Source organism: Taudactylus pleione, unplaced genomic scaffold (assembly GCF_031769625.1).
Source record: "Taudactylus pleione unplaced genomic scaffold, aTauple2 ptg000250l, whole genome shotgun sequence".
Taxonomy (NCBI): Eukaryota; Metazoa; Chordata; class Amphibia; order Anura; family Myobatrachidae; genus Taudactylus; species Taudactylus pleione.
In genome coordinates this window covers 2657370-2720966 of record NW_028284652.1, presented here as the reverse complement: position 1 = coordinate 2720966, position 63597 = coordinate 2657370, and the positions used below count along the sequence as shown (strand labels likewise).

At 43.3% G+C, this 63597-nt stretch overlaps 1 protein-coding gene across 1 annotated transcript; it reads left to right on the top strand.

Annotated features, from left to right (window-relative positions):
- Positions 1-8917: 8917 nt before the first annotated feature.
- On the top strand, positions 8918-57455 carry LOC148515334 (solute carrier family 22 member 20-like). The gene is made up of 10 exons (XM_088480136.1): positions 8918-9283; positions 17673-17776; positions 25346-25500; positions 26214-26382; positions 26484-26607; positions 47941-48056; positions 53579-53793; positions 54313-54421; positions 54545-54748; positions 57125-57455. Exons 1-10 carry the CDS (start codon positions 8918-8920, stop codon positions 57231-57233), a joined length of 1671 nt encoding a protein of 556 aa, XP_088336262.1. The 3' UTR covers positions 57234-57455.
- The last annotated feature ends 6142 nt before the right edge of the window (positions 57456-63597 follow it).

The following is a 63597-nucleotide window of genomic DNA, read 5'->3' as shown; positions in this document are numbered from 1 at the left end:
TCTACCTGAGATGGATTTTTACCTGAACCAGTAGAGTGATACATTAACCTTTGGGGAGTGTCCAATATATCCCTCACCTTGTGTGCCACTCTCTCTGGGATATATAAGAATATACCATCAGGGGTACAATATATGACACATCCCATCTTACATAACAAATCCATTCCCAGTAAGTTAGTAGGAGCCGCTGTTGCCAGGAGAAAAGAATGCATGGTATGCAATGGCCCTATAGTAACTTCTGTGGATTTGGTTAAGGGATAATGTTGCACTTTACCCGTTACACCCATTGCTGGTACTGTCTCGCTGGTCACCTGTAAATTAGGTGGAGATTTTATTACTGATCTGGTCGCCCCTGTGTCTACAAGAAAAGGATGTTTAGTATCAGCCACATCAAACACCATCACCGGTTCTTCCCTAGTACTTCCAGTTAACCTGACTATCTGTAAGCTATAGGTATGACCTGACCCCTAGTGTTGACTCTCACTTTCCAATACAGAATTTAAGGCTGCAATTGGAGCTGGTGACTGTGGGAAATTTCCTGCATTCTGTGTATATCCCTTATGTGGATATCCAGGTACTCCCTGGTTAGGGGGTCCTACCTTTTTCACCTTACAGTTCATACTTATATGTCCTACTTGGTTGCAGTTAAAGAACCTTTGTGAGTGGGGAGGGTGAAAAGGTTGCTGTGTGGGTTGAGCGGTAGAGAAAGATTGTGGGTGTGGATAGGGATTTTGAGGGTAATATGGTGGCTGTGGATAGTATGGGTTATGTGGTTGTGTGTGATTAAGTGGGGTAAGGCTGTGTTTGTGGCTGAACAGGATTTATGAGGGCGTTTAACTGTGCAGGTGTATATGTGTCTGATGGCTGTGATGTTACATTTATTCCTTCTAGAGCTTGAATACTAACAGCCATTAGCTTCTCGCTCTAGGTCTCTCTCTGATTGTGGATGTTTTTATCATGCTCAATAGCGGACTTCCTGAGTGTGTCTACAGTAACTCCCTTCCAGCCAGGTAGAGATATCTGGACTCGGGTCTTTAGATTGTCTTTAAGACCATCCATAAGTACTGTGATGACCATTTTCCTGTGATGGTTGCTATCTAGGCAGGTGAGGAAAATGGGTGTTTATTGTGGCGTCTCAACAGTATAATAGCCCCGTTCACCGGCCCAAGTTTACCCCGAAGCACCCTCCCCATAGGGAGCAGCACATAGGGGGCACGCAGGATATGGACATTCTGGGGGATCCCCGGAGTCATCTTGACCACCCCCTTCCAGGGGTGTATCTAGTGATCCAAGCGCCCCTGGCAATGTAATGGACTGGCGCCCCCCCCTATGCAGTGCCCACAATAGTAATCCCCCAGTAGTAATCCCCCCTATGCTGCATTGCCCCCAGTAGTAGCCCCCCTATACAGTGCCCCCAGTAGTAGACCCCCTATACAGTGCCCCCAGTAGTAGTCCCCCCATACAGTGCCCCCCAGTAGTAGTCCCCCCTATACAGTGCCCCCAGTAGTAGTCCCCCTTATACAGTGCCCCCAGTATTGGCCACCCCTATACAGTGCCCCCAGTATTGTCCACCCCCATAAAGTGCCCCCAGTAGCGGCCACCCCCTATTTCAGTGCCCCCCCTGTAGTGCCAGGTTTACACACAAAGAACAAAAAAAAATTAAACTTACCTGATCCCCGCTCCTGACAGGACCGCCGCTGTCCGCTCTGAGTCCCGGCCGCTCTTCTCCTGCATGGGAGAGACGTCACGACGTATGACGTCTCTCCCATCACATGCTGCTGGGGGAGCCGACACACAGAGCTCATTAGTGAGCTCCAGCTGGCTCCCTCCGTGGACAACGCAGCAGCAAATGAGAGTCTGTCTGACTCTCATTAGCTGGCTGCTATTACAAACACACAGCCGCCGCTGTGTAGGGCAGACTGCTATCACTGCGGTCTGCCCTACACTTGTGCGGCCGGAGGACTTGTCCACCCCTTGGCTACTGGTGGCACTGCCAGGCGGCGCCCCCCTTTGGTCGGCGCCCCTGGTGAGTGCCATCCTGGCCAATGGGTAGATACACCCCTGCCCCCTTCTGTACCCCTCCAAGAAGGATATCATCAACCCCCACCAACGCCTATAGGAGGCAATCATACACAAGGGCAGAAGAACAAGGTGGCACACCAGCCGTAATAGCTGGCAAGCAGGGACTTGTCAATGGGGGCAACAGACTGCCGCAAGCAGAGGTCCAGGAACCACCGGTCCAGGGAGCCGCAGCTCAGTGCTGTGGAACACAAGGTCAAGGCAGCACAGTCCACGCCTTGTCCAGCGGGACTTCGGCGCTGCCTAGCGTGAAGGCAAGCGCAACAGCGTTGACAGCGAGTGAGGCCAACGCCATGGCAAGCTGGGCTCAAGAGCATGTCACCACATCACACAGGAACGGTGAGATGAGTCATGTCAATAATGTTCAAATTTCTAATGTTTTTTTTATGTCATGGTAGCAATGCTAAGAGTGGGGATGTTATTGTAAACGATGTTAACAGCTTGCATAGTGTTGGCGTCACAAGGGGGGTGCGGGCCGCACACGGGTGTCACCCACAGAAGGTTGACACCAAGGGGCAGACTGACACTCCCCACAGTGACAGGAGTCAGGTGCTACACTGTAGTATTAAGTGCAGCACATGGTTCCTGACACTGTGAGGGAGCCGGCACGCACCCCCTGCACCCCCCAGTAAAGAGCAGGACCACGGGGAATCGGGCTGCGAGGCCACGCCCCATCCCGTGAGGCCATGCCCTGTCCCACAAGGCCACGCCCCATCCCACAAGGCCACACCCCTTTTTATAGCAAAATATTTATTTGCATAAAGAAATACAAAGAGTACCACCCATACAATTGCGCAGTTGGCACCAACATAATGCTTCAATTCTGAATGCACTGACTTTCAGGGTCAGTGTGGTACAATTTATACACAGCAGACAATACAGTAGTGTCCTTAGTAACACATATTACAGTTTAGATAAACTGGTCACTACACAATAGATTACAGGTCAAACAATGCAACTGGTCAAGCTTTCAAACTGTCTCGAGTGGTGGTAACCTCTTACTTGTCATCATTGTCGTATCCATGTGTGCTAATGTCCTCTGGCGCTCGCCACTCAGAGTGGGAAAGTCCAGGTAACAGTTGACAGTTAAAAACATGTTCTTATGGAGAGCATATGCATCTAGCAAACAAGCTGTAACTACAAGCAATGCTGACTAAAATAAGTGATCAAAGAATCTAATGTTATACATAGAATTGCAGTGCTATATTTACACACTGTTATATTGGAAATTTTGCAACGTTCGTATAGAATATAAACACTAATATATAACAATGCGTGATATTGAAAAGCAATATTTAAGTATATAAAATTATTTAAACGTACATAAAGTTATTTATTGTTGTACTTCATTCAATTTTGGTACATGTATTTGACTTTGACACTACAGGCTTTGCAGCTTTTTCATAATCAGACGACTGGGCCTCTAATAAGAAGATAATTAATATATAAAATGTTAAAAATGTTATTTCAAGTTTAAATCATTATAAGGTCAGGGTTTAAAACATTTTATTATTGTGAAGGCCCCCACCCGGCTACTTCTTGATGCCACCCGGCTGAAAAAAAATTCTGGGGAGAACAGTGTGTGTGTGTGTATAGGTGTGTGTCTGTATATAGGTGTGTGTCTGTCTATGTATGTGTGTGTATGTATGTATGTATAGGTGTGAGTCTGTGTATGTAATGTATGTGTGTGTATATAGGTGTGTGTCCCTGTGTGTGTATGTATGTGTGTGAATATAGGTGTGTGTGTCTGTGTATGTGTGGAAATAGGTGTGTCTGTGTATGTATGTGTGTGTATAGAGGTTTGTAGTACCTGTGTGTATGTATGTGTGTATATAGGTGTGTGTCCCTGTGTGTGTATATATGTATATAGGTGTGTGTATGCATGTGCAGTGTTCGCAAATATGCGCTATAGCGTGTATTTTACCCGGGATTGAATACTGGGGACTCACTTTTGAAAAGTAGCCGGGTACGCGCTGTGCTGTGGCCAATCCCTGACAGCTGGCTGCAGCACAGCGTGTCCCCCCTGCAGAGAAAGACACAACGCTGTCTGTTATAGCAGCCAATGAGAGTCAGATAGACTCTCATTGTCACGACCAGGGTCTCTCAGCATGGTAGTCACCGGGTATTACCTATGAGGTCGTTATGACGGGGGGTCTCTGGCAGCGGTGCTGGTGTTTGGCGAGGCGCATTGGCTGCTCGTGGTTCTGTGCGGGCACATTGTCACTAGGCCTGGTGAGGTCTGGCGGTGTTTCCGTTCCATTGGCATGGGCGCCGCCATCTTGCCTGCGGCCATGTGATTCTGGCTGTCCAATCCCAGTAGGTCATGTGCTCAATCCAGCCAGTCACAGCGTGGAAATGAGTATTTAGGAAGGTCCAGAGCCTTCCTTCTTTGCCAGTGCAACGTGTTTCTCAGCTGCGGCTGAGAGAGAGTACTTGAGCCTTACCTGCCTGCTTGTCTGTTACGCTACTAGCCTGAACCTTGCCTGCTCCAACCTGCTGGATTTACTCCGCACCCTCCACATACCTTTTACCTGCCTGAGGACCTGAACCTGCTGTTCCCTGCACCTTGCCTCCTTCACTCCCAGCTGGACTTCATTACCTCAGTCTGCATTTGTTACAGCTTACCGTACCTGCACTCATTATAGCTCATCATTCCTGCATTCAGTTACAGCTCATCATATCTGTATTCTGTTACAGCTCACCATATTTGTTTACTGGACTGTTCCTGCCTATCACTATCTGGACATTTCCCAATTAACACCACTACAGTTATCAAGTGCACTTTAGTGCTATACCTGGACTTTTTATTTGCCATTCCCGTGTCTTCTAAGTCACTTATTAAAAACTCCACTTTTTCATTTAAGTCAGCTTCTGTGTCTGCTCCTATCACCACCCCGGGTCCACAACAAATTCAGAACCTCACACTCATTAGCTGCTGCTGTGGAAAGCCGTGCTGGGATCAAGTGCCCGTACTGGGACAGTGTGTTTGTTCCCAGCACCGGGTAAGCCACCATGGTGGGTACCTGGTGAAGGGACCGCCTGGTCCCTTCCACCAGCATTGGCGGTAAAGTGGTGGCGGGAGAAACTCGGTTCCAGGCGCAAGGTAAGCAGAGCTCACTGCCCGGAAGCCAAGAAGTGGCAGCAGTTGTTTGGCACTGGCCGCGAGCCAAAAGCTACTTGCGGTCCAGCAGCCAATAGGAGGCAGACGCGACGAGTCAATTGTGGCTCGCCGCATCATAGCCCCGCCCACTCGTGGCGTCTTTTAATAGCGGGAAACTTCGCGTCGGCGGGGAGGAGTGAAGACCTCCCGAAGAGAAGTACGTCACGGCAACAGTTCCGGCGGCCGCACAAGAGGCCAGAAGACGGGGTGATCAAGGAGGAAAAAAGGAAGAGGTGGCACCGCTGGCCAGGATGAATTAATTACAAAGGTTCTGTGACTGGCTTACTTCATGCCTGGATTTCACCTGGTTTTAATGAGCCACAGAACCTGTGTAATCCATGAGTGTCCCAGTTTAAAGGGATGATATGGTAAGCCTACTTATTCACTATGGGTTTTGTGAACAGACATGTCATATTACCTGAAAGATCATAGAGGCATTAAACATGCATTTAAGGGGCATGTGGGGATATCTGATGCTGTTGGGGGTATCAGATAGGCATTTTAGGGGCATGTGGGGATGTGTGGTGGCATGTGGGGAGGTCTGAGAGGCATATCGGGAGCTCTAATGCATAAATTATAATGGGACCCAGAAATGGTCAGGTAGAACCCCATTTTTTTAAAGTGGTGGATTCCTGGGACCCACATATTTTGTCACTCACCGCGATCACTGCATGTTTGTGTATGTATGTATGTATGTATGTGTATGTATATAGATGTGAGTCTGTGTATATAGGTGTGTGTCCCTGTGTATCTATGTGTGGATATAGGTGTGTGTCTGTATGTTCATCCCTGTGTATGTATGTATGTATATAGGTGTGTGTGTGTATGCATGTGTGTATGTATATAGGTCTGTGTATGTATGTATATGTTTATGTATGGATGTGTGTATATAGGTGTGTGTCCCTGTGTATGTATGTGTGTGTGTGTGTGTGTATATAGGTGTGAGTCTGTGTATGTATGTGTGTGTGTATATAGGCGGGAGTCTAAGTATGTATCTATGTATGTATGTGTGTGTATATAGGTGTGAGTCTATGTATGTATATGTGTATATAGGTGTGAGTCTGTGTATGTGTATATAGGTGTAAGTCTATGTATGTGTGTATGTATATAGGTCTGTGTATGTATGTGTGTATGTGTGTATAGGTTTATGCATGTATTTGTGTATATAGGTGTGTGTGTCTGTGTATGTATGTGTCTGTATAGAGGTGTGAGTCTATGTATATATATGTATGTATTGTTTATGTATGTATGTGTGTATATAGGTGTGTGTCCCTGTGTATGTATGTGTGTGTGTATATAGGTGAGTCTGTGTATGTATGTGTGTGTATATAAGCGGGAGTCTAAGTATGTATCTATGTATGTATGTGTGTGTGTATATAGGTGTGAGTCTATGTATGTATGTGTGTATATAGGTGTGAGTCTGTGTATGTGTGTATTCATGTGTGTATGTATATAGGTCTGTGTATGTATGTGTGTATGTGTGTATATGTTTATGTATGTATTTGTGTATATAGGTGTGTGTCCCTGTGTATGTATATGTGTGTGTGTATAGAGGTGTGAGTCTATGTATGTATGTATATGTATATATGTGTGTATATGTTTATGTATGTATGTGTGTATATAGGTGTGTGTCCATGTGTATGTATGTGTGTTTGTATATAGGTGTGAGTCTGTGTATGTATGTGTGTATATAGGTGTGAGTCTATGTATGTATGCGTGTGTGTGTGAATATAGGTGTGAGTCTATGTATGTATATATGTATGTATGTATATAGGTGTGAGTCTTTCTATATGTGTGTATATAGGTGCGAGTCTGTATGGAACGGAACTGTTTTGCCAAATCCCGAAGGCTGAAGATACCGACAGGGAAGGTAAGTACCCTAACCCTACCCCTCTTCCCCCCTAACCCTCCCTTAGTGGTACCTAACCCTAAAACTCCCAGGTTGGTGCCTATCCCTAAGTCCCCCCGGGGTTACCTAAACCTAACCCCCCCTTCCCCACACCCTAAACCTAATCCTCATGGGGGTCTGCCTATTCCTAACATCCCCCCAGTGGTGCCTAATGCTAACCCCCCCTCTCCCACCTCTAACCCTAACCCTCCCTGGGGGGGTCCTAACCCTAAGTCCCCCCAGGACATGCCTAAACCTACACCCCTTCCCCCGCGCGATTGCTGCGGGGAGAAGGGGTGGTAAGGTCAATCTTTGCCTAGGGCGCCCAGACACCTTGCACCGGCCCTGATCGCAGTGGCTGGTTCACGCACTGCAATGCATGCGCAGGACACAACAATCAGCCAATAGCGTGTGCGTAATCTCAGTTGCGATCCATAATGAATCAGGCCCTTAGTACATCTGGCCCATATATATATATATATATATATAATATATATATATATACATATATCACAATCTTTGTGAGCTCTTGGTAAGTAAATCACAAAAAAGCTGTGGTATTGGTATTATATCCCTGAATGTGACATATATAAAAAAAATTGTGTGTATATATATATATATATATGTTAGTTTTGTGTTAGAAGGTAAGATCTTATCTGTCTTATCTAAATCTTGCAGGTATTCATGAAAAGTTAAGAAATCAAAGTAGAGAAATAAGTAATGCCAGTATTTTCATGTGACCATGCTAAACGCCAGAGAAAGGTGTCATCACTACTTCATAAATAAGCCCCTATATACTCATTGCCTGATTCAGAGTTATATGCTATATTTATTGTTGCTGCTTCTTTGACTGCAGCAACAATGAGAGAATATTCCTATGCTGCAGGAGGCATCTGAGGACAAAAGACGCACCCTGGCAGCATCACAGATCAGAGTGCTGCGTCCAAAGCACCATCGGCCATCTTACAAAGCCTAAGGTTACTCAGAATAACCGCCTTAACTGCTCAGCCTGGGCCAGGAAATCTGTGGTGGAAGACGTTGAGCCTGGCCCCCGTTTTTGGGAATGCTGGCTGGTTCCCCCACTCCTAGCCCCCAAATGGTTGATTGACTTGCTGCGGCTTAGGGGCACTGCGAGTGTACTCACAGGTAAAAACCTGCACATACGCATACGCATATCTCTAACAATGTGACTTGTACACAAACCACTAGGAGCTACAAAATATGTAGTGTACGGAGTTAGTGAGCAATTAATTATTTTTGATTCAGGTACTTAAAATAATATGTATATATAGTAGTTGAGTGATGCAGTTACTGAGAACAGTAAAAAGCAAAACAGTAAAGCTCTACTGCAAGTAATAGCCAAAATTATCCTACAAAAAGAATGATTGGCCTTATAGGTGAAAATCATTTGGCCTTTTCACTATATTTGCAATGAACCTGCAAGGTATCAAACAGTGATGTATTAACCAATTTAAAATGTAAGATTAAAGAGCACGATGAGTGATTGTGTGGGGGTGGTCTACTTGGCCCTTATACACAGTAGCAGCTCTGCTATCTGCTCCCTTATAATCTGGTCCACAAAGAGAATTCTTCCATAACTTCCTCACACACTGCAAAAACTAACAAATACACAGCAGAGGTGTAGTGTAGACAGTGACTTCGGTTTCCAAATCATATTTTGACTAGTCATAGAAATCAAGGTGGAGCTAGGGTACAGCATACAGCCTCCAAATTTCCAAAATACTTTCCTCTTCACTGTTGTGAAGACATCATTCAGTGCCTGACCAATAATGGGTTTTAATGACCTCCTACAAACTGTTGGAGGATTGGGTTGGTTTCAGGTGCTAAACACTGCCATGCTCTTGTTCCCTATGTTTTTCATGGCCAGCCATAACTTCCTTCAAAATTTTACAGCTGCGATACCAAACCACCGCTGTCGACTACCCGCCCTGGACAACACTACAATTATTTATAACGAAAGTAACTTGGCAGCATTCATACCACTGGGCGGAAATAAGAACAGCAAAAGCTGCCTGCAGTACCGGAATTCTGAGCATGCTATCTGGACTAATGGCACCTCAAACAACAGCACTGAGCCTTGTAAATATGGTTGGGTCTATGACCAGAGCATCTTCTCCTCCACCATCGTCACTGAGGTAATGTGCAGAACACATGCAGTTTGTAGGCTTTGTCTTATAGGATTCAATATTGCAATTCAATTAATAAGTTACAATGAGTACGAAATCTAACAAATGAATCATATGATGCGCTCCTCATGCTGTGTTTTTGCCATCTCTGTGTAATGTATTCCTTTGTGCTTCACTTTTAAAATGTGTTTGTACAGGTGTGTAGTCTCCTGGGGCAGATGGGTCACATGAAAGCAAGCAAACCAGAAACACAAGTTGAGTCCAGCATTTAAGCTTTAACTAGCTCACGGTTATTTTTAATTATAAGATACAGTATACTGTTGTTCTAGACCACAGGTTCTCAAACTCGGTCCTCAGGACCCCAAACAGTGCATGTTTTCCATGTCTCCACACTGAATCAAGTGAAATAATTAGCTCCACCTGTGGACCTTTTAAAATGTGTCAGTGAGTAATGATTACACCTGTGCATCTGCTGGGTGACCTACAAAACGTGCACTGTTTGGGGGGGGGTCCTGAGGACCGAGTTTGAGAACCACTGTTCTAGACTCTACAACACACAGTGGGACTAAGGCATAGTGAATAGAATGCCAACTTGTGTGGTGTAAGTGGGTTTGATTCAGATGTGTACGCTAATGTAATCGCAGCTACGATCCCATATACAGCTGCTGTGTGAAAATAGATCGCAGATCCAAGCAACTCTATACAAATATGCACCGTCAATCGCAGATTCTTCGATAATCGGCCATCTGAGTAACTCTATGGTCATGCAGAATGGCCAAGGGAACTGAGCTGCTGGTGCCATATTTTCTGCGTACAGTATCGCAAATTTGGGCAGATACACAGCCACGCACGCCTATGTTTTTGCTGTCACGCCCCCTAACCACCCCTAAGTGGTCCCTGAATGTCAATCACTTTGTAAATAAATCTTCACTGCCAGTGGAATCGCAAAGGTAACTTGACGCATGCGCAGTCGACCAATAACTATAATTATCGGCATTGCGTCCACATCTGAATCAGGCCCCTTGTGCGATTTTGCTGTCTGAATGCTCATAAAGCGACACAGGGATACAGTATGCGTGTGGCTCTTTTTGAATAGTTTGCAACCATTTTGCACCTGCCCCAGTGTGTCCCAACATTATAGTACAGTTCATGAAGGAAACTCTAGTGGACTGCTGATTACCGGAATAGGACATATTAGCTATAGTACATGGAGGACCTCTGGATGTTTAGGCCTCATTCTTTACACTCAAAGAACTTTAAAAATCATTGGCATTTCATGGATTATTTTAATGTCTACCAAGTGCTCAGTCTATGATACGAGAGGATAGAATGGGATGAAATCCTAGTGCATTGAAGTGGGTTGATACAATGTAATTATAATTGTGATAGAATAACTTGTTAGAAGGACCCAAAAACATGTGTACCCCTGCTATAGTGCCACCAACCCAGGCTGGTAAAGCCCATTACTGGTTAGTGGAAATGCAGTGGGACCCCACCAGGGGCAGGCTGCCATATGCCCCCCGGGCCGGTACACTTTTGCTTCAGTGAGGACCGGTGTCATACTGCACATGCATGACTGATGGCCGGGTGACAGACAGAAAGAGCTTTGCAGTCACTCCGACTATAGCAACATCGGAGAGGCTGGGCAGCATTCTCTGCATGTTACCCGGGTATCTGTCACATCAGTGCAGCTTGTGGCTGTACACTGAGCAGGGCCGTATTTAGGGCCACATGGGCCTGGAGCTGAAAATGACCAAGGGCCTATTATGAGAAGCAGAGGAGGTATGACCAGTGCTGTGTGGGTGTGGTCAGTGCCATGTGGGCGTGTATATCCCTATACTCTCAGCCCCAATGTCTTCCTAAATATGTAAAAGAAAAAAAATGCTTCATTTTGTGAGGTAAATAGAAATACAATTTAACTACTTATGATCTATGGCTGACCACGTGGAGAGCAGATTGCCAGTCAATATCATGTTGTCGTAACAAGGGGCCTATTTTTATGTGGAGGCCTGGAGCTGTAGCTCCATCTACCCCATTGTTAATCTGGCCCTGACCCTGAGCGCTTCTTCTGATACGCTCCGCTGTAGTGGCTGCTGTGCAATGTGAAGCACTACCTTCCTGTCTGAGTCTGTGTCGATCCCTCCCCTTGGGCTCCTTCCTGTACCCAGGGGCGCCGAGAGGGGGGGGGGAGCGGGTACAGATTACCGGGGCCCAGGCTTCCTGAGGGGCCCGGCGGGGGCCCGGGTCCGGCGCCGCTCCTCCTCCCTCCCTCACAGTAGCCCAGCACACAGAATGGTCACTAGAATGGTCCATGCATTATATATGTTGGTCACTAAAAAGCTCTCTGCATTTTATACCAGTTACTAGACTGTCCCCTTTATTGCATATCAGTGACTAGAATGATCCCTGCATTGTATATTGGTCACTAGAATAGTCCCTTTATTGTATATCTGCACGAGAATTGTCCCTGTATTGTATATTGGTCACGAGAATAATACCTGTATTGTATAAGGTCACAGGAATGGTCCCTGTATTGTATATCGGTAAGAAGAATGATTCCTGCATTGTATATCCATCACTAGAGTGCTGTGTGCATTTTGTAGAGGTCACCAGAATGTTTTCTGGTTTGGGATGGGGCTGGTTGTTGTAGTTGTTTATAGCTCTTTGACATAACAATTTTTCATGTATTTCATTGACTGTTTAAAGTACACCCACATTAGACAAACCTTACCTACAGAGACTATTATCATGTGTCTTTCCCCATTGCACTGGTGGAAAAACCGGGCCACTTACTTGTGTCTGCCCCCCTGGCTAAAAGTTGCCAGCCAGCCCCTGGATGCCACGTACTTTGTCATGCCGATTGTCATTACCAGTTTAGAATTAAAATCCTAGTGCTGTATAGCAATTAGGGGGGAACCCACACATTTTTTGTTGTTTCCCCATTTTGAAGCAATATAATAAAAATCCATGCACTACTGCTAAATAACAGTGGAATTTTGGTGGGTTTAATGTGGGGTAGGCAGTGGACCCGACGGCATGTTAATTTTAGAATGTCTAATTGGCCATTAGTAAATTCAGTGGTTACGAGCATCAAGCCTACGTCAATACTCCGTGATGCCCATCTCTTTCGAGACATGGCCGAATATGTTCCTTAGTAAATTTTGACCTTTGTCCCAATTGTAAGGACAGTCAGGAGTTATGTCCCATTTCACCCTGCCAATTTATAGTTATACTTCCAGCGTGCCACACAGACTGCATGCACTGATCTGCCTTGGTATTTTGTTGTTACAGGTTAATCTTCCCCAATTAGGCCTCTGACACACTCCTCCAACACACCCTTTTGACACTCTTTTGGTGCACAGCCACACATAACTGCTTTGTGCAATAGATTTAAAGGATCTAAAAAGTAAATAATTATAATTAATTTATTTTTCCTTACTGCTGAATGATCTGACTCTTTATTATGGGGAAGTGATGCAGTGGAGGAGTCAAATTAAATTATTTCTCTGTGGGAGTTAAAATGCATATTTGGTAATATGATGATTTTTTTTTTAATTTGAGGTAAGAGAGCAGCAGAGCATTCATTTTTGCCGTATCTGTGAGTAACAATGTGTCTATAGATTGTAAACTCCTAGGAACAGGGTCCTCCTCCCTCCTGTTCGCACAGCCCTCTTCTCTAACACTTTAGTGACAGCCTTCACCTTCCCATGTGTACTGAGAATGGTGGTGCTAGTTACTTGCGCTGTATATGTTTATGTTTCGGTTACTGTATTGTAATGTAATGTTCTGTGTACCGTGTACTGTCCTACAGGGCCAGATTACCAATGGGGCGGGTGGAGCTTCAGCTCCAGGTCGCCCAGCAAAATAGGCCCACAGCATCTGCTGTGCTGCTGCAGACAGGAAAATGTTTTCCTGCTACAGCAGCCTGCCAGTGGCCTTCTGAGGCCCCGCCCACAATTGCAAGCCCCGCCCCTCCCGTGGGCCGCGACCCCCCGCCTCCTTCACAGGGAACGGTGGCATCTGCCAGATTATTGGAAGCAAGTAGCGTTGGGCCCCCCTGTCACAAGCATGTCCTCCTCTCAGGTTCCCCCAGCGGATAAGCTTCGCTTGCCTTCTGTCTGCCTCGACAGATGCCCCGCCCCCAGCTGTCCTCTCCTGCTCCCATTGGACGGGCATAGTGTGTGCACTGCACAGAAGATGGCAACGTGGGTGAGACAGCGCTGCCACATACATAGGTGCCTCAGCCCTTCTGTCCTGTCCTGTCGTCCTGTTTATCATTCCTACCCCTGCCACCTCCCCATATATGTGCCTCTGCTGCCTACCAATTTCTGTGCCTCACTCAGACTTCCATATTTTTGCCTTTGCCCCCTCCTTATATGTGCTTCTGTCCTTTTCCCATCTTTCACTGCCTCTTCCCTATGCCTCTGTCCTCCTTCATATCTGTGCCTCTGTCTCCTCTCTACTGTATGTACAGTATACCCATGTCCCCTTTTCCCCTATGTGCCTCTCCCCATGTGTGCCTCTGCTCCCTTTACCCAATGGCTGCTGGCTGTCAATCAGAAAAGAGAAGACTGAACGGAGGAGCGACCGCCAGGTAAGCACAATTGTCAGTAATTAAGCCATTATGGTTTTTTCTCCATTTAAAAAAAAAATTGCTTTATTTATTTTTATTTATTAACCGTTGAAAAAAAAATTTTTAACCCCACTTGCCTGGCGTGGTCACATCAGATGCAACCACACCGAGCTTGGCTTTCCTTGTCATGGTTGCATCTGATGCGACCAGTCAGAAACGCTTTCTCTGCGCTGCTGGAAGTTAGCTGCCAATCTAAGAGGGACCTTCCGGCCCCTCTGCACCCCCAATTTATCCCGATCACTGCTGGCCACAGTGGCCAAGCAGCCCAGCATCTCCCAGCAACAGTGGCTCCGCGGCGCCCCCAATCACTGCTGGCCACATTGATCGGGCAGTGTGTGTGTGCGTATATATATATATATATATAATATATATATCTATACATACACACACTTGGTATATAGATGTATATTGTATACACTGTTATACCCTGGGTGTATGTGTACTGTGTGTATATATGCAGTGTTTATCTCTGCCCCCCCATTCCGTCTCCACTCTGTCCAGCCGTGCCCCCCCCTACTTTGACAGAGCTCCACCCGCCAACCCCCATCTCCGCCTCTCACCCCGCCCCCTTCTTTCGACCCGCCTCCGTCTCCAATAAATTATTACATTATTTTGGGCAGGATGTACTAAGGGAAAAATGAGGTAAAAATCCTGTTTTTTGGGTTTTTACCGCATTTTCATATGTACTAAGCCCCGGCCACCCTATTTTCGGAGAGGAGGGTAACACCAGAAAACCTGGCATTACCCTATAGAAGCCTATGGGCTTCTTACCGCAACATGCTCCCAATGCTTCGCTGCCCCGCAGTCGCCCAGCACTGGCCCCACTCACCTCAGTCTCCTGATTGCCGGCCCGTGCTCCTCCTGGGTCCTCCGCCTCCTTCTCCTCCTAATCTTCCGGGTGCAGTAAGAAAGAGGAGGAGGAGGCCGGGACTTCCTACACAGGTCACCAGCAGGAAGCTCCCAGGCATGGAGGGGACGGAGATCCCCTCACCCGGCATCGGCTGATTCGCAAAGGGCAGCTCTTATCGCAAGAGCTGTCCTTTGCAATACTAATCACATATTTTAGTGATCAGTCATTTTGCGGTGACTGGCGGGATGTACATCACAAGGCTAGTACATCCCGCCCTTGGTTTTTCTTAATCTATAAAACTACCTTTTTCAAAACATAATTTAATAATAAATAAAAAAATCGACAATTTTGGGGACATTTTTTAAAAATTTTTAGCCAATTAAGTGGTTAAATACTTTAGCTGTTTACTTTGTTGTGTGCGCGCGCGTGCATATATATATTATATTATATGTGTGTGTGGGTTGAGACCAAACCCCCAAAGCACTGGTCACCCTCATCATGCTGGTCATGCCTCCTGCGATAGCACACAATAGGCCCTTCATAAATTTCAGCTCCAGGCCCATGTGGACCTTAATCTGGTACTGCTGTCCTACAGTTGCCGTATGTATGGCACTGCAGACCACTTGTGGCACCTTATAAATTATTACCAGTTACCAAAAATGTAATAATAATATGGATTGGATGAGGGTGGAGAAGGACAGAGGGTCTCATTCAGACCCACTTGCGAGCGCAGGACGCTCGCAAGCGGGTCGATGGTACCCAAATGCGCATGCGTACGACGGAGGGAGCCGTCGCTCGGGGTCTCGCACCAAAGGGGACGTGCTGTCGATGGTGAGTGACAGCACGCCCCCTTTGGTGGGCATGCCGGGGGCGTGGCTGCCAGACGGAGGCGTTCCCATGGGAACGCCTACTGTCTGGGTCCGGCCCCACTGACATCACTAGTGATGTCAGTGGAAGTGATTTTGGCTCTGATAGAGCCAAAATCACTCCAGGGCTTGCGGTAGCGAGACCCTACTGCAGGCTCTCGTCGCAAGCCCGATGGTCGCGATGGTCTTGACCATCGCGACCATCATCATGGACACTCGCATAAGCTGTGGGTGGTAACTCACAGCTATGCGAGCGTCCAAGAGGCCGCTCCAAGTTTAGGTAGGAGGGTCCTGATTCAGAGCGAGCGCTTTGGTCAGAGCGTCCGGCTCTGAATCAGGCCCAGAATTCCATGTTTGCCATTATGCAGATAGACATGAGTGTGCTCAGTGCTAGCTGACTCAAGGATTGTATTTATATAGGTATCTATTTTATATGTAATAATTTTGAATACTAGGAGGAAAAAGACAAATAATGTAAGGGGTATGTAAAGAGAATAGTATGGTGCCAGGAAATTAAGTGGGAGAGGAGTTCTACCATGGATGAATCAGGGTGGGAATGGGTATTAAACCATTGTCTTGTATTGGGCCCAATTTGGTGTTAATTTGGTTCTGGTCACAGGCAATCCCAGTGACATTACCATGTCACTAGGTGCAAGATTTACTAAGTGGAAGCTTTTGCGGCACGTTATAAATACAGTGGTTTAATAAATCTAGCCCTAGGTGTTTACTCCAGGTCAGCAAGCAGGAATCCATGAAATACCAGAATCAGCTATTCCATGCAAGGTGTTACGATTAGACCCATGCTGACACACATCTAATCTCTTACTGGAGGAGGTAGGAAAAAAGTTTTAATATCATGATCGCTGAAAATTTTTCTGTTGAGAGTTATAATTGGATAGCTGTCGTCATCAAAATTCTCAATTCAGGAAAGTACTTTAGTATGGGAGGTCTTGAAATTCTACATTCTTCTTCCTCTTCTATAATGACAGTGGAACATGGCCTAAGGAATTAAACTGGCCATACAGTGCATGATCGTGCAGCAGACCAGCCGACAAGGACACGAGAGGAGCCACCTGCCAGATAGTTGGATGACCTCTATATAGTACAAAATATATGGAGCCAATCACCAATTGCAGCCTGAAGTGGTTGATTAGGTGATCAATGGTAAGGTGGAATGGACAGGAAATCCAAACTGAAGAGTCCAGAATGATTTTCAGCCATATTCAGACTGTGAACAATCATCATTCAGTACCAAACATTGGCCCTCATTCAGACCCACTCGCGAGCGGCTGCCCGCTCGCAAGTGGGTCGATGGTCTGCACTGCGCATGCGCACGACGGAGGGAGCTCCGTCGTGAGCATGCGCGAGACGCGACGAGCGAAGGACTTTCCTTCGCTCGGAGTGTCTCATCAAAGGGGGTGTGCTGTCGATGTTGACTGACAGCACGCCCCCTTTGGTGGGCGTGCCGGGGGCGTGCCTGCCAGACGGAGGCGTTCCCAAGGGAACGCCTACCGTCTGAAGCCGGCCCCACTGACATCACTAGTGATGTCAGTGGGAGTGATTTTGGCTCTGATAGAGCCAAAATCACTCCTGGCCTTGCGGTTGAAAAACTCAACCGCAGGCTTCTGCTCGCAGTTTCGATGGTCGTGATGGTCAAGACCATCGCGACCATCATCCTACACGCTCGTATATGCTGTGGGTGGTGACCCACAGCTATACGAGCGTCCAGGAGGACGCTCCATATTAATGGAGGTGGGCCCTGATTCAGAGCGAGCGCTCTGGTTAGAGCATCCGGCTCTGAATCAGGGCCATAGAACAATAATCCCCCTAGTTGCGGCCCTGTTCAGAGGAAATGTTTTTCAGTGTTAACAGCAATGTACAAATAGCCCAAAATATTATAACCCAATAACTGCATATTTTATATGTAATTGTCTAAAAAAAAAATGTTCAGATATATTCTGCATCAGAAATTTACTATGTTTAATTCATATTGTACTCTAGGGGACTGAAAAATATGGAATAAGAATGAATTTTGTCTCTCTGTTGCAGTGGGATTTAGTCTGTAACCAGCGCAAAATGAGACAGGTAGCTCAGTCCATTTACATGGCAGGGGTTTTGGTTGGAGCTGTCGTGCTTGGGAGTTTGGCTGACAGGTAATATTCTAACAAAAATAGGGAATAATGCACATTTGTCCCTGTATGGTGTATGCTTGTATAGAAATACCACTAATGTGCTTGTTGCCTGCAGACAGGGAAATCATCCAATTTTTTCATCCAATATAATTTGCATGATTATATAGCCTAGATGATTTATATTATGTCACCAGTTCCTAGAGAACCCACATATTGGCTTAGCCCACAAAATGGCTACCTTCTGTTTGTGTAGCTGTAGCCAATCAGTTCACCAATATGCATCACGTATGCATCGCAGTGCGTGATCCGGCCACTGCGATCGGGCCTGCGATCGCTGTGACTACGCAGACCCATCGCAGAGTGATTGACAGGAAGTGCCGTTTGTGGGAGGTGACAGGGGGTTGGTCGGTGAAACGCAGGCCTGCCAGGGCATTTGAACGCCGTTGCAGTGGCGTGCATAAATTATCCACTGCGATGCCTTACGCAGCCTGAGTACTTATAGTGCACAATGAAGTTATCAATTTCTGAGTAAGGTCAGAGCTTGTACAAGTGTGCGTGAGGCTGCGATGGTACTCGATTGTACCAATGGTTTCACAGTCTTGCTAAACATTACTGATGTGTGTAAGGTAAAATGGGTGGTCCTTATGTTTGGCTGTGACGGCATAGCATTCGCAGTGGATTAGCATACTATTGTTACAAGTCGCGGTCACAACTTGCTTCCCTTTAGCAAGTTACCTCCTTCTGGCAGTCTGGTTCCAGTTCCGTCAGTTGCTAGGCGATCTGGATGCCGCAGGATGTCACATGGTGTCCACAGCATGGCATTATTGGTTCCTTCCCCTTTTTGTACACGCTGGCCTTTTGCCGCCTCACCAACTATAGCGGTCCTTGTGGATTTCTCGGCTCTGCTGAATGGTCAGCGTTCTCATCTTTCCTGGTCATAGCTTATGCTGTTTCCATGGCTCTCCAGATGCTCTGCCAGCCTCCTGCCTGCTACCAGCTTCCAAACTGCTCCACCAGCTTTCCAGCCGCTCCATCAGCCTCCTGGCTACTATCGCTTCCAAGCCGCCTCACCGGCTCTCAAAGCCACATCACTGGCTTCCAAGCCACTACATCAACGCTTTAACATGTACTACTGGCTTTAGCCACACCATCGGCATACAAAGGTGCACCATCGGCGTACAACGCCGCACCATCAGCATACAATGCTGCACCATCGGCTCTCAAAGCCATAGTACTGGCTTCCAAGCCACTACATCAACTCTTTAAATTGTAATACAGGCTTAAGCCGCACCATCGGCGTACGAAGCCGCACCATCGGCTCTAAAAGCTGCATCACTGGCTTCCAAGGCACTACATCAACTCTTTAAATTGTAATACCAGCTTCAGCCGCACCATCTGCATACAAAGCTGCACTATTGACGCACAACGCCGCACCATCTGCTCTCAAAGCCACATCACTGGCTTCCAAACCACTTCATCAATTCTTCAAATTGTACTGCTGGCTTCAGCCGCATCATCGGTTCTCATAGCCGCACCATCGGCTTCTTAGCCGTACTACTGACTTTCCTCCAAGTATCCAGTATTTCCTGCTATACTCTGGTTTCCAAAGGTAATGAGTGTAAACCTCTACTACCCCGAGTAGTAAGTCCAGGGGGCCACTTAAGTACAGGTGAATGTCTTCCAAGCGAACAGCGGATGGCTGTTAGTGGCAGAAGACCTCACTAGCCTGGGTTCTAGGGGTTTACACGGCACAGCCTAGGAATCCATAACATTAGTCGGCCTTAAAAAGATAATATGGAATAGGCACAGAATCCTGCCCAGGTGCTTGCTGCACAAATCCAAGTTCTCACACAAAAGGTTCAAGAGCTTTCCCTTCGTGTTGAGGAGGTTCGGTCTCCAGCAGCCCCAGTTGCTTTAAGGAACCTAAGATGAATTTTCCAGATTGTTTTGCTGGGGATCGCAAACAATTCCTCAACTTCCAAGAAAGTTGTGAACTATACTTCAGGTTACGTCCCATCTCCTCTGGTTTAGAGTCTCAACAAGTAGGTCTGGTCATTTCTCTTCTCCAGGGAGATCCTCAGACTTGGACTTTTGGGTTACCCTCAACACAGCTCTACAGTCTGTCAATGCCTTCTTTTCTGCTATGGGATTATTGTATGATGTCCCTGACAGAACTGCTTTGGCTGAGTCTAAATTACGCTTCCTCAGGCAGGGACTTAAGACAGTTGAAGATTATTCTTCAGAATTCCGTAGATGGGCGGTGGATTCTGGTTGGAATGACCTGGCTTTTCGTCCAGCATCCCCCATCTGAATCTTTGGATGATCTCATGCAAAAGGCAATCAGAATTGACCATAGTCTCCGTGAACGTAGATGGGGGCAGAATCTTCCTACAAGATTGGCTTGGTCTCCCATCTGGGTTCCGTCCTCGAATCAGGAAGAGTCTATGCAAATTGGGTTACTTTTTGGCAACCTCCTGAAGAGAGACGTAGGAGATGTTCCCAGGGTCTTTGTATGTATTGCGGGGACAAGGGACATTCCTTGAGTAATTGTCCACTCAAGCCAGTAAAAGGCAAGGCCTAGGTGTTCGGGAGGAATTGCATTTTGGCCTGGCTCCCATTTCCTCAGAAAGCTTTGTATTAGGTTCAGCAGCTATCCAACTCCCCAATTCCACTCTAGCCACTTCTGCATTTTTGGATAGCGGTGCAGCTGACAAGTTTATGGATATCTTCTTTTTTGAGTCTCCGGGTGTATCCTCTGTCCCTTTGGATCAGGAAATTCCTATCTGTGGACTGGATGGAGGACTGGTCTCAAATGGTCTTATCAAGTTCAAAACACCTACTCTTCGGTTGTCCATTGGAGTTCTACATTCTGAGATTATCTCGTTTTTCCTTCTCCAGTGTCTGTTAGCACCCATCGTTTTTGATCTCCCTTGGCTTAGGGATCATAATCACGTTAATGACTGGTTCCCCGGGAAAATCATGAAATGGAGTCGTGCCTGGAGTCTCGTTGTCTCTGTTCGGGTGGTTCAGCCTGCTGTTGCTGAAATTTGTCCTACCATTCCTGTCCAGTACCGAGAATACGCCGATGTCTTCTCTAAACAGAAGGCAGATGCCCTACCTCCTCATCATCCATACGACTGTGCCATCAATTTAGTCCCTAGAGCCAAGTTACCTAAAGGCCAGTTGTATACATTGTCTGTTCTTGAGGATAAGGCTATGAAAGAGTATATCGAGGATGCATTGACGAAAGGATTTATCCGCCCCTCTAAGTCTCCGGACTGGGCTGGTTTCTTCTTTTTTGAGAAAAAGGATGGTCCCTTCCATCCTTCAAACGACTACAAGGGTCTCAACAATATCACTGTAAAAAACTCCTACCAACTTCCTCTAATTTTGGTCCTTTTTGATCAATTGCGTCAAGCTACTATATTTTCTAAGATTGACCTCCGGGGAGCTTGCAACCTGATCCAAATTAGGAGTGGCGTTGAGTGGAAGACGGCTTTTAGTACTCACTCAGGACACTATGAGTACCTGGTCATGCCATTCGGCCTAGCTAACACTCCAGCAGTCTTCCAAGATCTAATAAACTATGTCCTTCATGAATTCCTGGGAGTTTTTGTGGTCGTGTACCTTGATGACATTCTCATCTACTGACAGTCAGTGAACATTATCAGCATGTTGTCCAACCAACTACCCTTAAAGTTATTCAGCGCTTCCACCCATTGTAGAACTGACCAAAAAAGAAGCTGACATCCAAAGTTGTTCAAGCTTTCAAGGCTCTTAAGACCACATTCACACAGGCTACAGTGCTTCGCCATCCTACTCTAGATCTCCCGTTTGTCCTGGAAGTTGACGCTTCCGAGATAGGAGCTGGAGCCATCTTGTCCCAGAGGGATTCTGTGGACAACAAACTGCACCCCTGTGCTCTCTTCTCCTGCAAGTTCACCACAGCAGAACTCAACTACGATGTGGGTTATCGGGAGTTGCTTGCTATTAAGTAGGCCTTCGAGGACTGGAGGCATTGGCTAAAGGGGGCCAAACATGAAGTCATAGAAACATTAAAGTTGATACTCTCTTCAGGAGCTTTGTACCAGTGCAACAGGCCATTATCTCAGATGAACCTATTATTCTAGATTCTCGCATTCACTGTGCTATCACCTGGAATTTGGCTGAGCTCATTCAGGCCTATCAGTCGGAATCACCTCCAAATAAACCTCCCGGTCTTCTGTTTGTCCCAGAAAAATTCAGGAAGACAGTACTACTGGATTTCCACTCTCGACAAGCTTTCGGTCATCCGGGCATTAGTAAGACTCTAGAGTTACTCTCCCGCTCAGTTTTGTGGCCATCTCTGACCAAATATGTTTGTGAGTTTGTCCTGGTATATGAGGTCTGTGCACGAAACAAAACAAAACACCTCAAACAACTCCTTCCAACCTGTTGCTTCCTCTCTCCATACCTAACAGACCCTGGACACACATAGCCATGGACTTTATTGTTGATCTGCCAGTTTCCGCTAGATGCTCTGTTATCTGGACTGTGGTGGACCGTTTTAGCAAAATGTCACATTTCGTTCTTTTGACTAGGTTACCCTCTGTCAACGAACTCTCAGGCTTGTTCCTTCAACATATCTTTCGCCTGCATGGGTTACCTGTGGATATTGTGTCAGATCGAGGAACACAATTGTGGCACAGTTTTGGAGAGCCTTCTGTTCTTCCTTGGGCATCTGCCTCAGCCTCTCTTCAGGGTACCTTCCTCAATCCAATGGAGAAACTGAGCGTGTTAACCAGTCTCTGGAGCAATATTTATGCTGTTATGTTTCCAAGTGTCATAACGACTGGGTTTCTCATCTGCCGCTTGCAGAATTTGCTTTTAACAACTTGTGTCACTCAGCGTCCTCAGTTTCTCCTTTCTTTTGTGTAACTGGTCAACATCCCAGAGTGGATTCTTTTGACTCCAGTTTGACTGTTTTGCCTTCAATCTCTCGGCTTCGTTTCATCAAAGCCTTTGGAAGGTCTCTCTCTGGTCCATGGAGTCTGCTGATAGGCATCGGAGGTCTTGTGTGTTTAAGAAGGGCGATTTGGTTTGGCTTTCTACGAAAAAAAATCAAGCTTCATCAACCTACTCAGAAATTAGGTCCTAGGTTTATTGGCCCATATTGCATCATTGCTCAGGTGTATCTGGTAGCTTTCAAGCTTCAATTACCCAAGTCTCTCCACATCAACAACACCTTTCATTGTTCCCTATTCAAACCAGTCTTCAGCTTCGTGAAATTCAAGCCCAAGTTTCCATCCAGACCTGCTTCGATTGTGGTCCACGGTCAACATGAATTTATCATTGAGCAGATCTTGGACTCTAGGATTTCCAGGGGTCGTTTGCAGTTCTTGGTCCATTGAAAGGGCTATGGCCCGGAGGAACGCTCCTGGGTCCCTGAGAGTGCCCTACATGCTCCTAGGCTGAAGAGACATTTCTTCTGAGATTTCCCTGACAAACCGGGTTCTGAGGGTTCATCAAGCGGAGGGTGCTGTTACAAGTCGCGGTCACAACTTGCTTCCCTCTAGAAATTTACCTCCTTCTGGCAGTCTGGTTCCAGTTCCGTCATTTGCTAGGCGCTCTGGATGCTGCAGGATGTCACGTGCTGTCCACAGCACAGCATGATTGGTTCCGTCCGCTTTTTGTACACGCTGACCTTTTGCCGCCTCACCATCTATAGCATTCCTTGTGGATTTCTCGGCTCTGCTGCATGGTCAGCGTTCTCATCTTTCCAGGTCATAGCTTGTGCTGTTTCCCTGGCTTTCCAGACACTCCGTCTGCCGCTCGGCTGCTACTGGCTTCCAAGCCGCTGCATCATCTTTCCAGCCGCTCCGTCAGCCTCCTGGTTGCTACTGGCTTCCAAGCTGCTCCACCGGCTTTCCAGCCACCCAGCCAGCCTCCTGACTGCTATCCGCTTTCAAGCCGCCACACCGGCTCTGAAAGCTGCATCATTGGCTTCCATGCCACTACATCAACTCTTTAACTTGTACTACTGGCTTTAGCCACACCATCGGCGTACATAGCCACACCATCGCCGTACAACGCCGCACCATCAGCTCTCAAAGCTGCATCAATGGCTTCCAAGTCATTACCTCAACTCTTCAGTTTGTACTACCGGCTTTAGCCACACCATCGGTGTACACCACCACACCATTGGCTCTCAAAGCCGCATCACGGGCTATCAAACCACTTCATCAATTCTTCAAATTGTACTGCCGCACCATGGCTTCTTAGCCGTACTACTGACTTTCCTCCCAGTATCCAGTATTTCATTTCCAAAGGTAATCGGTGTAAACTTCTACTACCATGAGTAGTAAGTACCGGCGGCCACTTAAGTACGGGTGAACGTCTTCCAGTTCTAAGGGAACAGCGGGTGGCTGTTAGTGGCAGAAGACCTCACTAGCCTGAGTTTTAGGGGTTTATACGGAATAGCCTAGGAGTCCGTAACAACTATGTAGTCAGACTGCATGCGTAATCACTATTGCAGTTGCAGTTGTGATCGGTACTGACTTTTCACACATTTCTTGCCTCCTCAGGAGAGGGTGAGCAGAAAGGCTGTCAGGCGCACAGGCCAGCACCCATCTCTACAACTTCTTTGTCATTATTTTTAACTTTTCAATATTCCTCCTAAAATACTGCTTGGTTTAGCCAAAATTGTGTATAAAGTTATAATGACAACCTTGAGGAGCAATGGCTCTTTATTACATGTGTTACTTATGCATGTACAACTGTTTTATTTACATTGGTTGATAATGATAGACATGACTAGAAATGCATTTTTTCCCTGGAAGGTCCAAAGGTATCCTATAAAAAAAGGGCAGTTCTTAAGTAGTGCCACCTTTTGAGAAGCTGTATAATTAGAGTACTTTTTTGGGGAGAAAAATACAGCTGGGTGTATATGGCCAAATCTGAAAAACCTGTGCATTTGGCACCCAATCTGATGGAGCTAATACATCAATGTCTGTTGGTGTCCCTGGCTTGTAATTAACTTACGTGTGGCACAATTTGTCACACAAATGCCTGTTTTTTAATAGTTTGTATGACTAACATAAGAAATAACTTATAGACCACCAAGATGCAAAACATTAACCAAGTAATGAAGATATATAAAAAGCAAGTTAATGATGGTAAATACAATACAACTTCCAATCTGCAGAATAAAGGGATTTGATTATTTTGGTTTGTACTTGCTGACCATGAAGCCTTTACTTTATTTGTGTGTTTATTATACTTTCTTCCCACTGTGCTTTATAGAAAAGTTTTTTATATTATCCAAGTAGAGTCTTTAAAGTGTGTTGTTGTTGCCCATGCATACAACACCCGGTTGCTTCCTAGATGCAGAGATTTTATATATAATTGACAACCCTAACTTAATACTATAAAGACACTGCTGAAAGGCAATAAATTCAGTCAGCAAAAATAAATATTTAGTAATAATAATATAATAAAATCTTACATAATATAAAGTTGATGAGACTGGTAGAGATAGATACCCTTCCTTTATCATATTACTTGCTATATTAATTTGATCCAATAATAGATGAATATCTTTGTCTTTTTTAGGTTTGGTAGAAAAGCCATTCTTATTGGCTCGTACCTAATGATGGCAGTTTCTGGAACATGTGTTGCTTTCCTACCAAGCTTTGTGACTTACTGTACCTTCCGTTGTCTCTGCGGGATCGCCTTCTCTGGGATTACGCTGAACACCATCTCACTGAGTATATAAGCAGCTACATGCATGACACTACTGCTGATGAGTGGTTGGCCTTTCACAGGCCTTTAATATGCTTTTGAATTTGCACATTGATGTTGAGTCTCACATGAAACCTGAAATCAATAAATATAATACTGTATCATTATTGTACCAGACACCCTCAACATAGGATTGTCTGCTAATATTATTATTATTATTATTATTATTATTATACTTTAGATATTGACAATGTTATTGTTATAAGCAGGGTAAAAAGAGTGTAATATACTGTAGATCACTATTCTCAGATCTATGTATTCGTCTCCAACACTGGGTGAAATTCAATTCAACGCGATGTTGAATAGCCGCGGGAGGGAGCTCCCGCAGCTATTCAATACACCGTGCTATTTGGGTGCGCTAAGGATTTCTTCTCGCAACCCCCTGGGGATGTGAGGAGAAATCCGACCAAAGTGCTGGGCACGCAGCAGTTTTTCTGCTTAGCGCGGCGCTAACAGCCTCGCGCCCGGCACTTTGGTCAGAGAATGCCGGTTACCGCACCTTAACACCCTTGTTAAGGCGCGATAACCGGCATTCTCCGACCACACAGCGCACTGAATTGAATAGCTCCCGGCGCTATTCAATTTGCATTTAATTGAATCGCCCCCACTGATTGCTAATAGTACTGTATGTCATTTTTTTTTACACGTTAGTACTAAATGTCTTTTCTTTCCCTTGTAGCGCTAGAATGGATGCCACCCAATGGACGCACTGTGGTTGGCACACTTTTTGCCTACAGTTTTACCTTAGGACAACTTGTGCTAGCAGGACTTGCCTATGGGATTAGAGACTGGCGCTGGCTGCAGTTCTCTGTATCTGCTCCATACTATTTCTTCTTCCTGACCTCATGGTAAGAAGGGACAGTCAGTAAATGGCAGTCAGTGATGCTCTCTTGAAGAGCCACAGTTAGCTTGCCTCTGAAGTATAACTAAGTGATTTGTGTGCCTACAGGTGTGTGCCGGAATCTGCCCGTTGGCTTATCATAAAAGGTCGATCTCATCAAGCTCTGAGAGATCTAAGAAGAGTAGCGAGGATAAATGGAAGGAAAGAGGAAGGAGAAAAACTTTCAGAGCAGGTAAAACTTCAGAACCACTTCTTGCTCACCTCGAAAACATTTTTTTTTTTTTTTTTTTAGCTACTCCATGCACAAAAATCTAAACCATCGTTGTGCAATGTTTGCGCAGTGGTGGACCACAGTTTTGGGTTTACACAGTGCATGTCTTGATTTATACAATTAGGGCAAGTTCCAGACTTTTTGGAGCCCAGGGCGAAAGTGACCTGATAGGGGGCGTGGCCATGGATGCAAAAAAAAAAAAGACAAATTGAACAGATGGCATAGTTATTAGCATCACATTACTGAGGTTATGAGTTCAATTCCTGACCAAGGCACTATCTGTGTGGAGTTTGTATGTTCTCTCTGTTTTCGCATGGGTTTCCTCCCACACTGGTAAATTTATTGGCTTCTGCCGAAAAAAATTAACCCTAGTGAATGTGTGTGAGCATGTGATAGGGAATATAGATTATAAATTGTACTGGGGCAGAGACTAAAATAGTTACCGTAAAGCACTGAGGAATATATGTGCACTGTACAGTATAAATAACTGTTAATAAATAAATGTTATGATCGATGAACGATTTAACAAGTTTTACAAATGATTTGAACGATTTTACAAACGATTTGAACGATTTCAGACTGTATTAAAATGAATGAAATCGACAAAATCTGACTGCAAACACATCAGATGTCAGATATCGTTATCTGACAAATGGGAACACGCATCGATCATCGTTACAGGCTCACATGTCGAATTTTCTGTCAGATATGAATGATTGAACGATTTTTAACATCGTTATCGTTCAAATCTGACAGTAAATCTGACCGTGTGTATGCACCATAAGTCTTGAAGTAGGGACTACTGAATGCTCATGATATAACTTAAATAATGTCTATTATAAGTATGCTAATTCCACAAAATACAGAGCACTCATAATATAATACACAGTGAGCAGTAATTGTGCTGCACAATCAGCAGGGAGGCAGGCAGTATGTGATCTGTTCACCTCAGCTGTCCCGATTTCTGTATGACCTGCACCTGCAGTGCTGTCAGGTACTATGGCGTATGCACTACCTGCTCGTGACAATGCACACACACAATCTGTTTTGTGTGTGTGTGTGTGTGCACAGTGACTAGCAGAACACTTAAGAGAAATAAGCAATTTACCTCAGAGCAAGCTGCTGCCTTGAGCAAAACAAAGAAATTAATTAAATACACCTCCCGGCAAGCATGAGAAGGACTACAACTGCGGTGTCCTGCATGGGTCAAAATACGTAAGAAGGCGTTTCTTCTTGCTGAATTGCACTGAGTTAGTGCGCACAGTTTGTAAATATGGTGGTGGCCGGGCAGGTGAAAGCGGGAGTGGCCGGGTTGGTGACAGCGGGCGGGGGCGAGCAGGCGCTGACTGCTGCTGAGCCCCCAGGCTACAACACCCCAAGCAATAGCCCTACTTGCCCGCCCCTAGAACTGCCACTGTATACAATGTGACCGTTCTTTCAAGCTCCCACATTCCCTTACTCATAAGAGCAATCCCCAAAGGAGAATTGATGAGAAAAATATAAAACTGCTCTGACATCAAGTGGCCTATTTATCAATATTGGCTCACCGCTTATTATAGCAATAGATAATATTTTTTAGTCCAATTTAACAAAAAACTTCACTGGGTCAGCTGTCCCATGCTGTATTCCCCGACGATACTGGCTGGAAGAGGAAAGAAGACACTAACTGGTTCTATAGTGAGTCCGGGTCCCCTATGCATATGAGTGACCTTATTGCCCCCGCTATCGCTATTCTGAGATGGTGGTAGAGAGGAGCACTGTTGTCTTTATTAAATGGATAAGGTATCACTGGAGATGGAAACTTGGTGATAGCCACTGCATGTGGTACGCATTGATGAATGGCTAAAGACCTTAATTTTAGGGAGGATGTCAGTGAAGTAGCAGCCAGGCAGTAAAATGAAGACAGAATTAAATCCATGCTGACGGGGGCCACCATGAAGCTTAATTAAAATAGCTTCCACCACACAGCTTGTTAGTTATATGACTGACCTGAGGAGGTGTTGAGGGGAAAGACCTGCAGTGACCGCTGGGTGTGCTAATGTGACTATGTAACTTGTTGCTAAAACCTTTAAGCTGGGCATCCACTATACAATTTTCTGTCAGATATCTGTCCAATCAGGCTGGTTGGAATGAAAACCTGTTAATGTATGGGAACAAATGATAATCGTCCATTTGATCACAAACATTGGAAAACAGCCAAAAATGGGTGTTCAGACACATTTTGGCCTTTTTTCAGTGTTTAAAACCATATGAACGACTGTCATTTGCTCCCATACATTACCAAGTTTTCATTCCAACCAGCCAGATTGGACATATATCTGACAGATAATTGTATAGTGGATGGGCAGCTTTATTTATGCACACTGTGCTACAGCACCATCTGGGTCATCTTTAGAGTCTTCCACTAAAAATGTTTCTATCTGGGCAGATGAAGATTATGTGCCCTCTCACCCCAATAATGACACCAGCAACTTTGTGGGCAGTCATATTTGAAAGAAAGAAGTATGCTCTTTCATATAATGTGGCCCACTAGCAGCTATTGTCTGGTGATCTGCTGTGATCACCCCACACTACGAACAATAGATTATCATTTCTGTATAAGGGTGGGAGGTGCTCTGTGCCCTATAATGTCCACAATTACACCTGTAAATGTGGGGTCACTCACATACGAAAGAGGGGAGACCTCTATTTCAAATGTTGTGGCCCCCTTAGCAATTATTATCCGGTGATCACCTGACAATATCGCCAAGTGCAAAAAAAAAAGATAGTTTTCCATAGATAGGTGAAGAGCATATTGTGCCCTATCTCCCCCATACTGTCCTGCACACACAGGGAGGTGCCATGTTTTGAAAGAGGGGAGTGTCCTCTTTCAAATGATGTGCCCTTTTAGTAGTTATTGTATGATGATTACCAGACAATAACTGAAACGCACAGAAAAATAATACATTTTTCCAAAGCCCATATCTCCCCCATCATGTGTCAAATAAAAAGAGGTCCTCTCATTTAATGTAATAGGTTGTCTATTTTAAATAAATGGTAGCCCCTACATTGTAATCAGGGCAAGATTAAGGTTTATGGGGACTTCTGGGCAACGAACTTGTGGGGTCCCTACCAATAAAATTGTCAAAATGATATGCAGGCAATGTTATTCAAATGTGTAAAGTGTAACTACTCCCAGCAGCACAAATGTGTTAAATACACAGTAGTGACCCCAGTTCACATTATGCCACACAGAAACCTAGTTCACATTTCCACAGTGCCCCTCTCGCTAGAGATGTAGCTCTGTGTGGGGCCCCCTCATGCATGCACCCCTATCTGCCACGTTGTTAATCCGGCACTGACAGTAGTAGTCTGTAGTAGTAGTAATCAGCCGATGGAGATCCTGGCTTCTTCCCTCCCCCGCAACGGAGGCGACACGCCTCCATTTCGGGAGACGGAGGGCATCACCGTCCCCTCTCTTCCCCTAAACTGCAGCAGATTGTCAATCACTGATGACAGTCTGCTGCCAGTTTACGTGCAGGCTCTCAGACCCGTTCTGCACATGCGCAAAATGGGTCTAGCGACTGCGCAGATTACCGAACATCGGGAATCTGCGTTCAGCAGTGCACTGCTGAATTAGGCCCACAGCCTGTAAACTTATAGTCAGGAGCTGATTGGTTGGTGCTTTATCACTCTCCACTTTATCACAAGGTTTTAGTGCATTTCCCCATTGGGGAGAGATAAAGTGGGGAGAGATAAAGTACCAACCAATCAGCTCCTGTCACTTTACAGGCTGTGTTTGAAAAACGACAGTTAGGACCTGATTGTTTGATACTTTCTCAGTCCACTTTATCTCTCTCCAAGGCTTAGTAAATAGACCCCTATATGAGTAGCCCAGGGGCTGGCTGGCAACTTTTAGCCTTGGGGGCAAATGCATGCAGGCGGCCCTGGCAGAGGAGTAGCGTGTAGCCAGAGTGCCCGAAGAATGTGCGTGCTACGGCGCCCGCCCCTCAAGTCTTCCAGGGAGGAGGCGGGTCCATATGGGATTAATGTAAATTAAAAATAAAGATTAGGGACAGCTTCGTCGTGGTGCCCATATGCAGTGCCCCAGGAGAGGACCCCCTTATGCAGGCCTCCAGTAGTGCCCCCCGTAGTGATCCCCCCTATGCAGTGCCCCTTATACAGTGCCCCCAGTAGTGGTCCCCCCTGTGCAGTGCCCCTTGTGCCCCCAGTAGTAAGCCCTTTATATAGTGCCCCCAGTAGTGGTACCCCCTATGCACTGCTCCTTATATAGTGCCCCCAGTAGCAGTCCACACCCCATGCAGTGCCCCCAATAGTGGTAACCCTTATGCAGTGCCCCTTAAATAGTGGCCCCAGTTGTAGTCTCCCCCCTATGCAGTACCCCCAGTATTGCCCTTTTTATAGAGCCCCCAGCAGTGGTCCCTCGATGCAGTGCCCCAGTGGTAGTCCCCTCCCCCCTATGTAGTGCCCCTAGTAGTAGTCCCCTCCCCTTGTAGTGCCCCTAGTAGTAGTAGTCCCCCCCTTGTAGTGCCCCAGTAGTAGTCCCCACTTGTAGTAGTCCCCCCCTTGTAGTACCCCCAGTAGTAGTCCCCTCAGTTGTAGTCCCCCCCTTGAAGTGCCCCCAGTTATAATCCCCAGTAGTGGGCCCCCCTGTAGTGCCCCCAGTAGTGGTTCCCCCTTTGTAGTGCCCCCAGTAGTAGCCCCTCCCTCTTGTAGTGCCCCCAGTAGTGGTTCCCCCTTTGTAGTGCCCCCAGTAGTAGCCCCTCCCTCTTGTAGTGCCCCCAGTAGTGGTTCCCCCTTTGTAGTGCCCCCAGTAGTAGTAGTAGTCCTCCCCTTGTATTGCCCCCATTAGTAGTAGTCCCCCCCTTGTAGTGCCTCCAGTAGTGGTTCCCCCCTTGTGGTGCCAGCCTCCCCCCCAGTAGACACACGTAGTAAAAAAAAAAAATCTGAATCCCCGCTCTCGCCGTCGCCATCCGCTCCTCCGTCTGTCCTTCCCGGGCCGGGCCGCTCTGCATTATGGGAGAGACGTCATATGACGTCATGACGCCTCTCCCATTGCCCACTGCGGGAGCCGGAAGATGGAGCGGCTCCCGCAGTGGGCGCAGCAGCAGCTAATGAGAGTCTGACAGACTCTCATTGGCTGCTGATCAAAACAAACACACAGCTGCCGGAGCCGGCGGCTGTGTGTTTGCCACTTGTGTAGCGCTGACCAAACTCCATCACAGTGACACAGACTGCCCGCGGCCCGCAGACGCTGCGGCCCAGGGGGCATATGGCACCCTGCCCCCCGGCCCAGCCCGCCACTGGAGTAGCCATTATGTGATAGCTATATAGTATATAATAATAATTCCATTAAATAAAGTGGTTCTCAAAAATTCTTAGTATTTTTAAATGTTTTATTACATTAACCACTTATAAACTTATTGAAGGTCTCATTCCAGATGTTTCTAACATAATAATATACTAAGATTGTGTGTGTTCTAAAACAGAATGTAACTATTTGTGAATGTCACTTATCACTGGGCATGATATATTACCCAAGCTGTGAAACTGTCCTTCAATAAATTTACATTGTTCAAGCTATTGGTAATTTAAATGTGTGATGCTCAATATGTTTTTGTATAGTATCTTTTTTATTTTTTTAAATATACTTTATTGACAGATTGACATATCCATTAAAGTACAGTATACAATGTCGGGTACTACTAAAATCTCTATACAACATGTATATAGCAATCAAAACATGAGAAATACATATACGGAATAGAAAAACATAATTGTAGACATAAGCTGACCATACACCTACACGATTTCTGTCCGTTTGCACGATGCGTCGTACGATCAATCCTGTAGAAATCGTGCATTTTTTTCCCGTATACAATCCGATGCGCGCTCCCGCAGCTCCTAAATTGGATCGTATGATCAGATGTGCAGCACATCTTGTCTGTCGTAATCGTATGCTGATCGTGCCGTGTTTTTCAGCATGCGATGCATCTTTTGTCCGAACATCCGAGCCCCGTCATTTGAGTGACAAGTTCCTGTTTACGCCCACTGCAGACAGTGCCCGAGCGGAGAGGATCAGCAACATGAGCAGCAGACACAATTGTGCAGGTATTGTATAGTATTTGCAAGCCACTTGTTTCCCATATACAAAGCCCACTGGCCACCAATGTTTAGCATATGCATAGTGGGCATTGGTTTGAGCCCTGCACACACTGACCACCTCTGTTTACCCAGCAATGCCCACCCCTTTTTGCCCAGCAATGCCCATCTAATCCTCAGCAATGCCCACCATCTAGCTATTGTTTACCCAGCAATACCCACCCCTTTTTGCCCAGCAATGCCCATCTATTCCTCAGCAATACCCACCGTCTAGCTATTGTTTACCCAGCAATGCCCACCCCTTTTTGACCAGCAATGCCCATCAATTTCCCAGCAATGCCCACCCCTGTTTGCCCAGCAGTGGCCATCTATTCCCCAGCAATGCCCACCATCTAGCTATTGTTTACCCAGCAATGCCCACCCCTTTTTGCCCAGCAATGCCCATTGACTACCGTCTACCTATGTTTTTGAACCAATTCCCATCGGCTACACCACCCTCCACCCGCCATGTTTTATCAATGTAATCATGGAAAGCACATTGTGATACTGAATTGGATTTAGCCCCCACCCCATAGACAATTATATGCATCTCAAAGAAATTACACTCCAACTTTATTAATAACAAAACAACAATTTCAACAAAAGTGTTCAATACACCATTTTGGGGGCCCCACTTACACATTTCAATGGCCACCCCCACTGTTGGGGTGGCCAGAATATAAGTCTACTTGGGGGCCCCATTTACACAGTTCAATGGCCACCCCCACTGTTGGGGGTGGGCATATTAGAAACCATCAAATGAATATGTTCTTTTTACTATATATATATATATATATATATATATATATATATATATATATATTTTTTTTTTACCCATGGGAATGTCTCTGGATCGTGAACCAGAATTCATAACTGGCTTTCTCGAGCTATACAGGCACCATGACTGTCTTTGGCGTACCAAGTCCAAAATGTACAGCAACAGACTGAAGCATGACCACGCCTTAAAGGAGCTGTCAGAGTATAGTATGGCATATCACAAAGATGCAAAGTCCCTCGTGTGGGTGCGCAATAAGATACAGAATCTGCGTACAACCTTCGTCAAACAGCACAAGAAGGTGGAGGATTCTAAATGTTCTGGAGCCGGGGCCGACAGCATATTCAAACCCAAACTTTGGTATTATGACCTGATGATGTTCCTGGTGCAGCAGGATCCCGTGAGATCTTCTGTACAGGTGATGGAGTCAGTGGAGTGCAGCCTGCTGGAAGAGGATTTCGTGGAATCTGTAGAGACATCAGCGGTAAGTTCCAAATTTTTCAGATCATATCCTCTTACCACGACACTGCACCGTCCTCATTAAACTAGGCCATATATTCCTCTCTGACCTTTTTTGCCAGAGAAGTTCCGGGTTCCCTAACCGTGGGTGGAGCCACTGAGGGGAACGGAGCAACCTCTTCGGATTTTCGGGGTCTTCAACTGCAGGTGTTCCCAATAACCTTTGCTGGGTGGCTTTCTTGCGCAGGAAGTTGTGCAGGATACAGCAAGCCATGACCACCCAGTCAATCTTCTTGACCATTTATTGGGGTATGCAAAATCCGGAATCGGTTGCTCAAGATCCCAAAGGCGTTCTCCACATTAGATAGGCGGTAATTGAACACCCACTTTTCATGAGTCAAGGCCCTCTGAGGGAATGGCTTCACAACATTTTCATGAAGGGCGAAAGCCTCGTCAGCCACGAAAACGAAATTCAGCCCATGTTTCGCTGACTCTCTGGACGGGAAATGAAGGGTGTTAGTGGTGAGCCTCTCGTAGAATGCCGTCTTCTGAAAGGAGCCACCGTCGGAAGAACGGCCGTTCTTCCCCACATCTACAAACAGGAACTTGTAGTTTGCGTTAACCACAGCCATCAGAACAACACTGAAGTAGCTCTTATAGTAGTAGGACCCAGTGTTGGCAGGTGGATTAATCCTAATATACTTGTCGTCGATAGCTCCTCCACAGTTAGGGAGCTGCCAACGGCTCTCAAACTCATCCCCAAGGGCTATTCACTCTTCCGTGCTTGTAGGGAACTGTGAAAGAAATTGAAAACTGAATTAAAAAATAAAATAATTTTTTTTTTCTCTATATACAGACTTCAGATATCCCCAGCAACCCGGACCTACACAGTGGAGAAGAGAGTGTTGCGACTCCAAACCCCAGCCCACCAATTTCTAAAAAACAAAGGCGGAAAAATAAAAATAAAGAAACTGAGGAAGACCCACTACTTCGCCAGGCCAGAGAGGCCTTATTGAAACCACCGGATGAATATGACAACTTTGCGGCCTATGTCAGTGCAGCGGTGCGAGGAATGGTCCAGGACCAAAGAATACAATTTGAAAGACTGACGTCTGATCTCATATTTAAAGCAAGGCAATGTCTACTGACATCGGACACTACCATTATTACCCCGCCAGTAGTTCCAACCCCACCTACACTCAACATGGCAACACCCACCTACTATTCATCCCAAACATACCATCCACCAACTTCAAACTACCCACACTACAATCCTGATACCCCACCCACCTCCCAAACTCCGCCCCCACCCACCTCTTCCTATCAACATCCCCCACCCAACTCCTCCTACCAACCTCAGCCCCCACCACCTCCTCCTATCAACCTCATCCCCCACCCAACTCCTCCTACCAACCTCAACCCCCACCCACCTCCTCCTATCAACCTCATCCCCCACCCACCTCCTCCTACCAACCTCTTCCCCCACCCACCTCCACCTACCATAAGACTCCCCCAACCACCTCCTCCTTCCAAACAATTGCCCCCCCACCTCCTCCTACCAACCTCTTCCCCCACCCACCTCCCCCTACCATGCTGCTCTCCCAGACACCTCCTCCTATGAAAATATAACTCCATCCGCCGCGTCCTACCAAACTCCTTCTACACCCTCACCACCCAATTTTTTCACACTGTTACGTGAAGTAAATGAGGACAATGAGGATTTCTCTTAATTGTTATGTGTTTCCCAAAGAATTTTACACACTTGTTTGATATTAATGTAGTTTCATACTCCCTGGTAAGTATGGTGCTGAATGCAGCATGGTATTTGTGTTCCAGACTGTCAGGCGGCTAGGAACACATACTGGAAGTGCATGTCAGTGGGACCGGGCCCAATGAATTTGCACTTTCTGCATGTGTTTGTGCCCCTGATATCTGGGCCACAAACACCAAAGCTCATGCCGCACCATACTTACCAGGGATTGGGTAACATGGTGATACTTTTAACATTTTAGCCATCTTTATATCTAAATATATATAATTTTCACATAACTATTTAAGTTTCACATAAGTAATATTTTTGAATCTAATTTTCCACATAACTAGCAAACTACAGAAACTTGAAATAAAACATTTTTCTGGTTTGACAATAAATAAAGTGTGGTGTGTGTGTGTTACCTTACAATAACGGAACTGTAGCACCTTCACGATAGCCTTGCACATCTCAGGGATAATGCGTCCCAAAGCTTGAGCCGAGATGCGGGTCCCAAACGTTAGGTCCTCAAAGGAACATCCCGTAGCCAGGTACCTCAGAGTAGCCACGAGCCTCTCCTCGTCCGTGATGGCCATCCGAAATTTGGTGTCCTGCTCCCGGATATAGGGGGTCACCAGACGCAGCAATTCCTGAAAGGTGGTGTCATCCATCCGCAGGAAGTTATGGTAGTCATCTGGATTGTTCTCCCTCATCTCTGTCAGCATGGGCATATAGGATTGACTCTCCAGCAGCCAAACCTTGGTCCAGCAGGACCTCATCCTCCTCCTATGCTGGGCCCTCTCCCTCTCCTCACTCAGCTTGACCACAGCATAGGACAGCAGTGCTCTACAACGGCAGGGATCCATCACCACAAAAAAGCAGAAAAAAGACCACAGGAAATAGAGCAAGAAGCACTTTGTAAAGCCGGCAATACAAAGCAATGCATAGTAGCTAGCAATGTGAAGCGTTCAGCAGGGTAAAAACCAAGCCTCACTAATCACAAAGCAAACAGGAGTGCACAGAGCTGAAGAGGCAGGCATTTTTTATACCCCAGTGAAGCCCAGCCCTCTATTTAAATTTGGGGCCAATCTATCGCATGATCGCATGTTTTTGGTGAGGCACACGATCAACCGTTTACATGATCCGTCATATAGTGACGCGTGTTCGTACGACTGATCTAATGAAAATCGTGTGTGAAAAAAACACAAAATCGTGTGGTCAGGACTGCTGGGGAGCTCCGGGGAATTGAAGGGAAATCGTATGGTGAATTGGATCTTATGCTGGTCGTGCAGGTGTATGGCCAGCAATAGACAGACCAGTTGTATGACTTATTGTAGGATTTAGAAGGGCATCCCTGTGGTTAATACTAAATTATACCAAAATGTTAAACAAAAGCATTTTCTCAGAGCTTCTTTATAATGTCTGACACAGTGTGGACATAAGGGAGAAAAGTATCAAAAACATTTCCAGTCATCTTTTCTTTACGGATGGAGGTTTCAGTCCAATCCATAAAAAATAAGAAAGAACATTTTGAATAAGTTAAGTTTACCAGTACGGGGTCAGTGGAATTCTGTATTGTATCTTAATAATTGTTTTGTTACAATAATTGATCCAACTCATAGGGGTAAACTTACTAAGATTCGAGTTTGCCCCGAGTTTGTTCGAGATCAAACACGCTGGACATCACAGGGACACGGGAGACTTTTGACAGCTGAAACACTCAAATTTACCAAGAATTGTGTTTTGCTGAATTGTGTTTTTCGATGATGTATGTGATCGTGTTTCTCCCCGAGTTCCCTGTGTCTGACCGCAGGCAAACACACCCGAACATGCAGCCTGCACATATCAGTGAGGTACGTGTAGGCTGCATGTGTGTATTCTGTTTAAAAAAAAATAAAAAATTTATGTGGGGTTCCCCCGTAAAAGCATAACCAGCCCTGGGCTCTGGGAGCCAGTCCTGGTTCTAAAAATATGGGGGACAAAATGTGTAGGGGTCCCCCGTATATTATGAATCAGCAGTGGGCTCTGTGAGTCTGTCCTGGTTTTCAAAATACGGGGAAAAAATTATATTTTTAAAACCAGCACCGGGCTCAAGCTAGCTGGAGTGTAATTCCACAGTCAGGAGACCCTTTCACCGGATCCCCTGGCCAAAGCATTAACACCCCAAACTAGTCAGCCCAGGCCGGGGATCCCAGGGGAGGTAAGGACCCCCAAATAAATGGGTCCCTCCTCTTCTGAGCACCCCAGACCTGGGCTGAAGCCCGGGGATCTTCTCTGCACCCCTGGCTGGTGGGTGCAGGGGTAATAGTGATAATAATAGTTGTATACTCTTGTTTTCACAGTGGGACTACAGGTGCCAGCGTGCCTGCCCTTTGGCACTTGTGGAACCACAAGTGCCAGCAGGCAGCCGGCATTGGTACCCCCACTGTGAAGAAAAATAGTTAAAAAATTACAGTACACACATACACCATGTAAAGTATAAGTTTATTGCACACAAAACAAACAAATACTATACTTACCTTGTCCCCGGTGATCAGTCCACTTCTCCAGTAGAATTCCCAGATTATCCCTAAAAAAAATAAAAAAATAATACTCACCTACCTCCTGGCGCAGGTTGGTCCTCTTCTCCAGTAGAGTCCCGGCCATGCAAATATAACAAACTGAGTAATGCGAACCACGGATAGTAAAGAGATGTATGTGTTCCGTTACTTGCCTGACGCCAGCCAATCAGAGGCCGTTCATTAACTGTGAGCCGCTTAGCTGTCAATCAACATAGGATTTATATTAATATTATGTATACATTTAGATTTATTTATTTGTATGTGTTTTTATAAACAGACTTTATATTAGTATGTATAAATTTATATTTATGTCACTACAGGAGTACGAATAGAGGATTTCAACCAATCTGCGCACAGCAGCCAAAATAGGAGTTCCCAATTCCGTTTGGATATCACCATATCCAAAAAATGAAATACTCTATTCATGCAAAAATGGAAAAAGGAGCTACACCTGGGTGCTAAAATGCAAATATATAAATGTACTATAAAGTATACATCCCTTAGAGTTGTAGGTCTTCCTGTGTGATCCTCTCCAGGACATAGGGGTTCGATGTTGTAGGATCTCCTCCTCATGGAACGTTTAACATCTGAAGAGAAATGACCATGTATAAATATTCCAAATATTTTAATACACTGATTTAAACAAAAAATATATTCTCCCAAGATCCCTCGTGTCACACCAGCGTACCACACTCACAGGAAAAACCAGATGTATAATTCTCAAAAGGTTTCTTTACAGTGTACCATCACCCGGAAAATTCTAAAGTATAGAATCAGGAAGACACTACTGCATACCATAACTCACATTAGTGAGGTGAAAACACACTTATAAAGGTTTCTTTAATGGGGGAGCTTCAAAGAGCATACCAGAACTCCCAATTTGGGATAGCAGGTATATATACGTATAAAGGTTTATTTTCCATGTACTGCAGTCTGGACTAACAGGAATGTGAATTATTCTATATCTCCTTACAACGAGGTATGTCTTATTATTCTGTGGATAACTACAAATTTTTTCCAAAGTAAATAACTTTTTGACATTTTCCTCAAGGGTGATTATTTTATATCTTTATGTCCTGGACAATTTTTATATGGTTTCTTTTTATGGTAGTTTTTTTGATAGAAGTTTTTTTAAAGTGAATGTTTTTTGCTGTTTTGAAATACATGAATTTGAAAAAAATTTTGGACCTGTGTTGGCGTTTGTAATTGCTGGAATTAAAATCTTTGGATTGCATCCAGGTGAGCTTTATATGCTATATAACAAGACAGGTATATGTGTTTTTTTTCCATAGTCAAATACATTAACCGGACCCCAATTTGGGAGGTCTTTTACATATATATATATATATATATATATTATATATATATAGTCTCAAAGTCCAGAACACCAGACGACGGCACACCTTTTTCATGTGCAAAAAATTGTTTTAATCCATAAAAACCATCAAAAGGTACATAGCCCAACAGCTAACAACGTCCGTTCATGTAAGCCAAAAAAATGCGACATGCAGTCAAGTAATGTAATTCCAGCATGATACTCATCGTTAGTTGAACCTTCGTTGTAGCAATAAAGTGTGGCCCGGCCCGACAGCTGTTTCGGTACCCTCCGGTACCTTCTTCCAAGGGCACTGCCACATACACTAAGGCCTCATGTCTTATAGCACCCTGACAACCTGCACCTGAAAACAAACGGCGTCAATCAACAGCACTCACCTGTAGATGATCTTCTCGCCTGGAACCTCGGGAAAGTGGAACCACGCGTCCAGCGAAAAACCGGAAGTGACGCGTGCGTTCCGCCGGACCTTGCCTTCCAGCAGCCGGAAATGATGTTCCGGTTGTTCTGTGCTATGTCTAAATACATTATATCAGTTTTAAAATACCATTAGTGCATTGTATTGATGCCAATGAGTTCAGGCCTGGCTATAAAGGTGCTACAAGGACAAACACACACAAATTAGACAATAACAACAAAAAAATCAAAGCAAGTCAGGAAGATGCATAGGCAAAAGGCATGTCAGAATATATGAAAATTAGTTATAGAAAGCAGTTCAAATTGAGTTCTTCATTTAGTTCACCAGGTGAGACTGTATGGCGATCATATATCCAGCGACACTCCTTTTGCAGTAAAAGTTTGTTACGATCGCCCCCTCTTATCAAAGGTGGTACATGGTCAATGGGCATTACTTTAAAGTCCAGCAGGTTATGGCACTTTTCAATAAAGTGTTTAGCAACTGGTGGAGTATTGCTGTCTATTCCAACAAACGCTTTGTGTATTGAAGATCTGTGTAAAGCTATTCGCTCCTTCAGCATGCGTACAGTTTTACCTACATGTAGCAGGCTACAAGGACATTTTATCACATACACAACATATTTGCTTTCGCAATTCAGTCAATGTTGTATCTAATATTCTTTGTTGGTATGTGGATCTTTGAAAATATCACCAGTTATCATAAATCTGCAGTTGATGCATCCTGAGCATCTAAACACGTAATTTTTCAATGTAAGCCAAGTATTTTGCTTTTTGATCCCAACATAAGATCTTGTTACAATGTCCTTGATATTATTACTACGCTTGTAGCTGATTAATGGGGGATCTTGACAGCTGATTGACAGGGCCGGGTCCAACTGCACAATGTGCCAATGGCGTAAAATTGCCTTTTTGATGGTTTGAGAACAGACTGAATATGTCGTGTTAAATATTAACCTCTAAGGTTTTTTATTTTTTATTTTGTTCTTTTTCAACAAAGCCAGTCTGTCGATTTGTAGACATTTATCTGTTGCATCTTTAATTTCCTTAGGGTCATAGCCTCTTTCAATAAATTTCTTGCCCATTTGTTGCAGAGCTTTAGGTAGCTCAGTATTATCAGAAGTAATACGTGTTACTCGCAATAGTTGTGAATACGGTAAACCTTTTTTCAGGGGCCATGGATGGAAACTATCTGCCACCAATAATGTATTTTTATCGGTTACCTTAGTGCAAACCGATGTTTTAAATAGACCATTTATTTTTTCAATCGTAACATCAAGATAATTAATGTTTACTTTATTAAAGTTGAGTGTAAACCTTATTGTGCTATTAATAGCATTCAAATAATCTACCATTTCCAAGAGACTTTTTTCACCTCCAGACCACACCATGAATACATCATCGATATATCGTACGTAAACTAGAATGTATTTAGCCAAAAAGTGACTCATGATGTTCTTTTTTTCATAAATGTGCATGAATAAATTAGCATACGCCGGGGCCATATTCGAACCCATCGCGGTGCCCCGGCGTTGCAAAAAAAATGTATTATCAAATAAAAAGTAATTTTTATGTAATATGATGTCAATTAATAAAGTAACAAAATCGACTGGTGGTCCCTCATAGTGTGGGCTGGAGGTGATCATCTCTTTAACTGCTTGCATTCCATCAGCGTGTGGAATGTTGGTGTATAAGTTAACAGTATCCATTGTAACAAGTAACACTTCCTTAGATGGACAGACAAAATTTCTCAACATATTTAGAAAATGTGTAGTATCACGTACATAATAATCAGTATTCTGAACAATAGGTTGTAATAAATAGTCTACATATTGAGAGATCGGTTGACACAAAGACCCTTGGGAGGAAATTATAGGTCTACTGGTGGTCTAGAAAGAGACTTGTGTATCTTCAGTAGAATATAAAGTAATGGAATAATCGGGTGCTCTTGTATCAAAAATTTGGAAAACGTCTCATCCACCCAACCATTAACTACTCCCATATTGATGATACCCTCAATCTCTCGTTTATACCTCCAGGTAGGATCACTCGTCAACTTCTGGTAGCACATTTCATCTTCGAGTTGTCTATAAACCTCTTTAATATAATCCATCCAATCTAGTATTACCATGCCGCCGCCTTTATCAGCGGGGCATATGATTATATTTTTATTGTCTCGTAGGGATTTAATTGCATCAGCTTGGTTATTTAGTCCACCAGGTGAGACTGTATGGAGATCATATATCCAGCGACACTCCTTTTGCAGTGTATATATATATATATAGATATATATATATATATATATTATGAGTAGTCTGTTTTGACCTCCTAAGTATGTTATGTCTTTTTAGCACGTTTTATTGTCATATGACATTATTTAAATTGTATAAAGATTGAATATTTTTATGCCACATCTTGGTGTCCTGAATCTCTTTGTCTCTGCCATATCTGGTTATTATTATATATTTTTTCATATTAGATTACTAGCACAACACCCGCAGTATCTGTTTCGCTTTCTACTTATATACCTGCTATCCCACATTGTGAGTTCTGGTACGCTCTTTGAAGCTCCCCCATTAAAGAAACCTTTATAAATGTGTGTTTTCACCTCACTGATATGAGTTATGGTACGTCGTAGTGTCTTCCTGATTCTATCCTTTTTAATTTTCCGGGTGATGGTACACTGTAAAGCAGTGGTTGGGGAACAGGGGTAAATTACCACACATGGGGTAAAAATTAAATTCCTGGGGGTAATGGACAGACAGCCGGGCATGCATATGAATCATTCTATAATATAGAATGATTCATAAGCACGCCCGGCTGTGCTGCAGGGAGGCTCTAAGCCGGACGCATGCTGAGATGTTATTACCAGCAGGAGCCTGGCTCCTTCCCTGCAGCGCCGTGTTGGCCGGAGGCTGGAGTTCTCTTCTGAACTCCAGCTTACGGCTCTCTCCATGCGCACTAAGGGAGAGAAGTCATGACGTCTCTCCCATAATTCCGAGGAGCAGCCGGGCGGACAGGACGGCGGTGTATGCATAAGCGGGGATTAAGGTAAGTGTTTTTTTTTTGTACAAGCGGCACTACAGGGGCATTATATGGGGGCACTACTACAGGGGCATTAAATGGGGGCACTACTACAGGGCATTATATGGGGCACTAGTACAGGGGCATTATATGGGGGCACTACTACAGGGGCACTATATGGTGGCACAGGGGCATTATTTGGGGGCACTACTATATGATTTCCTTCTTTCAAATCAATGGGGTAATGTCGGCGTATCTAAATATATTTTGGGGTAAAAGGTAAAGTTCCCTGACCCCTGCTGTAAAGAAACCTTTTGAGGATTATACATCTGGTTTTTACTGTGAGCGTGGTACGCTGGTGTGACACGTGGGATCTTGGGAGAATATATTTTTTGTTTAAATCAGTGTATTAAAATATTTGGAATATTTATACATGGACATATCTCTCCACATGTTAAACTGAGAATATAGTTTTAAAAACAGCAATGAGTTCAAAGGTGCTTATCTTAATGAATTAAAGACAAGAGTGCAGCTTCCCCAACGCGTTTCATCCAATGGGACTTTTTCAATTGGATGAAACTATACTCTCAGTTCATCTGTTTTTTAGTATATATTATTGGGCTTGTGCAATATATACCATTATGCATTTGCACTTTATTCCAACACTGTGGTGTTGAGATTTGTCGATATGCTTTTTCAAGCTATTATGTAATCCTTGCCCATTCATCTTGTAATTTTGTGCGTTTTTATTATATGTATTTATGTTAGTATGTCCTTATGAATTTTTGATTAAACTTCTTTATATATTTATTGCACTGTGCACTTTTTAAGTGACGCCTGTCGCTGTATCATTCGTTATTTTCAAATTTATTGTTTGGGATTTGCCCCAATCCTCACTTGTATTCAGCTGACACCTTTAGGTAGTGCGTCCTGTTATATATACTCGTTTCACTATATTTGTTCACTACAGTCTGAATTATTCAGTTTTATATTTATTTACTGTTGTTGGTTGGCGCCATAGTCATCACATATATTATATATATATATATATATATATATATTTATATTATATATTTATATATATATATATATATTAGCATATATATATAGAGATCCATAAATATTTGGGTGCAAGGTCATAACATAAATAGACAAAGGGTCCCCAAGTGTTGCCAAAAAGGGACTGAACAGCACTCCACTAATAGTGCAAAAATAGAAAATCATTTACTGATATGCCATCATAAGAAGCCATTATTGACAAGCCAGATTGTCAGGACAGAATAATATATTACACACAACTATACAAGTGTCACAAATCAAATTAATCAGCACAGTCACATTGCCTTGTGACTTAGACACATTTTTGGGAAAAAAAGATGCCCTGCAGTAGCAGAGTCTCACCAAACCTGGCGCGCTGTGCAGGGCTTTTTGGTGCAACTGCAGCAAAGATGTATAAGGATAAATCTGTAATTAGTACAGTAATATATTTGCTGTCTCTAGAAAACATACACTCTACAATTTTAATTGAATTATAATAAAAGACTTTGAAATGGTTTTATAACACTGCCAAAAAAATGCCTTTTTTATTATTATTTTTGGAATGCAGCTGACAGGGACACGTCTACTCCCACTAAGTACAGTAATATACGCTTGCCTCTAGGAGACACACACTCTTTAAATAATACAGTTTTAATTGAAATATAATAAAATACTTGAAGTGTTTTTTTAACACCGGAGAAAAAGAAAATCTTTTTTTTTTTTTTGCAATACATTTTTTGTTTTTTTAACGGAAAAGAGGTCTTTGTTCATTGGGGTGCAGCTCACTCAAGCACAGCACAGTACTTTTTTGACAAATAATCTTAAAGTTGAAATCGCACTGTCTCTGACCTCATATGTAGTACCCGGCAGCGCTGGCCTTAAACCCCATCATGGAATTAACCTCCTTCTCCCACTACCACAGGAATTAAGCTCCACCTCCCGGTAACGTCAACCATGAGTCTGAGGGAGGAAAAAGGCAGTGATGAGGGCTAGGCAAGGGGGTATGGCTCTCAGACAGTGGGACTGGAGGATAACGGAATGGGCTGAATCTTTTGTGCCTGGGTTCCCTGTGCTGTGCAGCAGCAGCTCTGTGTGGACACATAAGGGGAGACAGTTTCCAGAGGCCGTCCCCCATAACAGTGCACTAGTGAGAAATTACTCATTCTGAGCAGGGGCAGGCGGACTCTGGGGATGGTGCCTCATAACAGAGCAGCAGCGGGAGGTCAGAAGAGGCAGGCGGACTCTGGGAGATTGTGGTCTCTCATAGTACAACTGCGGCAGCGTGAGGTGAGCAGACTGGATGCAGGGGGAGACAGGCCCTGGAGGTACTCCGAGGCCCATAACAATCGCACCCACAGTAGCTATGCCTCTGCCCTACACTCTCCTGTGTGAAATAGTGCTTGATTACGAGGGAGGGACTCTTTTATTCAATCCTAAACATGCAAGATCCGACATTTCCAGGAAAGTTACGTTTTGCCTTTTTCTGAAACCCAGGTAGACCTGACCTGGGAATTGAACCTCATTGGAGGTTCAAGTGCTGTATGTTTGTATTTATGCAAAACGGAACCGCTCATCTCTCAATTCTATGCTTCAATATTTTGTGACTGTGGTTGTTATCCTGTGTAGGGAATTATTTGAGATTAAGGAATTGGTTTGAGGTTTTGGAGTTTCAGGAGTCATTGGTGCAAATTGTGTGTCAATTATTGCTACCATTCCTCTATTTGTGTGTGATATTTCTACAATCTTACCTTCTATTGTCTACATACAATATATTTCCTATTCCATTTTCTATATTGCCTGCCAATATTCCCATGTGTGAGTTTATTCTGTATCTTAATACTGCATTGTGAAATCTAAGACAGAATATCGTTTCATATGTATTAACCAAATTCTTCTGTCTAATCGCGATTTCTGCCATTGCCAACCATCGATTAACTTTGATGTCTATTGATATTTTCGAGTATTGCCTATTGTCATTTTCTCTGTTTTATTTACTTGTGAATTTATTTTATTTAATTTTCTACAATTGTTTCATTACATTTTCAACAACTGTGTGCTACTTTTATTTCCTGTTCTTTCAACTATTGTTGTTGACCCATGTTATGTTTTTTGTAGGTTGCCATCTACTTTTCTATATTTAATCTAAATAAGTATACCATTGTGGATTTTGGCAGCAAACCTAGGGGGAAATGTAATAGAGTCCTAGTTTTTGTGTGACTATGGACTCGCATCATTTCACAGCAAGTTTGATGCAAGTTTGTTCATAAATTTGTAATAGCTTGCAAATTGTAATGTGCAAGTGTCTAAGAAATGTAAGTCCATGCAAAGTTTTTCTGTGTGAGTTTCATTACAAGGTGTGAGTTTAGCAGAAGCATGCACAGATCAGTGAGATCCGTGCAGGCGTCTGCATGTTAAAAGTGCAAGCCGGTCCTGGTTGAGGAAATAACCGAAGACAAAATGAGTAGGGGTCCCCTGTATTATCTACAACCAGCACCGGGCTCTTACTAAAGGGGGGGGGGTCTAATGCCGCAGCTGGGAGACATGCTTCACGGGGTCCTCTGGACAAAGCATCCCCCCACAGTAGTTGGCCCAGACTGGGGATCCTGGGGAGATGGGGACTCCTCCAATAAAGGGGTCCCCCATCTCCAGGGTACCCCATGCTGGGGCTGAAGCTCGGGACTATCCTCCGCATCCCTGGCCGGTGAATGCGGGTTTGATAGTGTTTATTAATAGATATAAACTAAAATTGTCTTTTACAGGGGCACTATAGGCAACCTTCCCCACATGCCTGTACTTGGAGAACCACAAGTACCAAGTGCCAGCAGTCAGATCTGCAATGCTGTCAGACACCCTCTATTTCCTTCAGACGCCTCCTGCAGCGTTAGAATGTTTACACACAGCAGCTGCATCCAAATACGCAGCTGCTGTGTGTTCTGCATCCACATCTGAATCAGGCCTTCTGTTTCTGTTGCCCTCCTGTGTGCCAGGGGCAAAGACAGACTGGAGAAAGCACACAGTGATATGCCCTCGATTTAAGTGTAGGTCGGTAAATGGATCTGCTGTCGAAAGGTGTCTAAGGTAGTCTCCTGTTAGCATAAGCTACAGCAGGTTTGCACTCCCTAGGGTCCCAATGAGAGTCCACTGTAGAAAAAATGAAAGTATAATAAGTGTAAGTATGTGTGTGAATACTGTTCTCCAATCATGTACAACCCAGTGCCTGACTCCTGTTGTCCGGCAATTGGCTTGGTCACTTCATGCTGTATGTCTCTCTGCTATAACGTTATCCCCCCCGGCGGTTCATCCTGTTCTGGTTATTGGAAAATAAGGGGAATCCCACACTGTTTTTTTCCAATGCCAGCCCAGGCTTAGGCGGGTTATGTTTTTTTTTCTTTTTTGGGGGGTTTTGGGTTGGACACTGCAAACTATTTTTATCTTTTTAAACAAAATGAAGCCTGCACAAATCATAGTGATCTGTGCAATGTTTGTCTACTGTGTAGGTTCTAGGTTTTAATAGAATAGAAACCACTGCCATCTGAATATGCCACAGCTGGTTGTCGTTTAGAAACCGCCAGGGATCGATGGCGGTTTCAGTTTAGACTTCAAAATCGACCTTTAGTTAATGTTACCAATTTGACATTGAAACCACCATCAATTGACACCAAACCCGCCTTGCCCCTTGCGTCTTAAATTATTTACCTACCCCCTATTGTTTGCATGTGAGGGGACTTACAATCGTCCCATTTGTATGATGCTATGACAGTTTGTAAATAAGTGATGATAATAACAGTCTCTTTTGTAGGTACTCATCTCTCACATGCAGTCGGAGTTAAATAGCATAAAGCATGCTCATTCCCCACTGGACCTTTTCCGCACTCCAGAAATGCGCAGGACTACTGTCTGTCTTATGTTGGTCTGGTAAGTGATCTTGTTTACAGATCTTCCTCTGTGGTCACAAATCTATGTATTTCACAATTGTTATTCACAGTAAACATTTCCATGTTTGACCCTAATAATCATTCTCAGTAGTAAGAAAATCAAGATGACAGTATTCTACTCCCTAATCCCTCTTTGTCTTCGGTATCCCCATCCCTTTGTATTATTGAAAACCAAATAGAAATACTTAAAAAATTAAATTAGGATGCTCTTTTATAGAAATGAACAAATTGTAACTATTCAACCCTTGAACTACAAGTTCCAACATGCTGTCTATATAAGACAAGGCCGTAACTAGGGTAGTGCGACCAGTGCCACGGCACAGGGCAGCGCAGGGCAAGGGGCACTGTTTGGGCCTGTCAAATTTCCTGTTTATTATCATTCTCACTTGTAGCTTCCTCTTCCTTTATCCCCATCATCTCCTGGCCTCCCCTATCTTCCCTTGTCCTTCCCCATGAGGCCATGGCCCTTTTTCAGGTGCACTATATCTTGGTCCTATTTAAAAAATGGGGGGGGGAGCAATGATCTCTCTGGCACAGGTCACCAAAAAGTCTAGTTATGGCTCTGATAGAAGATGCTGGTGATTAAAGTTTAATAGCAGTTAGAGATAGCATGTTGACTAGGGGGGTGATTCAGTACTGGATGAAATTGCCAAGCTGCACGCAGGCAGCTTTGCAATTCCGTCCTTGCAAATATACAAATGCAGAAGGAGGTGTATGACACCCCCTGCTATATTTGCGATCCCATCACCAAGGTCGCGATGGTGGATGGTGCTGGGCCGCCGGCTAGCTGAGTAAGATGGTATACTGCAAAGTGAACACTAGCCCTGGAACCTGCACCCTACTCAGAACCAGCCCAAGACAATAGCACACATCAAAGGGAAACCAATACAAGGTCAGCACAATAGTATAACCATTCAGCCTTAAGTGAACTACAGAGTGCGGAGTTAACAGACTACAGGTAACTTGTATGCACTGTCCTAATAGTAGCAGCCAGCGGCACCAACGTAGAGCGGGATCCACGGAAATGGTACAAGCTGTGATACACAGCAGCAGATGGGATGAGCCGCAGATGCGCATGCCGGCTTGGAGCTGAAAGAGGACAAGTCTATATGCAGCGTGGAAGCTGCAGCACTGACAGATGACAGTGATACACAGCAGCAGATGGAATGCAGGCAATGGCTTACAGAGAGCAGCACTGAAAAGCTTAGGATAGTAAACAGTGAGTAGCGCACAAAGTAACAATAGAGATCACTGGAGACAAAATAACAGGGAGTGAGACCTGGAGCATAGAACTATCCTGAGAAGGAACACATTCTTCAGGCAATGAGTTGAATCCAAGGGCTGGATTAAATAGGGGTGGTGAAATGTCATTGGCCTGGCTGACCAGGTGAGCACACAGGTGCATCAGGCAATTACAGGGAAGTGTCTCTGAGGTGTTTTGAACACAGAAATCAATGAGTGTTTCAATCTGTTTAGGATGCTAAGATCCCAATTCGTGACACCTCAGATCTGCGCTGGCACTGCTGCATGTGCATCTGGCGTTTGCCCTCCTGTAGATTCCTGCAGCGGCGGTGTCCCGATGGCTAGTTTTTCACCTTTTACCTTGACACTTACCCCTGTCAACTGTCTCGTGGATGTGTGTAGTTTGCCTGGGACATCTGCTCTGATCATGCTGGCTACAACACTTCTGTGTATGCATTTGGACTGTGCTCTCCTTTCCACATTGATTATTTATCTGGGTCCTTTCCTGTCTGTGAACACTACTAGTCTTGATTTGAATCGCAGGTGTAGTTCTGACTCTCAGTACTGCAGATATGTTTGTTCTCTCTGCATGTTGTGCCCTCCACCACTCAGAATGCTACTGGCAGACCACCTGAATCCACCAATTCCTGCGAGACCCAGATTATAAACATCCTCCTCTGATAGCATTCTGGGCCTAAACATCTCGTTACTTCCCATGGTGTACAGATTGTGCTATTTCTGTCCCCCTGTGTACAAGTGTATCCCAGGCTCCTGCTGGCAGCAACCCCTGGTGCATCCGGAAATCCTGCTGGTTCCCAGACCAGTTAATTCAGTATTCCTATTGGTAGCAATACCTGGCACATCTGGAAATCTTGCTGGTTCCCAGACCAGGTCATCTAGTAATCCTGCTAACAGCTATATCTGGTGTATCCAGAAATCCTGCTGGTTCCCAGACCAGTTCATCTAGTAATCCTGCTAACGGCTATACCTGGCGTATCCAGAAATCTGCTGGTTCCCAGACCAGTTCATCTAGTAGTCCTGCTAAAAGCTATACCTGGCGTATGCAGAAATCCTGCTGGTTCCCAGACCATTTCATTCAGCAATCCTGCTAATAGCTATACCTGGTGCATCCGGAAACCCTGCTGGTTCCCAGACTAGTTAAGTTAGCAATCTTGCTAATAGCTATACCTGGGAGATCCGGAAATCCTGCTGGTTCCCAGACCAGTTCATTCATCAAGTCTACCTTCTGGTATTCTGTCCAGCTCAGCAAGCCTTCCTGCCGGTCCCAGTCCGGTTCCTCCAAATTATCTACTGGTTCTCAGTCCAATTCTGCAAGCCTACCTACTGGTATCCTGTCCAGCTCAGCAAGCCTTCCTGCTGGTTCCAGTCCGGTTCATCCAAGTTATCTATTGGTTCTCAGTCCAATTCTGCAAGCCTACCTACTGGTATTCCGTCCAGCTCGACAAGCCTTCCTGCCGGTCTCAGGCCAGTTCCACCAAGTTTTCTACTGGTTCCATTCCAACATTACAAGTTTCCTGTTCCTGTCATTTATCATCAAAGGCAGTTCTCACTACCAGACAATTCTTATGCAAATAGAGCTATTAACCTCATCCATGGTTCCAGTCAAGCCGGTCTCCGCTGAATCAAGTTCAACACCTGAGTCAGGTAACTCTCAGACACCAAACGGTCCGGCGGAGTATGGCCATGGCCATCTTGGATTTTTCCACGACTACATCTGCCAACCAGATTCCAGCAGCCGCGCTGACATGACCTGCTCAGCCAATAGGTGTCCTACTTAAACCATTTCCTGTAGCCAGCCCATTGCCAAAACAACCCTCTTCTCCCTGAGAACAGGCTCCTGGCTATAGTTGCTTCCAGCTTTGCTCCAGTTTCTGTATCTAACTCAGGCCCTGATTCAGAGCCGCTCGTAAGCGGCCGCTCGTTCGTTCTGACCGATGTACGCACATCTGCGCATGCGTACGGTTTTTAATACGCATGCGCGAACCAGTCAGTGCGGCCGAAAATCGTTTGTTCGCTATATAGCGAATGCCTGCTATTTTGAGTGACAGAAGGAGGCGTATGTGGGTGGTAACAGGGGAAGGTGCTTGAAAACGGGGGTGTGGAATTAGATCGCAGGCGTGCTTAAAGGTCAAAACGGGCGTTTTAAGGGAGTGCATAATTAATACAGCAGCGTCATTGACCACATCACTTGTTTTTTTTTTACTCAGAACTGCTCGCAAAATAGCGGTTGAAAAAACCAGCCACAAGAATAGCGAGCAGTTCATACGCTGTTCGATGTACTCGATTAATCTAATAAATAGCGGATATGACGTATGGTGCGAGCGGCAAGGGGACGTATTTTTCTAAATTACAACCGCAAGTTTTGTTCGCTCGTTCAGACTTAGAGGCGTGAACAGACCGCAATTAGCGAACGGTTCATTTGAATAGCCACCCCTTGTTTTAGAATGAATGACCGCAAATAGCGAGCGGCTCTGAATCAGGGCCTCAGCCTTCAGTGATATGTACTTACAAAGTGCATCTGACTCAGCCTTCAATGTTCTGCATTTAAACAGTGTATCTGCATCTGACTAGGTCTTCAGTGATCTGCATTTAAGTGCATACTGTATCTGACTCAATCTCCAGCTACCTGCGTATAAGTGCATCCGCATCTGTTCAGTCTGCATTCATCCCAAGCATCTATCTAACATCTTGACTGTTCTGCACTTCTCTTGCAGGCTGACACCGGTACTACAGACACTTCGCTGTGGTCACATCTAATGCCTGTCTCTCCTTACTACAGTCCTGAGTACACTATAATCAAGACATTATACTTTATACTAGTATTTTAGTAAAAACTGCATTATACAGTCAGGTGCATAAGTATTGGGACATTGACAGAATTTTCATATTTTGGCCTCTATTCACCACAATGGCTTTGAAATGAAACAAACAAGATGTGCTTTAACTGCAGACTTTCAGATTTAATTTGAGGGTAATTACATCCAAATCAGGTGAACGGTGTAGGAATTACAACGGTTTCTATATGTGCCTCCCACTTTTTAAGGGGCCAAAAGTAATGGGACTATCAACTCAAAAGCTTATATTATATGCTCATATTCAGTCAAATGCTTCAGAACTCATTGGACGGCACTTCACAGTGCAGATGGACAATGACCCGAAGCATACTGCAAAAGCAACCAAAGAGTTTTTTAAGGCTAAATAGTGGAATGTTATGCAATGGCCAAGTCAATCCCCTGACCTGAATCCGATTGAGCATACATTTCACTTGATGAAGACAAAACTGAAGGGAAAATGCCCCAAGAACAAGCAGGAACTGAAGACATTTGCAGTAGAGGCCTGGCAGAGCATCACCAGAGATGAAACCCAGCGTCTGGTGATGTCTATGCGTTCCAGACTTCAGGCTGTAATTGCCTGCAAAGGATTTGCAACAAAGTATTAAAAAGTGAAAGTTAGATTTAAGATTATTTAGTTTGTCCCATTACTTTTGGCCCCTTAAAAAGTGGGAGGCACATATAGAAACCGTTGTAATTCCTACACCGTTCACCTGATTTGGATGTAATTACCCTCAAATGAAATCTGAAAGTCTGCAGTTAAAGCACATCTTGTTTGTTTCATTTCAAAGCCATTGTGGTGGTGAATAGAGGCCAAAATATGAAAATTCTGTCAATGTCCCAATATTTATGCACCTGACTGTATCTGTTCATTCACAAACACCCATACATATCCTTCAAGTAGTGGTCTAGATGAGTAGGAGCTTAATTAAGGCCTCAAACTTCCACGACTCTCCCACGTACAAAGCTAATTCCAAGTTTCCTGATCTGAATATACAAAACCTCAGTATATTATGCAGAATAATATTAGTATTATTACCAGTTGTTTATATAGCGCACACATATTCCGCAGCGCTTAACAGAGAATATTTGCCCCAATAGAGTTTACAATCTATATTCCCTACTACATGTACACACTAGGGTTAATATTTGTCAGTAGCCAATTAACCTACCAGTATATTTTTGGAGTGTGGGAGGAATCTAGTGTGACTGTAGGAAACCCATGCAAGCACGGGAAGTATATACAAACTCTACTCATTTAGACCCATTCTGGCCTTCAAACCCAGGACCAGCGAGGCAGAAATGCTAACCATTATACTTTTGTATGGTTACGATGCATATAATATTTTACCAGTACATTCGTTTACTTTCTCCTCAAGATTCTCTGATAATTTTATTTCTCCTCAAGGTTCTCCACCAGTTTTGCATTCTATGGCCTTGGTATGGATCTGCAGAATTTTGGAATCAGTATTTTCTTGCTGCAGTTTGTCTTTGGAGCCATAGATATACCAGCAAAGCTGGCAGGTGCCATTCTAATGAGCTATATTGGGCGCCGAGTGACACAGTCTGCATCTCTGATCTTGGCTGGAGTAGCATTGCTGTGTAATGCTTTTATACCTCAAGGTGGGTTCACCAGAGCTTATTTGATATCATCTACAGGTATATGTGTCCTAAATTTCTGTCATAAATGTTTTATAACTTTATTGAATTTCAATATAGCTGTCTCTCCACAATATTCAGCTCAAGCAAAAGCTGGTTTACAGCTTCCCTGTATAAAATAGATTGGCGTGGGCACTCATACATTCCTATAGGCCAGTTTTAGCTTCAGGTAACAGTCTGAGTAGATTACAGCTGTGGTAACTACAATCAAAACATTTAATTTCCCATCCACACAATGTGAAACCTGCCTCAGATCGGTCAGCAGGGGGCGCAATCTACAAGGGAATTTTGGTCTGGAAAAAAAGTGTGCACCCTACATCAATCTTCAATCAGCCGTTTTTTCTAGCTGGTGCAGTTATACAATTGAAGCATATGACTGATTGGTTGGTCTTTTTTTTTAATGGAGCTAAGATTTACTTTGCTTAGGGCTTTTATATTAAAACTAAATTATCTTAAATGAACTATTCCCTTGCTCTCTTTCAGAGCTGAAGAATGTGCGAATAGTTATGGCTGTGCTTGGCAAGGGCTGTCTGGCATCATCATTTTGCTGTGCTTACCTGTACTCTAGTGAGCTTTTTCCTACTGTTATCAGGTAATTTGGTAACTTACACGCCGGATAACTTTATACATGATCACTGGCAGTCTCTGATCACTGAAGCTGCGTTGTGAAACCATTTAGGCATCATTACTCAAATGTCTCCCTTACGTCACGCAGACAGAGTGGAATGGGAGTCGTGGCAATGAAAGCTCGGATGGGTTCTATGGTTGCTCCACTGGTGCTGATGTTATCAGAAATATCTCCTATCTTTGCCCCTGCGATTTATGGAGTGGCAGCAATAATATCTGGAACAGCAGCAGTATTTCTAAGTGAAACCTGCAACCGACAATTGCCGGATACTATAGAGGAAGTGGAAGCCAGGTAATAGACCATTTATTCAGAGGCCTAGTCTATATATAGCACTTATATCAGCAATAGGGTACAAACAACTTTGTTGAGTGGCACCTATATCCAGATACATCCAACTCTAAAACTGCAGTATTTTGGTGTAGGGTGAACAAATGTGTATACTTCTGCCTAATGATAACGTATAGTAGGTATGTTGTTTGATAGTGATAGCAGTAAATCTTAAGGTACGTATCTACTTAGCATCTGTGAAACGAGTGCACAATTACGACATTGTAACCGTGCTGTCGTTTCACAGTCTGTGATGTACCTACACTAAACGTTCAGTCTAGGCACATCAATCATCCCCGAACATGGGCAACCTGACGACGACATCAGGTTGACCAGCATGTTCGGGAGATAATAGATGTCAAAAACGACCAGCAGGTGCGCGCGCATCGCTGGTCGTTTTTTACATTAAACTGCAAGATTTGTGCCCGATTTTCAAAGGATTGAACGTTAACGGCGTCGTTAACGTTCAGTCGCCTGGTAAAATCGGGTAGTGGATATGCACCTTAAGAGTCACATGATCCAATTTGCACACAAAAATAATAATACAATTAAGAGGGGAATTCAATATGAAACGTAAACTTCGCTGTCAAAGTTTACGTTTCATATCGGAGCTTTTACCTGGGATAAAGTATCGGGCGTACGCCCGCTTATCCCCGTATTCAATATGAAACTAACGAAAACGGGAGCCTGCGAAGTGGGATTTGCGTAAAGTTACGAAATTTTCCTTAAAAAAATTGTAGGACCCCCCTAAAGTTGTAAAAACATGGGGGATCACTATGGGTACCCCCGTTTTAGCCTGTAAATGAAAGTCGGGGATTTAAATAGCTGCAGCAGGTGTTTTTTCCCGACATTGAAGAAGTGTTGCAGAAGAGCACTTAGGTTATTTTTTTTGTTTTTTAAGTGGTCCCATCAAATTTGGGAATGGGTACTAGCATATTTTGATGTCCCTAAAGTAAGTTTTTTAAAATTCTGCAATTGTGCACCTGCTGCTATAAATCTATTCTAGAAAACACCTGCCGCATACTTGCAGAATAGCCCTGAACCTATTTCCCTATTGTTAAACAATTTTTTCCCATTTTTTTTTTCACCCCAATTGTTAAATTAATTTTTTGGGGTGTCCCTATTTTTTAAAAAACTTTTTTTGACAGTTATTTTTTAAATGTCATTCCCAGGGGTGCAGGCTATTTTTTTTAAGCCTGCACCCCTAAACCCCAATTCTGCACTTTTTTTCGACACCTATTCAATGGTGAAAAGTTATCCCCGTTTTTTTATCAAAGACTTTCCGAACCTGCGAAAAGTCTTTTAAATTGAATACGGTGTAAAACTAAAACCTGCGATAATGACGTCATAGGTACGATATTAATGCAAAAATAGAGTTTTTGCTCCCATATTGAATACCCCTGTTAGTGTCATATACATGAGAAAATACAATAATTAAGCCACAATACTTTGGAGGGGTCAGTACACAAAGAACCAATCGGAAGTGTCCAGATAGTGCTGAACGCCACCATCCAGATCCAGTACCCACAAGAGTTATGTCTCTTATGTACAGTAGACACAGCTGGTATTGCGCCCACATCTAATTATGATGTATATCTAGGGAAAGTGCTACACATATGGAAACACACCCTTAATGTACTTCTGTGAATTGTTTTCACATGCCCTTTCCAGGTACAAGAGGCCACAAGTTTAACATATGCATGAATCTAATATGTATGCACAGTAAGGAAATACCTATTATTTCACCATAAACATTAACACAACTTTTAGGGGTCTATGGTGAAGAGCCCTGTTTAACTATTCATGAAGCGGGTGACCGTGGAGAAGTTCGTGACTTCTCTAGCGACGGCCCCGCTCCGTGCCTGGATCGCTTTCCCATACAGTAGTATGGGGAGAGCGATCCATAGAATAAGGAAGAGCTCCGCTTTCTGTTCCTCTGCAGTGTACAGATTCGCCATCTCGGGATGCAATAATCTGTATTTCAGAACAAAAAGAGCAGAGGAGTTAAATACGTCCCAGTTCTCTGCCCATCACCTGGCACTTGCTCTGGCCCCTTTCATAGACCAGCGGCCATTGAAGAAGCTATGTAGTGACCTGCTAATCACAGCTTAATTAGGTTTTGATCTCAGTTCTCCCAAATAATAATTGCATGCTAAATATAATGTTAATTAGATAGATAGATATCTAAGATTTCAACTCTTTGACGTCATGATATGATGTTGAGGGGCTGGCACACTGGAAGTACCCTACTACTGGCTGCCCCTGTCTCTGTTACTGTCATGGAATATATAACCCTGATGTATGTGTCTCCGTCCTAATAGTTAATTATCCTATTTTCAGGTCCAAAGGTAAAGATGTACAAAGGATTATCCCAAAAGAGGAAGTACCCCTTGCACAGAAACAGTCTCAAGCTCAGTCATCAAAAAGACTCTTGGTAGATACTGTGTAATAATCCTCTATCTGGGAAATAATTTAAGAACGTTTAATGACACAACACAGACCTCCGATCAATATGGAGCTTCAGCTACCGCCAGTAGTTATTTCATTTAAAGACAGTGGTGCCCTAATGCAAAATGTGCTAAATTTATTTTTTCACTGTAGCTTCACTTGGCCTAAATTAACTGCACTGACTCCTTAACATGTTTGTAAAGAATGTGAAGTCTAATCTAACAGCAATAACATAGGCTCTGTTACAATAGAAATCTTACCATAAGCACTTAGGGCTCAAGCCAATTAGGTGCGAATAGCGAGTAGCGAGTTTGTTTCTTGAAACTCGCACACTTCACAGCGAAGTGCGCTCCCAAAAATTCTCCAATCCAATTAAAAATGCCTATTCGCACTACTCGCAGCAGAGGGGTGCTAATTGACTGCCAAATGATAGTTGCGAGAAAAGCATGAAAATATGGGGAGACCATCCTGGAACCCCCAAAATGGACAATTTCATTAGCAGGACCATATAGAAGGCTGTTTGTGGGCATCAGTAAGATACTGTAGGTTTTTAAATGGTGTCAAATGACTGATTTGTGTGGGGGGGGTTTAAATGCAAGAAAATGATTTAAAAAAAAAACTTTTTTCATTTAATCTCGAACGAATTAAATGAAAAATGCAAAAAAAAAGTAGGAAAAAGGGTGATTTTGGGGTACTTTGAGGGCTCCTTGAAAAATGTTAAAATTATACAAAACAATTATTTTTCAACTAAAAAATTATTGTAATTAAATTTGGGGTGCCTAAACTAACGAAAAAGTTGATTTTGGGGTAATTTGAGGACATTTTTTTTACCCCCAAAAATGAAGTAATTATTGGGCTAATTAAGTTAATTAGAAACTTCCACATGTGGCTCCAACCTAACTTTAACCACCCCGTACATTGTTGACATAGTTACAGACACCGTAACGCAGTGACGTTACTCGTCACATGCGGACTCGGCCTGACTTTACCGACTCTACACATCAGCTATAATGACACTCTCAATCGGTAATTAACCGTTCCACACCCTATCGACTAGGTGTATGGAGACCCATATGTTTACCATAGTGTTCAATAAACCCTCGATTTCTCACAATCAATATGCATTCCGTTGCTATGGGGACAGGCGCCATTTTGGATTTATGTGGCTCCATAATACTGTTGCTCTTTTGTATACTAGCACCATGGTAACGGACACCATCTTTAAATTTAATTACAAATAATTTTAAAGGGAGAAACATTAATCTCCTTAACAGGATGACAAAAAATATTATTATACAAAGCATATAGATTTTACAGATATATTATTAATATAACAACAAAATTCCTTTGGGAATTCCTTTCCCCACTTACTGGATAGATGCTTATGCTTCTCAGTCCAACTGCTACACTAACCTTTCTCATTCAATCCTCCTTTTTAACCTCTAGCAACTATGTCATCACTTCCTCCTAGATTTCATTGGTGATTCAGTACAACATTTGGTTTATAGTATCATAATCCTTTTTATTTATTTAGAATCGTCTAATTGATAGGAATTAATAAAAAAATCCCAGCATCCATCTTGATTTTGTAGTCTTTTTTCCCATTGGTTAAGTATGCCCATGTGATAAACTTACTTCCGACCCATGTTGCCGTTGTCATGGTTACAAACTCCGGCTAACAATCATATAGGTCTCACAGTGACAACGCTCGTCACATGTGGCTCCAACCTAACTTTAACCACCCCGTACATTGTTGAAATAGTTACAGACACCGTAACGCAGTGACGTTACTCGTCACATGTGGACTCGGCCTGACTTTACCGACTCTACACATCAGCTATAATGACACTCTCAATCGGTAATTAACCGTTCCACACCCTATCGACTAGGTGTATAGAGACCCATATGTTTACCATAGTGTTCAATAAACCCTCGATTTCTCACAATCAATATGCATTCCTTTGCTATGGGGACAGGCGCCATTTTGGATTTATGTGGCTCCATAATACTGTTGCTCTTTTGTATACTAGCTCCATGGTAACGGACGCCATCTTTAAATTTAATTACAAATATTTCATTACTAAATCGGTTTGCTTTTGTAATGCTTATTAACCTAATATACAATGGTCCTAAATATAACACCCTATAAATACTTTTAATTTCATTCAAATAATTAGTAATTATATATAATAACTTATAACAATAAATTATACTCATAATAAATTTATAATTATTTAATCTATATTAATTATACCTTTATGTGTTAAGAAAAGTGCCTTTATTATCTTGTGTACATTTCTTACATGGATATTCAAATCATGTAATGATTCATATCCTTCCAAAACTAAATACCACCTAATTACATAATACCTATTAATTGTATATATTCCATTATCCCTTATTCAATAAAAAACAAGTGTACAAATATGTGCCCACCTAATTTTAATCTTAAATTATTCACCCTTAGTATACTTTTATTGATATCATATTTCATATAATCTGTTATTATATTAATTCCCAAAAAAATCCTGCAGTTTTACATTGGCATAGGATACTTTAAAAAAACAATCTATTAGCAAGATTTATTTACACATACAACAAACAACCATATTATCACACACAATTTTCATTAGTATGTTTACAATGTTCAGCTAATATGATATCTACTCAAAGAAAAGAAACTATATCTATCCCTTCATTTAGACCACCCGGGGAGAGGGTGTTTAACATATAAATCCAGTATGTCTCTCTTTTAGCTAATGTGAACTCTCTATTCCCCCCTCTTGGATCTTCGTTAATATGTTCGAGAATTGTGAAGGTAAAACCATTTGTTTCTGATCTGTGAACTTCCGAAAAATGTCTAGGTAGACTATGATTCTTTACATTATTTTTAATATTTCGCAGATGCTCTTGGTTATGTAATTTGACACTTCTTTTTGTCTTCCTGACATAAGCTAGCCCGCATTTACATGTGATTCTATACACAACGAAGTTAGTCATCCACGTGACTACTTTGCGTAATTTATAGTTTTTGCCACCTTCTCCCTGTTGAATGAAGTTAGTTTTCTCCATAAACTTGCAACATATGCATTTTTTGCAAGGATAACAACCTGGTTTTTTGACAAGGAATTGGCCCACATTTGTATCTTTCTTAATGGTGGTTAAATCTTTTTGAGATTTCATTCTACTGGGGGCTAGTATGTTCTTCATGTTTGTAGCTCTCCTATACATTATATTCGGTTTACTAGGAAGATGAGGACCCAATATAGGATCTTTAAGTAAATAGATACCAATGGCGTTCCATGATTTTTTTTATCTTAACATTCTCTTTATTGAATGGACTAATGAATGGTCTACAGTTTTCAAACATTTTTTTAGGTATGTGTTCTTTTTCTTTAATAAGTTCACTCCTATCTTTGGTTGAAGCCTTCCATCTGGAATTTTCTATTATTTTGATCTTATATCCTCTATCTACAAACATGTTTTTCAGACCTTCAGACTGCAACCAATATCTTTCCAGGTTACTACAATTTCTCCTCAATCTTAAGAACTGCGAAAAAGGAACATTGTTTTTCCAATTGGTAAATGGCAGCTGGTAGAAGGAATAAAACTATTGGCGTCTGTTTCTTTAAAAATTGTTTTTAGTAATGATACCATCATTAGCCTCTAAGCAAATATCCAAATAATCAATATTCACAGGATCAAATCTAAATGTAAACTTTAAATTGTATGTATTCATATGTATTAATGATATAAATGTTTCTATACTTTTATCGTTGCCTTCCCATATTAAAATGAGATCGTCGATGTACCAATGGTAGAATTTGATGTTTTCTCTCAAACTTTCATTTCCATAGATAAACTCCTCCTCCCAACTGGCCATAAAAATATTTGCATACGATGGGGCAAACTTAATCCTCATCGCTGTACCATTTGATCAAATTCAAAATAGTTATGCTCCAATATAAAGTGTATGCTCTCCAGCAAAAACATTCTTTCCTTCTCTGTAATCTTATGATCTGTTTTTAACATTTTTTCAACTGCTTCAATCCCCTTATTATGGGGAATGGAAGTATAAAGCGCTTGAACATCTATAGTATTCCAGTAAAATGACGGGGACCATTTAAAATGTTCAATTTCCTGTAAGAGACTAGTTGAATCTTTTAAATAAGATTTTTGCTTACTGACAAATGGTTGCAATTTTATATCTATAAAGTGGGATAGATTCGCAGTTAAGGAATCAATCCCTGAGACAATGGGTCGGCCTGGGGGGCATTCTTTATTCTTATGTATTTTAGGGATATGATACAGTATTGGAATCCTTGGATGTTTTACATCTATATATACAAATTCTTCTCCACAGATAATACCATCTTTGTTGGCTTTATTCAACAAGTCATGTAACTCTTCATTAAATTTAGCTGTAGGGTCGAAGTTTAATTTTCGATAGGTGGTATCATCACCAACTATTTTAAATGCTTCTTCCAAATAAGCTTTTCAATCTTGTACTACCACAGCACCTCCTTTATCAGCTATCTTTATGATGAGTTCTTCATCTTTTTTTAATTGTTTCATTACTTTCTTTCTAGAGAAGTAAGTTTACTGTGATATTTATCATCTTTTATTTAAATTTTTTGTAAATTCTTCCCTAACTGACTCGTAAAAAATTTCTAGGTGACTTCCCTTCGATCCTACGGGAAAATATTTAGATGGCAATGCTACTAATGGTTTTATTTTAGTTTACCCTACTACTTTTCGAACTGGGTTCTTCAAAAAATGTCTTTTTAAAGTTAAACCTCTTATATATTTGTTCAAATCAATGAATAAATCAAATTTGTTTACATGTGCGTCAGGGGCAAATTTAAGACCATTTTCTAGTAGCGAACTCTGTGGGGCAGATAATCTCTTTTCAGAAATGTTGACGACTCCGGTTTTTGATGATCCTGGGGATTGAATGGAGTTCTTCTTTTTTTGGGAGAATTGACCACTTCCTCTCTTTCCTCTTCTCCTAATTTGAAACTTCTTTTTGTTCCCTGAGGTGAGTCTATCATGGAATTTAGCCTTTCTCTCTCCTGTATAACAACTCTCCTTCTGTCCCCTAAAAAATTAGTCTTATTGGGAGAGGGAGATCTGAGTACTTCATACCTATTATAATTTGTTGGAATATTAGATCTTCTAGGATACAGAGATTTATTTTGAAAATAACCCCTTTTCATCTGATGTAATTGATTGTTTGGTGATTTATAATTCTTTTTTTTAAAATCAATTTGTTGCCAATGTGACCTTTGTGGATGAAATTTTGGTCTAGTTTGACATTCATCATACTCATTATGGCCTTCTTTTTCCCACCTGGAAAAGTGATATCTCGTTCCTGTCTCCCCTCCAGGTTCTAAATGGGGACCATTTAAAATGGGGACCATTTAAAATGTTCAATTTCCCGTAAGAGACTAGTTGAATCTTTTAAATAAGATTTTTGCTTACTGACAAATGGTTGCAAATTTATATCTATAAAGTGGGATAGATTCGCAGTTAAGGAATCAATCCCTGAGACAATGGGTCGGCCAGGGAGGCATTCATTATTCTTATGTATTTTAGGGATATGATACAGTATTGGAATCCTTGGATGTTTTACATCTAAATATTCGAATTCTTCTCTACAGATAATACCATCTTTGTTGGCTTTATTCAACAAGTCATGTAACTCTTCCTTAAATTTAGCTGTAGGGTCGAAGTTTAATTTTCAATAGGTGGTATCGTCACCAACTATTTTAAATGCTTCTTCCAAATAAGCTTTTCGATCTTGTACTACCACAGCACCTCCTTTATCAGCTATCTTTATGATGAGTTCTTCATATTTTTTTAATTGTTTCATTGCTTGTCTTTCTAGAGAAGTAAGGTTACTGTGATATTTATCATCTTTTATTTAAATTTTTTCTAAATTCTTCCACATTGGCACAATTTGTTGCCAATGTGATCTTTGTGGATGAAACTTTGGTCTAGTTTGATATTCGTCATACTCATTATGGCCTTCTTTTTCCCACCTGGAAAAGTGATATCTCGTTCCTGTCTCCCCTCTAGGTTCTTAATGGTCATACTCATTATGGCCTTCTTTTTCCCCCCTGGAAAAGTGATATCTTGTTCCTGTCTCCCCTCTAGGTTCTCTATTGGCCCAATTACGTACCTTCCCATTTTCGTAATCATATTTATCTCTAGAGAATTTCTTTTGTTACCTGATGACAATATCATTCTCAACATTATCCAATTTACACTGTATACTTGCTACATCTTTTTGAATTTCCTCACTGTTTTCAAACTTCAATAAGACTGTTTCTAATTTATTAAGTTCCTCCACAATATTTATAAGT

What these genes read in the sequence shown, in the direction of transcription:
- LOC148515334 (XM_088480136.1), top strand. Translation starts at nt 8,918, where the DNA reads ATGGGTTTTAATGACCTCCTACAAACTGTTGGAGGATTGGGTTGGTTT. An exon ending in CTTGGGAGTTTGGCTGACAG is followed by an intron (nt 17,777 to 25,345) that starts GTAATATTCTAA and finishes TGTCTTTTTTAG; the next exon opens with GTTTGGTAGAAAAGCCATTC. An exon ending in GAGAAAAACTTTCAGAGCAG is followed by an intron (nt 26,608 to 47,940) that starts GTAAAACTTCAG and finishes TCTCTTTTGTAG; the next exon opens with GTACTCATCTCTCACATGCA.